We start from the raw sequence: 72,089 nt of genomic DNA, 5'->3' as shown, positions 1-72,089 counted from the left end.
TGTGAGAAAGAGAGAATGTGTGTATATCTGTGTGTGTCTGTGTCTGTGTGTATATATACATGTATGTGCCTATCTCTCTCTTTCTCTCTCTCTCTCTCTTTCTCTCTCTCTCTCTCTCTCTCTCTCTCTCTCTCTCTCTCTCTCTCTCTTTCTCTCTCTCTCTCTGTGTGTGTGTGTGTGTGTGTGTATGTGTGTGTGAGAAAGAGACAGACAGACACACACACAGAAGACAGACAGGCAAAGATAGGAGGGAGAGAATAGAAGTATGAGGGAATACATTAGCAGTTTAAAGGTGAGAACCACATTGAACATAGAATATAAAGTAAAAGCCACATTCAAGTCTTTGGTGGTGTGATACTTTGACCATATGGAACTTATGCTCCTTTCTCTACATGTCCCAAATGCCCATATGTCCACAGCACACCTCTCCCAGGGGACCTTCTACCTCCTCCAACGCTTCCACCTGAAGACCTTTCTTTGTTCTTAGGCACTTTCTGTGAAGCAGCTGGCCCTTAGTCAAGACTCTTTGTACACTTGAAAACACTCGAATGACCATTCTGCCCACTTCTCCCTGAATCATTGATTTCTGGGCCTTGGCTGATGGAGTGGCTACTAGAGAGAAAGAAGCCAAGTTGAAATCACCCCTCTGCTCTTTCCCATTCTGGTGAATTTGAGCAAATGGCTTCATGCTGTGTCATAATCATTGCACCATGGGGAGTCATGGGGAGGACTGTGAGTTAATGCAGGAGGGACATGCAGAATAGTGGTTTGCCCACACTATTCATCAGAAATCCTACTTTACCCCGTTGATGTTGCTGTTACCACTCCTACAATTGCTTATCAAGCATGATGTATTCAAAATAAACTTAAAATATAGTAAGCTACTAGAGGAGCAAGCGCTGGTGGGGAGAGAAAAAGGGAATTGTAGATAGAAAAAGATGTGTAGGGGACTTGAGGATTCTTCCATGTTTCATTAACTAAGTCGAGACTTTTGTTTTCAAGTCTGGTGCCTGGTTCTGGCTAGAATTTTTTCTTTGGATAGATGGATCCAAGGTGACCTCTCACTGCTCACACAACCTCTCTGTCACCAAGCCACTTTTATTAAGCTTCTTACATGACCATGGAGCAAACTAAGTGTCTTCCAGAAGAACTTCCCAAGACAGAGTTTTCTCAGCACTCTCCCTGGGACAGCACTTTCCAAGAAGTTTTGGGAAAGTCTATAGTAATGAAAGCACACAGCCCAGCCTCTGCCCACCAGGGCCAAAGGCGCTAATGCTTTCTGGAAATGACATGTATTTCCATAGCCACTCAGGATACAGCCCTCCCAGGCTCACTGTTCACAAGAAGCTTAATGACATATGGTCATCGATTGTGACAGTAATGGCTGCAGACAGCAAGAACTGAAGACTAAAGAATGACCCTTTATCACAGACCTGAAGTTGATCATTGAGTACCTTCGAGACTTCAGCTTCACAAGCAAGATGTCAAGACTGTAGCTTTGCTGTCCTCTAGGGTGGCTTCAGTGGAGTGTGGCCATGACAGGTGGCTGAGTTAGGTCATCTTGAATGAGTCAGATGTCCCTTAGAGCCCCTTACATCAAAGGGTCCTTGCCTTAGCACAGTGGCTCTCAACCTGTGAGTTGTGACAACTGGGCAAATTTCCAATGGTCTTAGAAACTGAGACACCACTCAATGGTAAAATTATGCTTATGAAGTAGCAACTAAAGTATATTTATGGTTGAGGGTTCCTAAGATCACCAGAAATATGTGTTTCCTGATGGTTGTGACCCACAGGTTGAAAGCTACTACCTTAGCACAATGAATATGTCCTTCATTTTTGAAGTTCTGTGCTTGGCCTACCAGATTAAAGCTCTACAAAGATTCTACTTACTTAGTAAGCTGCTTAATTGCTTTAGCTAGAACTTCGAATACTATATTGAATAGATAAGGGGAGAGTGGGCATCCTTGTCTTGTCTCTGATGTTAGTGGGATTGCTTCAAGTGTCTTTCCATTTAGTTTGATATTGGCTGTTGGTTTGCTGTTTAAATTCATGCTTTTTCAAACAAATAGACCAAAAAAAAATTCTACAGCATTAATATAGACATCGTGAGGCAATGCCCCTAGAGCTACATTATCAGTTTCTGCTCAGTGTTAAAGCAGGACTGTCGCCTGAATGTCCCCAATGCTCACCTTAGAAACTCCATGTCATGGGTGCTCTGATCAATCAATTAATCAATCAACAAATCAATTAATGTTGTCATAATAAATAATGAACAAGAATGGGCACCCTCTCTCCAAGTCATCCCTTCTGCCATGTTATGATTCTGAAAGAAAGTCCTCATGGGATGCGATCATTTATTCCTGAACTTCAAAGTCTTGAGGACCATGAATCAAAGAAACTCCTGTTGTTTTAAAATCACGCAGTGCATGCTACTCTATGACAGCAACAGCAGAAAACTGACTAACACAGAAGATGGTGAGATAGTTCAGTTCTAACAGATGTTTCAATATTAGTATCTTGGTGCCTGCCAATTGATTGAATTTTTAAGGCATAACCTAAATAGATATTTAGAAAACCCTTTGATCGCTGTCAGAAAATACATTGATAAGTGTGAACTGACCACTGTTCATGAATAAAATTGGAATATAAGGGTGCTTTTCCACAGTGATGAATAGCATGTAGTTTAAGCCAAAACTGAAGATTAAATTTTTGGGAGTTTTAGACACAAGAATAAAAAGGTTTTGTTGTAAGAAATCCAGAATTAAATAAATCTGATAGGTTAGTACTATGACAATTATTTAAAATTTTAGGTAGTTTTGGACAATTAAAAGGCAAAAATCAGTTACATGCATAGAAGAAAAGATAAAGAGAAAAGAATCAACTAAAAATTTAAAATTTTAAAAATTCAATGAAGGAATTACATACAAAGTAAATAAATGAAATTGAATGTTGTTTATATATGGGTAATGTACTACTTTAAAAAGTATGATTTAGGAAAGTATGTGCATGTATACATAGAGGGGCATAGTAATAGTAGTCTTGGGTACACAATTTAAAGAAAAATTGTAGCATGAATAAAACAAGGCAAATGGGGACCCGAGGAGATGACTCAGCGGATAAAGGTGACTGTCACCAGGGTTTGAGAACCTGAATTTGATCCCAGGAACTCCTGTGGTAGAACTGACTTCTGAGGAAATCGTCCTCTGATCTCCACTTGCATGCTGTGTGCATAAGAGTGTTCACACACTTATATCCGTGCGTGCATGCGCGGGACACACACACACACAAACACAAACACACACTTTTTTGAAAGACAATGGACATCAGATTAGAATGGGTGAGATGATACAAACTGATATACTGCCTCTGTGTGCCTGAAGCAGTTGTCTCAGGAGCAGGGAGGATGAGGGGACCAACTAGCTTCCCCCATCAGTGGGGCTGGGTCACTCAAGATTCCAGGAAATACTTAGTGTGCTTGAATGTCTGGTGTCTGCACTCCCTCTCCAGGGCCTTGGTGATGTTCGGTTTCTGTGCCAATCCTTTTCCCAAGTATCTTCCCAAATTATTCCACACCAGCTTGCTGCTTTACCGAGCCCCTACCTGCATGCGTTAGAATGGCGCGACTCCCGCCCCACACATTGTCCCCACTCTGGTTAGTTTCTCCAGCCTCACCCTGGATGCCTTAGAATGGTTGCGCAGCTCCCGCCCCACACATTTTCTCTCCTTGTCTTATCAGCTTGGAGCACACCACCAGTTACCAAGCACTGGCTATCCTCCCCCTCCTGTGGCTGCACTCTTCCAGGAGTGAATGTTTGCACTTCATCTTATTCGGGAAAGCAAGAAAGCTCCCATTAATTGAAAGTGTAGTGAACCACCCACAGGGAAGTCGTATTTGTGCGATCGTAATGTCCGGATCACTAATTTTCCTTTCCCCAACTTTTTAGACCTTGCATTATTACTTTTATTTATGAAAATGCATACAGATTTTAAAAGAACTGTATTCTCATGCTGAGCTACTTCATTTTCCTAATTGTTTGGTAGATATAAAAAAATATATAATTATGGGAACGAACGGGCTCATTATTATTCCGATTGACAACACAAACAATTTCCCAATCCATTTTCATTTCCCCGCTCGCTTTGGCTTCACTGAGTGAAATCAAGTTGGGTGTTCTTAACTCGTTTGATCTTACCTGTTAATCACCTGCTCTTTTCTTTCCAACTAGATGAGGCAAACATTTCAAATCCCCAGTCAAATACTCCCAGCTATTCTCGCACTGAGTAAGATTAATTGCATTTAGTATAAACACTCTCACATGTATTATCCTTTATTTCAAACGGAATTGATCCCTAATTACATTAAGGCTTATGAATTTTCTATTTTGGTCTTATCACAATGTCTGGTCTATTTGATTTAAGAAGTTGACATGCATGCTTGGGCCATTTTAAATAAAAGGTTTAAAATACTTATATTTTCTGGATGGGAGAGTTGTTTAAGAGGATGGTTAAGAGTAGTTTCTCCTCATACAGAGGACCCAGGTTTGGTTCTTGTCACCCACGTGGCAGCTAAAAGACAGCTTTCTCTCTCTCTCTCTCTCTCTCTCTCTCTCTCTCTCTCTCCCTCCATCCATCCAGAGGCTCTGATGCCATCTCTGACCTCTGTGAACACCAAGCATGCCGTGGTGCACATACTCACGTGCAGGAAAATGCCCACACACACAAAAAAAGTAAAATTAAATACTGTGTTCTTTAGGCTTTTATTCCAAGAAGCTTCTTCGGTGAACTGGATCAGACAGGATGGGGGAGGTGGTGGCTGGAGACTCTTGGAAGAGAAGTGCCTCACTCAGTCGGTGTGGGGGAAGGGTTTGCAACTGTGGGGCGCAACTGTGAGACTTCTTGCATGGCTGTGACTTTAGCACCCTACTCTCCAACATGGGCTAGTCCCATGAAAGAGATATGGGGGAGTAGGTCCCAGTCACCTTTGTTGTGCAGCATATGCTAAGACATTCCCCCAAAGGGAAAATATTATTTACAGTGTGCTTCCCAAGAAATACCTGGAGAGCCAGATAGGCTTTCATTAGAAATCTGCTGATTATAGAATTCGAATAAATACGCCTGTGATAACTTCTTGATTTTCTTGATGGGTCTAGAGCATATTTGTGCGACAGTTCAGGACAGTACAGTTTAACAACACGTACCCAGTGGGGCCGCAGCACTTCTGGAGTTAGGTAATCCCTCAGCCTTCTCAAAGGAGCTCTGTCACCTTTCAGAAGCACCAACTGTTCCCACTCAAGCAAAAATGAAACTGGCAGCCTCCTGCCTGCTTTTTGCATAGCTCCGGTCACAGAAAACCCCTGAAGCAATCATTTCCTTGACAACTGTTCATCTATTCTATTCAGTGACCTGGAAAAGCTCTATCTGGGCCACTTGGTGACATCCCCACTCCTCTCTCTGTTCTCTTGGATCCTATAATGCCATGATGAAACTATCTGGTAAGACAGACTTGCCCAAAGATGCTTGTTGGCAACATTACCAACGGCAAAGTGATCATGCATTTATACCAAAGCAACAGCAAACACCCAAGATAGAAAGGTCACTTAATGCATTACGGTGTTCTGCATAAATGGACTGCTCCTTTAAAAACAGAAATCCACTACTAAATTCTATGTCCAGACCATTCATCTTGGGTCTACCTGTCCTAGGTTTCGTGGAAGAAGATGACACAGGTAAAGGAAACCCCCAGAGCCAAGGGAGGTTTATGGCTGAAGCCTCATCTATGGAGAACCCACTCTACTCAGGTGTGTTAGCCAGTTTACTCTTATTATAATCAAACATCTCAGACTATCTCATAAAGACAAAGGATTCTTTTGGCTGATCATATGACCCCAATACTCTGGGCCTCTGGAAGCCAAGCATACTGGTACAAACATGTGTTAGACTCTACTGCTCATCATGAGCCAGAAGGAAAGCAGACATCCTGGGGTACCGGGTGGCACACTTTAAACAACCTAAAGACGTCCAGGTAGGCCTCCAAGTCCTGAAAGTTCACACAGCTTCCAGAAAGTGCCACTTAGGGGACCAAACATTCAACACATAGATCTTTGGGGGGAACCAACTTATGTGTAAACCTTTGCAGAAGTGGAATCTGTAATGGAGACTCCTACTCTGCTGATTCCAATCTGTTCTCTCACATTCACATTGAGCTTACGGTTACTGTGATTGTCAACTCAGCATCATCTAGACTCCTCTGGGATATAGGTCTCTGGGGTTGCCTGTGAGGGGTTATCTCCGTAACCTTAACTGATCTGAGAAGACCCATCTTGACTATGGGCAGGCTGTTTCCAAGGTACAGGATGCTAGACTGTATAAAATGGAGGCAATGAGGCATGCATTAGGGAGCATTCACCTCCCTGTTTCTTGACTGTAGCTGTGATTCCAGTCTCCAGAAGCCCCTGCTGCCTTGAATTCCTAGGTATGGTTGACTGAACTCAAGAACTATGAGCCACAATGAATCCTTTCTCTTTTTTCAATGTATGTATTTATTTTTAATTAATTAATTTAATTTTTTACACGCCATATTTTATTCCTGCTCCCATCCACCTTCCAACTGTTCCACATCCCATACCTCCTCCCCACCCCCCTGTCTCCATGTGGATGTCCCTACACCCCCCTCTCCGCCTGACCTCTAAACTCCCTGGGACCTCCAGTCTCCTGAGGGTTTGGTGCATCATCTCTGAAAGAACACAGACCCGGAAGTCCTCTACTGTATGTGTGTTGGGAGCCTCATATCAGCTGGTGTTTGCTACCTGGTTGGTGGTCCAGTGTTGGAGAGATCTCCGGGGTCCAGATTAATGCTGGTCCTCCTACAGGGTTACCCTTCTCCTCAGCTTCTTTCAGCCTTTCCTGTTATTGAATTAGGGAAACCTTTCTCTTTTATGTTGCTCTTGTTAGAATAGTTTATCATAGCAACAGGGGAAAACAAAACAAAACACTGTGACAGCAACTCAGATAAGACTAAATGTCCTAGCTTCCTTCTAACTTTATGTAGACTTGCATCTGTAGTCCAGTGATACAAGACTCTTCTGTCTCTAAAGGACAGACAGAAGTATTTCACATTACGTTTTTCTTTCCACGTTGGCTACAGAGTAGACAGAAACAGAAGCAGTGTCATAGACTGTAAGCTAGATGCCATACTGTGAAGCTAGATACCATGCTGTGATCTAGACACCATGCTGTAAAGAGAGCAGAAATATCAAGCTAAGGACCTTGCTACCCAACATTACCAAGGTATATCTGCCTTGGTTGTATTCATACTGCCATGGAAGGCACAGTCTTCTGTGTTTACACTGTCATGGAAGGCATAGTCTTCCCTAGTTGGAGCCACTGGTATTTCCCCTTTGTTATTTGTTAGATTTGATACTATTGTTAAAACAAATCAAAGACTGAGACTCCAAAGATTGGATGTCTTAGTCTGTTTCCTGCTGTTATAATGAGTATCACAAACAATAAACAGGTTTAAGTCTAGAATATTGGCTCTCAATTTCACATGTCCTACAGACAATATATTCTTACTATAGTGAACTACTTACAGTAGAATACTACTTATAATAGTGTACTACTTATAGTAGTAGTGTACTACTTATGGTAGTGACTACTTATGATAATAGTGAACTACTTACAAAATTGCACCACTTACAATAGTTCATTACTTACAATAGTGAGCTACTAAAAATAGTAAACTACCTACAATAGTGCACTACCTATCATAGTGAACTATCTACAATAGTGAACTACCTACAATAGTAAACTCCTTACATTAGTCCAATGTGAAAAATATTGTACCACTTACAATAGTGAACTAACATTCAACTTGGTAGTTTTTTTCTACAATCAGATCAGAAAACATAATCAGTGATTAGGGAATTCTAAAGAACAGTTACAATAGGAAACAAGAGCTATTTTAATCTGTTTTTATGTTGATAGTGATTTTCTTAATTATCTTTAGAAAGATAATTAGTTTAGGGATTGAGTCTTGCATGGGGGCTCCAGTGTGTCTCCAGAACTTTGCTCTGAAAATCCCAAGGGGTATTTTTATGACCCATGTGAAGATCAAATGAAGACTTTGGTATCCAAAGGAAAATGTTAATGAGAAAATTAATTAGAGAAAAATTCCATGTTCCTGTTAGAATTGAGTCAATATGCTCACCTTTGTTAATATTAAAACCCCAAGATATTATCTAGAAATGGCTTCCTTATCATAAGACTGGAGTAAGCCTTGACATCGTATCTTTAAAAGTGTGTGCTGTGGTTTTAGTTTTTCTCTGTGTAAAGAATTCCATTGTTTTGTTGTTTTTGTTTTTGTTTTGATTAAAAAGAACTTTCTACTCTAGTTCCATGGTTATATAGGTGACGTGTGTGATCATTTTTTGGTTTCAAATAGTTTTATTGGTCTCTGATTAAAGTCCCTTTCTTCTAATCCATAAGCTTTTAGAAACTAGAAAAAGCTTTAATTTTTATATTCTATTTGTGTGTGTGATGTATATGCTTGTTACTATGTGTTTGTGTGTGTGTGTGTGTGTGTGTGTGTGTGTGTGTGTACATGTGTGTTGCAAATGTCAGAGGTTGATGTAATTTGCCTTTCTTTGATTACTCTACACATTAGGTTTTGGTTTTGTTTGGTTTTGTGTTTTGTTTTGTTCTGTTGTTTTGTGTTTTTTTGTGTTTTGTTTTGTTTTTGACAGGTTCTGTCATTGAACCTCAACCTCATCAGCTTACTCAGACTGTCTGGACAGTAAGGTCCAGAGATATCGGTTACCGCTTTCTTTGTGGGCTCTGGGGACTCAAACTTAGGCTCTGAAGCTGATATAGCAGGCACTTTACCCTCTCCAGGCCTAGAACCAACTTTACACTGTCTCACCAAAATGTAGTAATGTTAGATACACATGTGTAATTTTTGCCTTATATATTATAAAAATATGAATAAAAATGTAAAATGTCTTATTTTAACTTTAAATTACAAAAACATAGAAAACATAAATTACTGAAATTAAAAAACCAAAAACATTAGAGGGCTTCATGCCCAGCATGTATGGGGCCTTAAGTTTCATTATCAGTAGAACAACACACACATACACATACACACACAAACTCATACACTATTGAAGTGTGATTATACACTCCAGGTAACACTTTTCAGAGAGTCTAGGATTGGATAAAAGCCTCCATGAATGGTCAAAAATCAGCAAACTTCAAGAAACAGTATTGAGAATTTAAAATTTAATTTCTTGTATAGTCAAGACGTTTACAAGAAATACAGGAGCTATGAGAGAGCATCTGATAGGCAGAAGGCAAGGGAATCTACCATGTTAGATCTGGATCAACTGAGGTGACACAGAAATAAACGAAAGACACATCTCTACAGAAGCAAACTGTCCTTTAACCAGAGCAGTGAAGGGCAGCTAAGAGGCCCTCCATCCAGCTGCCTTAGTTCTGAGTCCTTAAAAATGCCCAGAGTGGCAAGAAGTCAAGTTGGATGCCTTTGGGGACATAGACCTCTCCAATTGCTTCCAAGATGGCAAAAGAGGCAACATAGAAAGGGGTCACAGCTAGATGCCTCAGAGGCTGGTTGATCTAGGAGCCATGATAAAACTTAGCAGATGTGAGAGGTCCAGAATGTAAGTCAGCCATATAATGACAAAAATACATCCTTGGAGTGTGTCATACAAGTGAGGTTACATCTGTGATACACAGCAACTGAGACTCTTCATGCTATTGCAATTTTTACTAAGCATACAGTTAAGTTGGAGCAATTTTTGCTCCTATTAGAAGAAGAAAACCATCTAAAGAACCCTCCAGGCTTTGCTGTGACCAATGATTTTTGTCACTGCTATCAAACACAAGACATGTGGCCTTGGTTTGGTAGAAAATCTTCGAACAGTGTTTTTATGGGCCAGCATAGATTCAGAATTGGCCATTAGATCTCCCCTCTTAAGTTTAAAGATACAAAGTTAATAAGGAAAAAAAAATAACATCGTGATTAACCTAAGTTTGTTTGTTTAATGGAGCATAAGGTAACTGTAAGAGGAGACGGTAACTGTGTAATGAGCTGTTTTCTATAGCAGATTCCAGGGTAAGGAAAGAGCACCCAGTAGCTTCCTAAGAGGAGTCTGTTAAAGTCAGCATCTGGCAGTTTAAAAGAGAAACAGAATCCTGGCAGCTTCCTATAGCCAGGGCGTGTGAATGCTGAAAGACACAGGACATCTGTGAGAAGTGTTCCACAGTGAGTGAAGGCAGCTTTCAGACTTACCCTCATCTTTTAAGAAGATGGCCTATTTTTCTCAGGTGTGAAAACATATATTAACATTATAGTGCTGAGATAAGCCGTGGTCTAATTCTACATCCAGGTAATGTACACACACACACACACACACACACACACACACACGCACACATCACTAGTGAGAAGTAGATTTTTAAATAACATTTTATATAGTTAAGTATAACATCTAAGAACTGTAGTTCCCTGAACATTTTAAGAAACACACTGATCATTTTAATGTTGGCATATTTCCTGGCTCGTGTTAAAGACTATGTAGGTACTCAAAAGGAATTTCTGTTTTATAGAATTAAGGCCAATTGTGGACTGAGTTCTTGGGACTCATAATTCTTGGGGCTTGTGAGGCATCTCGAGCTCCTGGAGCCTTTTTTTTACTAGTTGTTCATCTATGGATAGGTCAAAGTCCTTGCCTGGCCTGAGTGTGGCTTTCCCTGATCCTCTATATATAGACTGGATGCTAGTTAGAATTCATCAGGTGGAGCCTCCATGGCCTTCTTGAAGAAGTGACTTCCAACAGTTACAGGGCATTTCTAGAGATGGTCCACAGTCTCTTGGATGGTAAAGGGGGTATTTTCACTTTTAGTTAAACATTTTAGTGAAAAATATATGTTCAGTCCCTCTGACCATATAAGAATAATCTCTAGGTACAGTTATTAAATGCATAGATGGGCTGTTACACCCATACAGTACTTTTTAACAACAGTGTATAACCAATATTTCATATTTCAAAAGGTCAAAAACCAAAATTTTAAATGGATAATTAGGCATTGTCTTAGTCAGGGTTTACATTCCTATACAAACAACGTGACCAAGAAGCAAGTTGTGGAGGAAAGGGTTTATTCATCTTACATTTCCTCATTGCTGTTCATCAGCAAAGGAAGTCAGGACTGGAACTCAAGCAGGTCAGGAAGCAGGAGCTAATGCAGAGGCCATAGAGGGATGTTCTTTACTGGCTTGCTTCCCCTGGCTTGCTCAGCCCCCTCTCTTATAGAACCAAGACTACCAGCCTAGTGATGTCACCGCCCACAATGGATCCTCCCATCCTTAATCACTAATTGAGAAAATGCCTTGTGGCTGGATCTCATGGAGGCATTTCCTCACCTGAAGCTCCTTTCTCTGTGATAACTCCAGCTTGTGTCAAGTTGACACACAAAACCAGCCAGTACAGACATATTTCATCCAGTTCTTATAACTGTTAATCTTTGACCATAGAAACTATAATACCATATACATCATCTCTAAATCTCACTCTTGTGTATCTTAAATAATTTAGAACTTTATAACTTGTATATCTCAGGAGCCATCATAGTGCAAGCTCGTGACTAGCAGATGATCTTCCTGAGATGGTCTGCCTCAGATTAAAATAATCCACAATAGATTTGCTCCTATAGGCAAGTCTCAAGAGAAAAATCATTTTAGGAAAAATTCCTGCTATTAATATGCTTTTCCTGTTGTTGTTATTAGTAAACATATATGACAATCACTAGGTATTAGCCCACCCTTTTGAGCAGTTCTACAAACATGTACTATCTTATAGTCATGCTATATAGACAAATGACCTCTCAGTTCTTTATGATGGATGATCCAATAAAAATTCCAAAAATTATATCAGTATTTATTAAGCTCTTTTATAGTGGGTCTGCTATTAGGTCTTTTTCTGATAGTCAAAACTGCAATGAGAACTCTGCCAGTCTCTCGGGCATCACTAGTTAATTGCTGTTAGATAGTAACCAGATTTTCAACTACTCAGAGCACATTCCTAGAGGTTATAAAACCATTAACCAAAGGTCATAAAAAGGGAACTAACATTTATTTTAGGTGCTTGGACAGAAGATAAACTATTGACCAGGTTTACCTATGCAAAACTTCACTAATTACATGGTTTTTTAACTCTTGATGAACCTGTGGAGCTGTGACAGGTGGTGAATGTTTAGCCAGATAATCACTCCTAATGAATATACATGTAAACAATCTCTGCTGTAAACTTCTATTTCAATTTATGATTTGAATTTATGTGCGAACTTGTGATGAACTTTTTGCTATGTGATCATGTATTCTGAAAGATGTATAAGTGCTAAAGACAAAAAAAAAAAAAAAACAGACAGAACTGAGCTGAGGAGAGCTTTTTAGAACAGAACTGAGGATAAATTTATAGTCCGGACACAAGAGAACTTTTTAGTCAGAACTGAACTCAAGAAGAGCTTATAAGTAAACGCATAGCATTGGGAGAAAAGGCATTGAGAGTAAGAGCATTGTTGTGACTTCAGAGCAGGAGGAGAGAGCAAGATTGGAAGGGGAATAATACAGAGTGGAATAACTTAGAAACTATAGGTAACATAAAAAAAAACTAAGAGAGCAATGTGCAGAATGCAGAGGGAAAGAGGAAAAAAAGAAGCTGCAGAGAGCAGAGGGAGCAGACAGGCTTCTCCTTACCACGGGACAGAATAGGTCTTTTCTTAATTACAGGCAGGCTTAGTCTTATTAAAGGAACAAAGCTGTCTTCTTACAAACTTGGGCTTAATTCATTTAGCATTAAAAGGGTAGATACTTTTTCTTTCTCAATGCAATAAAGGTTGGAGCTGATTTTTCATCCAGAATGAGTGCATTCTTTCTACACTGGTGCTTGGTCTTTTGCTCCATATACATATATATGTGTGGATGTGTATATGTAAGTATGAATGTGTGTGGGTACGTATTTAATTGTGAGAATGCATGCAAGCTAGGCCCTACTGGTTTGAATGGAAATGTATACATTTGCATACATGAATCTGTATATGAATGTATGTGAATTTATGCATATTTGCTTATGTAAAACTTTTTCCTTCTGCAAGTGTTATTCTCTTCTCCTGGTTCAATAGAAGTTTATTGCTCCAAACTTCCCCCTAGCCTGACAAGCAAGAGGAATCTGGACAAAAGGGAAAAGGCTCTAGCAATTAATCCTTTACTTAATCACCTACTGTTTTAGGACAGAGGAACACAGAAAGCAGGTCAGCTACAGTAGCAAAGTAACTGATACTTAGATAAGTAAACATTTTATTATTATACAGTCACCGAAAATATCTTGTAAGACAAAATTTTACCCTCCACTGATGCTCTTCCTCCTCCACTGCCTCCAGGAGAACTGACAAGAAAGAAGACTACACTGGGCATATAAGCTTTTTAGCTTTCTTTTCCAACCTGGAAACATCCACCCATCTTAATTTGGAACAGCAGTGCTATGCTTACATAATCAGGTGATGCTGGCGGGAATGAATAAGTGCTCTGAAGAACACTTATGCACCCTCTTTGGCTACAAGACCATTGAAAGAATAGACCCCAAGTAATGAGAATTTCCCCAGCAATATCCTTTTGTGAAATGAAATGGCTGGATGCTTTAGGGTATACAGAGAAAGAACTTGTCTCCTGAAGAAAGATTTACAACTTGTTACCTGACTTTGCAAGAGATATGGAGCTGAAACAAAAGTGTGTGTGTGTGTGTGTGTGTGTGTGTTGGGGGGTACCTTATAGCCCTGCTTAGTTGTACAAATCTCTTGGTTCCTCTTTAAACCCTGCTTTCAAGTCAGAACTATCCAAGGTAAACTTCTTGGAATTAAGTAATCTCTATTCCACTTTCCAAGTTGGCCACATTTAATAAAACACTCCCTCTCATCCCTGCCTCACGATTTCACAGTTAATTTGACTCCTTTAATTGACTCAATAATGGCAGGTGCTGAACCTGGCTAGTTGGGACACAGGTTATGAACCCTAAGTCTGGTGACACTTCTACTTTCAGTACATTTCAGAGTGTTTGCTCTTATATTTATTTATTTATTTATTTTTATTATTTATTTATTTGTTTGTTTGTTTGTTCTGGTTTTTCGAGACAGGGTTTCTCTGTGTAGTCCTGGATGTCCTGGAACTCACTCTGTATACCAGGCTGGCCTCAAACTCAGAAATCTGCCTGCCTCTGCCTCCCAAGTGCTGGGATTAAAGGCATGCACTACCACTACCATCTTAGATTAACTCATCAATTCCCTGACCCACAAGGCTCTCATTTTGGCTATGCTCTGTAACCTATTGATGAAGAGAAATCTTGGTAAGAAGTTGCCTTCTCACTTATTAGACCCTTTTTTCTCCCTGTTCTACACCACCAACTTCCTTGGGGGTAAATTATCCTCCTTAGCAACAAAATAAAACAGAATTTGTCCTATCTGAAAATCAAATCCACTGGCATTCACTGAAAACCAAAATCCCATGTCACTGAACCCCCTGCATAGTGAGCGAGCAGTACAGCTTGCTCTACAGGACTTATTACCTAATACTCTCCCCTCTGATGACATACTCCTGTGAGAATCTTATTCACTCCCATAGTCAGTGACTTCTGTGAGTACAAGATATCTTCCTGATATCTGAAATGTAAGTTTGGCCTTTCAGACTTCTCATATCCTGCAAGGAACTCCTGTTCCCTCACTAGACCTCCAGGACTAGCCTCATCTCTAAAGAGCAGCTCACCTCTCTAAGTCATGAAGAAGAATTATCTCCTGTTTAGGTTTGGTCTTTTGGTATGTATTATAATGCTAAATAAATACTGGCTTCCAAGGCCTGGTTGCCCCCCTCCCCTGCCCCTGGGGGAGGATAGAATCCCAGGTACAATGTGACCTTGCTTCTTAATTTAAAACTATTTGTTTAATAAAGATCTGATATCCAATAGCTGGAGGGAAGAGACATAGGCAGGGTTTGGGGTTCTAGGACTTGGTGGAGGAGGAGAAGCACAAGGAGGGGAGAAGAAAGTGGAGGGAGGAGGAAGCTGCCATGGGGAAGTGAATCATGAAAACATGGCCACAAGGGCTGGCCAATTGGAGTTAAGAGCTTCCCAGAGGGAAAATGGCAAGTTATAAAATGTGGTTACTGATGGTGAAATAGATTCTAATAGCCTAAAGGGTAGATATCTGTCCAGCTCTAGTACTGGTTAAGGCTTACTATAAAAATAAAAGTTGAGTGTAGAAACTGAATGATGAAAGGCAGGGTAGAAACCCATAATTGAGATTAAATATTTTCTACAACAATGTCTAGCTCCATTTGTCAGGAATTCCACACTACAATCCGAAAGATGTCCTCAGGATCCCAACAACATCTTGCTCAAAAGCACGTGCACATCCATGCATGTGTGTGTGTGTGTGTGTGTGTGTGTGTGTGTGTGTGTGTGTGAGAGAGAGAGAGGGGGGGGGTCTCATGGAAGCCAAGGTTGCCCTTGAACTCAAATCCTCCTGCTTCGGTCTCCTGGGTGCTAGGAGTTGTGCACACAGGGCTGTGCCTAAATATCCCCTAGTAAATCTTAAATAGTTTACCTTCTTGGTCTCTTCTCAGAAGAGCAGCTAAAGTGACATTTTAAAAATGTATTTTATTGTAGTAAGAATGCTTGCTGTGACATTTGCCTTTTAAGAATGCTTAAAGTGTGTAGGAGAGAATTAATCATTATAGAGACATCACTGTACAACAAACTTCTGTTTATAAGGGTGTGGGGAATTGTTGGTAGGAACATAAAATGATGCCATTGCTTCAGACACCTGGGCTAACCAGTGAGTTTAAGTCTCATCTTATATACACAGGAAGACCTTATCTCAGAATAATAACCACAGCAAAACTAAAACCATGACTCCTAAAAAACATTAAAAATGTGTTTACTATGTAGAATAGAAATGCAACGGAAATGCAGATATTTATCCAAAAGAACTGAGGTGAATGCCTCTAAGATTTAACAGTATTCTAATACACACTGCTCCCCTACTTAGAGTGCCAAGATGGGGAAGCAGCGTGGATTACAGATAGAGAAAGAAATATGATATCTGTGCATGTATTTGTATATCTACACATGAAATATTAATCTCTTAAAGGAATTCCTGTGATATGTGATAATAGCCTTCCTTATGACATTATGTTAAATGGTGTCTTAGGGTTCAATTGCTGTGAAGAGACACCATGACCACAGCAATTCTTATAAAAGAAAACATTTTATTCCAGCTGGCTTACAGTTTCAGAGGTTTAGACCATTATTAGACTCATGGCAGCTTCAAGACAGACATGGTGCTGGAGAAGGAGCTAGGAGTTCTACATCTTGATCTGCAAGAAGCAGTGGGGGACTGTCTTCCACAGTGAGCATAGCTTGAGCATATACATGAAATCTCAAAGCCCTCCTCCACAGTGATATGCTCCCTCCAACAAATCCACGCTTACTCCAACAAGGCCACACTTCCTAACAGTGCGACTCCCTATGGACCAATCTTTCACACGTATGAACCTACAGGAGGCATATCTACTACAAATGGCATGAGCAAGTCAGAAAGATAAACAGCCTAAGATTCCATTTAGATATCTGAAATAGTCACTTAGTAGCAATAGTGCTTAGTCTTAGGGGATACATCAGTATCTGCCTTCCTTGTCAAAGCTCAGAGACCTTTGCAGAAGATAAAAAGTATGTAAGCAGCAGAGGACAGGGAGGAGTGCTGTGGAGTGCTCGCTGTCTTCTGGACACAGCTGTTGCACAGACACTCACAACAACGTAGGCTGCGTGCGGAACACCTGGAGATGATGGAGCCAGGTATCAATCCCAGCATGAGTGGAGGAGGGGACACGGAATCAGACCAGCACTGGGGATCTATGGGCAGCTGCTGGCTGCTGGAGGGGATTCATTTTCCTGTGGGGATGGCGGAGAGCGGTTACTAGTGCACTGCTCATGCTCCAGAGAGTAAAAGGCAGAACTAACTGAATCGGTAAGTTTTAAATGAGTAAATAAATAAACAACATGCTGTGGGGGAGGGAGGTGTGTGTGGGCTGCTCCCAGGGAAAAAGGGAAGGGTGGGGGCTATGGTCAAGATACATCCTATAAACATATTTCTAAAAAGTCAAAGAAAAACATAAAAAGACTACGGAGAAACGGAAGCGAAGCCAGAGAATGAAGTAGCTGCTGATGGACTGAGAATGGTGGTTATGGCTGGTAAAGTAGCAATAAAGGCCAGTCAAGAAAATTTCCTTCTGGCCTGGTGGAGCTGTAACAGACCAGCGGGGCAAGCCAACCTCCTCACCAGGGGACCATCCCATGGGAGCGTATTAACCAGATAGGTGGATTCAATTTCATTTGAATGAGAAACTGAGCTTTTTATGCCCAAAGTCACCCCTCCCCCTGCTCAGCCCCTGTGGACAACTTCCCTCCTCCACTTCCTTTTTCTGCCCCTTTCACATGCTGGCCAGAACCTTAAAACACTTTTTTTTTCTGACACTTTGGGCTTTCATACTCTTTTCATAAAGACCCCATCCCCGCTGCCTACTGCCAGGTGGTGGGCATCTTTCTAAGCTCAAAAGTAAGCAACATGGCTTCTTCCATCCTCCTCCTCCTGGCAGCTGCTGAGATTCAGTTTACTTGTCCTGTAGGGATTCCTTTTTAAGTTCAAAAGAAATTATCCTAATCTTCTCTTTAAGTCAATTCTTGAGCTCTTTTGTTAATAAGACTAAGAAGCCCAAGAAGAGACCCTGTTTTCTCTATGTGTCCCCCATGTTGAAGAGTAGCTGGGAGCAGCAGCTCTTCAGAGGGACAGACTGACACTTTAGAAATGTGTCAGTTCCCACCGCTTGCAGAATAATAGCCTATGAATGACTACGGAGTCTTGCCCTATCTGGACTCTCTCTGAATTTGCAGCCCCCCTTTATCACCTTAGAGCCCATGCCTTAGAGCCCATGCCCCAACACAAAGCAAGGATGTGGTCACCGACCAGAAGGAGCCTAAAACTCAGCACAGCATTTCTTCAAAGGGACAACATTCCCAGCACCAATGGCATCCTGCTGCACACCACTAGATAAATCAGGCTTCGTGCTTGTTTGGTGGTTGCTATCAAACACGGCCATTCGAACACTCCAAATGATGATGCAGTGTGCGGGACCCTCCCTACCCTCAGCTTGGGCTTCCCTGGAAGACCCTTCCTCCTCTAGCTGTTGGAACTGAGGTAACTTAAAGAACAGAATCCTTCAGCTCATCTGCCTTCTCCAGCCCTCTCCTCTGTACGCCCTGTTCATCTCTCCTTTCTGCTGTGTGTGCTCACCTCCACCCCCCACCACCTCCCAGGGGTTGTCCTGGCCTTCTAAAATCCCACTCTCGTGGGTCAGCGAATTCTTCCACCCACTCCAAATCTTCCTTCTACCACTTTTCCTTAATTGAAACTCCTCTGACCTCTGCAGAGAGCAAACCACTTCAGCTGTTCTCAAGCACAGGCTACTGTTTGTATCTCAAGGTCCATTTATCAAAGTTGGTAGGCAGAAGAACCTCTTCTCCTCCCAGGTCATTTGTTGACCATGACCATGATCTCTATCCTTCCCCATCGCAGGTTCATAAAATTTACCTTTAAATAGAAAAGGCATACAAGTATTTAGCCTAAAACTCAAAATCAAATTTGTGTCTGGAAATATCCAGCCAGTGTGTGTGTGTGTGTGTGTGTGTGTGTGTGTGTGTGTATGTGCCCTGCATAGGTATCTGTTCATATATTTATACATGTAAATGGACTCCTAGCAGCATCTTATATGACCACGCACACATACATATGCCTACAAAATTAGAAAAAAAAAAAAAAAGAAAGCATATAGGTTTGTTCACATGTATGTTTGTTATTATAAAATAATATACTGTTTACATTTCTTTATAAAAGCTTCTGATAGAATTATACATATAGCAAAGTTCACAAAACAGACTGATAAGTTATTACAGAACTAATATATAACTCACTTCAGGCTTAGCGTATCCAGCGGGCTCAATAAAGACCTGACTGGATGAATGCGTTGAACTTGTTCTACACCTTCCTGCGTGTTTCATTATTCAGTTTGAAATCTATGGGTTCACTACCATGTGCTGAGCTTCGACCACATTTGTGAAATCCTGGGTTCCTTTGCTGTCTGATGAGGATACCTCCACATGTCCCTCCCCAGTCTGTCAAGCGTCATTAGGAGACCGTAGCTTGCTCACTGTAACATGGCCTTGCTGGTTTGGGACTATACTGCACTCATGAATGTCAATCAGCACAGTTCTGACCCTCCTCTCTCCTTGTCATTCTGCCTGCAGGGCAGCCCGGTGGGGAGCTGGTGCAGCCTCTTTTCGAGACAGGGTTTCTCTGTGTAGCCCTGGCTGTCCTGGAACTCACTTTGTAGACCAGCCTGGCCTCAATCTCAGAAATCCACCTGCCTCTGCCTCCTGAGTGCTTGGATTAAAGGCATGCGCCACCATGCCCGGCTGGTGCAGCCTCTTTAAGCAGAGCTGGTCATTCTAAGGGGTGGGGTATCATTGGGACCCTCCTGTAGAATACTGCCCACTGGAGGTCTTCTGGCTTTAAGCACTATGAGCCTTTTTCATACCACTTCCCTGGGCCCTTAGGTTTCTTCTTCTACCTCCTGACAGAACATCAAAGTCATTTCCACTGCTGATAAACGATTGATGGTCTTCACGGTCTCCGAGCTTCCAAGAGGATACCTGGAGGCTAGCTTGTTCACGATTAGGGTTGACAGATTTAGTAAATAAAATTATATGACCCAACTGATACCACTCCTAGGTATATAACTGTATGGCTCTGGATCCTATCACAGAGATACTAGTAGTACATCATGCATATTGCTGCATTATTCACAGTAGCAAGAAAAATGGGGCAGTCTCAATATTTATCAACAGAATAATACATAATGAAAATGTAGAGCTTATACACAGTAGAATTTTGTTCAGCTGTTAAACAAAAATGAAATTAACAAGAAAATGAGTGAATTTGGAAAGACTTATGTTAACCAGGGTGACTCAGAAAGATTACTATTGCACATTCTCTCTCATAGGTGGTTTCTGGTCTTTAATGTCCATATATGTGTATATAGGGTGATTAGTGCAAACATAGGCCAGGAAATTAGAAAGACCATAGGGAGAAGGGAAGTGGTGTTGAGGGTATAGAAGATGGCAAGAGAACCCTTTGACACGACGTGGAAAAGAGGTCATTTCAGGTTAAAAGGGCACAGGAAAGGGCTGGGGCAGGAGGACAAGCTTTTGGAGAATCAAGAAAACTAGATTTAATAAACACACACACACTTAATATCTCTCTCTCTCTCTCTCTCTCTCTCTCTCACACACACACACACACACACACACACACACACACACCATCCAGCTAAACTTGAGTTCCAGGTGAACAACTACTCTTAGCTTAATTACGCTGCAAATAAGACACAGTGTTATTCTATCTCTCAGCTTTCCATGGAGTCCTCGACAGAATATTAAATTCTCTAACCCTGAAAGCATTTCCCACTCACTTCATTCTTATTTATTCATCTTATATTCTTTTCTTGGTATCAAATAATCTCAAAATACCCCACTGGGGATCTCCCATCTCATGCTTGAGCTTGCTAGTAATGACTGTAGCTCCTTTCCCATGTATCTCTTGCTTCCAATACGAGCTCCAGACAAAATTCCAGGCAAACTATGCTGGGATTTAAGCCTTGTTATTGGCTTGGAAGATTGGGAAGGTGACAGTGGCTTCTACTGTTCTACAGAGAAACTAATGTGGCACCATTGAACATGAGGGAACCCATATAGTCGTACAGGACGTGGGAATACTCTGGGGGTTCTATGACACCACATGTGTTCACTGAGCCAGCACCCTTTAGAATGTGCATTTTGTGCCCAATCTCATATTTGGATGCCAAGCTGTCTCAACCAGGGTGCTGACTCGTGGGAGGCTGCCAAGTGTAAAAACAAAACAAAACACCTCTCCGAAAGGGGGCTCATTGTATTTCTTGATTGCCAGCATGCCATAGTGGTCTACCACTAATGATTTGAAAGTACCAGGGTGGTGCCATTAAAAGTGAAACTGAAGAGATACTGTGATGAAACCACAGTATATTCTTGGACCAGGGAGTGGCACCATTTCGAGGTGTAACCTAGATTAAGTAGGTGTGTCACTGTGGGTGTGGGCTTAAGATACTCACCCTAGTTGCCTGGAAGTCAGTCTTCCACTAGCAGCCGTTGGATGAAGATGTAGAACTCTCAGCTCTGCCTGCACCATGCCTGCCTGGATACTGCCATGCTCCCACCTTGATAATGGACTTGAACCTCTGAACCTGTAAGTCAGCCCCAATTAAATGTTGTTTTTTATAAGACTTGCCTTGGTCATGGTGTCTGTTCACAGCAGTAAAACCCTAACTAAGACAGATACTAATGATTATTTAGCTCTTATGAGCCAGGAAGAAGTGTGCTCAGAACACTACCTTTAACTGGGCATGTGAATGTCTTGGGGTGCTTGACTCTTAAACATCAGGCCCATATCTGTAGCACAGTTGTGTCCACTAATCTGTTGCAGGAGAAAATGGCTCTTTGGAAAACTACAAAGAGAACTTCTGCCCCCCCCCCCCCCACTGCCCCATCCCTCTCTCGATAATGGGGCTCATCCTCTCATGATCATTGCACAGGACAACAAAACCGCTTAGCAGATACCAGCAAACTCTGCCACCTTTATCATCGGTGTTCCCTTATGCATTTTAAAGGCACAAATAATTTTACCTGCCAAGGTGGTCACCTTCTCTGCCATTTCCCAGGTATTATCAGTAAAACAGTTAGCAACAGTTTTGCTCATTGGCTCTTTTGGTCTTGAACTGAGTCTGGAGCACAAAGAGGCTGTGGGTGGAGAAGGCAGAAGGCCAGAGGCCATACTTTAGGGAGCAAGCATGTTCTCTTAAAGAATAGAAGGAGGAAGGGCTAAGATGCTGGCACAAAACAAAGAGGCAAAGGAGAGGCTGGAGAATGAAAGACCAGAGAAGCCAAGCGCATCACACTGAAATCATTATTCCAGATTATTTCATGTCCTAGAGAACATGAAACAGAGGGCACAATGGCCAATATCCAATTTAGCATGTTTAGCTAATACTAAAAACAGAGCCTTTTTTTTAAAATGGAAAATTTTGCAGATAAGCCAGGCTGTGACACGTCCCATAAAAGGAAGGGCTAGCATGATTCCAAAACTGAGACAAAAGGGCCAGTAATTATAGAAAAGCCAAATAGTCCTGCAGGCAAATAGAAAGCCTATGAAACTCACAATGAGGGACCTGGAGCACAGCCATCTGTGGTGCCTCATTCCTGAAGTATGGGTGGCTTTAGAACAGCTTGTCCTCAGCCACCAACCTTGATTTCCACCCCACCCCCACCCCGGACCTCTAAAATGACAGGTCTCTGTGATAGCTACCCTTGAAATGTTGGCTATTCTCCACGACTGTTTTTATGTTTTGCATCTTGGTTTCTTTTCTTTAAAATTGAGACCCTGGACCGAGAGATGAGTCATTCAGGCCCTGTGCATAGTTGAGCATCCAAGTCTGGATCTTAGTGTCTGTGTGAAAATGCAGGAGGGAGGGCTCAAACCTATAACCCCAGCACTGGAAAAGCAGGACCACGGAGACCCCAGGAACTTACTGGTCAGCCAGCCAAGCCAATCTGTGACCTCTGTGGACAGGGAGAGATACTTTCTCAAATAATAATAATAATGTCGGATACTACACATATGCATACACTACACACACATATGCATACACACACACACAATTTTTAAATTGGGGCTTTTATGCTGCATTAAGGTTATCCAGCTGACATACTCATTGTTCTTGAACTGTCTTGACCATTGGCATTCTTCACTTTAAAGACACCCAAGTTAGGGTTTCAGATGTAGCTCAATGATAAAGTATTTGCCAGCAGACAGGCTGTCCCGGGCTTGATTCCCAGCATGACAATGTTAATGAATTAGTTAAAAAATTATTTAGGCAAATGTGTAGAGAAATTCAAAAGCTGCTAAAGAAATATGTTCCACGACTATGGGGTCAACATGAGTATAAATGAATCAGACAGAAGAGTCTCCATCTCCAGTTGGCTTCCCTATCCACCCAGAGGGCTCAGAAAGTGAGAACTCGGAAGAGGCCAATCTAAGATGTTGTGTTTGTGGCTTGGGATTTTATTATTTTGTCCTTTGTGTTTCCCTGGCTTTCATGTGTTACTTCCCGTCTTGCAATTTGTGCGGGTGTTTGCCTTCTTTATGAAGATTTTTCTTTCTGTCTTTCTAATAGCCCTCTTTCCACTTTTTATTTATTTTTAAAATTCTACCATAATTCTTTGCTTTTTTTTCCTTTTCCTTGAATCTTCTTTTATGGCATTATTGGTGTCTTTTGTGCCATGAATTGGTTTAAAGTTTATCCCTTCCTGTGATTTCATTGGGTGCTGTAGCTGGTTTCCTTATGGCCTTTCTGAGGGGTACAAGGGATTGAGCCTTTAACTGAGGGCTACTTACTATTTAAGAGTCCCAAAGTGTTGCTTGTGCCCTGGACTACCTGCTGCCTGACCTTAACAGCCTTAGGGGGTTGGAGGTGAGGTGGTGCAGAGTCAATGACAGAGACTCCTAAAGCAGGTGAGAAACACCAAAGCAAGCTCATCTGAGCACTGTTGTAAACTCCTTTAATACCCTCTACCCATGCCCCATTGGTCCCAAGAAAGCATCTCATTTAAACAGCAGTTCCCAATTGGCTGGCATTGTCTGTCAGGCAGTCCTCAATTAGGACCTCCTGTAGGAGATGCCTCTGTGGCTGCACAGCCCCCAATGTTTACATAGAGGTGGCCCTGCCCTTCCTGCTACACCAAATAAAACCTGAAGATATATCCATCTCCACAGATGTACAAATCACAAGATTGAAACACGAGGACATAAAAAGCAAAGCAAAATGGTTCTTCCAACAGATCATTAACTCCTCAGTAACAAAAACCAAAGTTATGGAAAATGGCTAGAATGCTAGGTGAAGAACTCAAATTTTTACTTGTAAAATTATCAGTAGTGACATTCCTCTCCCTGGGCCGCAGTTCAGCCTGCCTCCTGGGAAGCCTGCTGCCATCCAGGACAAACACGTGACATACCCAGACTCTGATCCTCGCCTGCTGGGGACCCAGCAAGCCCATCAGCCATACGGTCTGTACCACCCTCTCTGTGCTCTGTCTTCTGGTCCACACTCTACGTACAATCCTCAATCTGCACTCCACTCCCAGGCTATAGCTCAGCCTGCCTCCCTGGAGGCCTGCTGCCACCCAAGACAACCAGAGCCTGTTTCCTTTAGGGATTATCAGTTCTACATGCTGTCCCAGAAGCCTGCTACCACCAGGGACAAACAGGCCAACAAACACCACAGACAACCAGATGGCTAATGGCTAATGGCTAGTGTAAAAACAGAATCAACAAAATCCAGGGCAATATGGCACCATCAGAACCCAGCTCTCCTACTACAGGAAGCCCTGGATATCTCAACATACCCAAAGAACAAGATGATGACCTTAAATTTCATCTTATAAAGATGATAAAGACTGTCAAAGAGGAAATAAGTAAATATCTCAAAGAAATACAGAAAATACAATCCATCAGCTAGAGGCCTCTAAAAAGGAAATGAATATATAGAATTATAAGAAAATACAATCAAACAGTTGAAGGAAAAGATTAAAACTGTTCAAGACCTGACAGTGGAAATAGAAACAATAAACAAAATAAACAGAGACAACTCTAGTGATGGAAAACCTAGGAAAGAGAACAGGAACTACAGATGCAAGTATCACCAACAGGAAGAAGGGAAAGGAAAATGGAAAAGGAACAGGAAAAGGAAAAGGGAAAAGAGAAAGAAAGTGTAAAGGAAAGGAAAAAAAGGAAAAGGAAAAGGGAAAGAAAAGGAAAGGAAAAAAAAAGGAAAAAAAAAAAGAAAGGAAAGATACCTTGGAACAAAGTTAACTAACCAGGTGGCGAATGTTAAAGTAATGAAGAAAGGAATTAAAGAAAATGAAAACCTCCCATGTTCTGGGATAGGCAGAACCAATATTGTGAAAATGGTTGTATAAACTACAGTAGCCTGCAGACATTGGAAGTTTGCAAGCATATTGCATTACATGAGACAATATTAGCTGACTTTAGGAAGGAAGTTCTGACATTTGCCACAACATGAATGAGCCTGAAAGACATTGTGCTGAGTCAGTAAGCCAGACGAAAAAGAAAATTAGTGTGTAACTCACTTATAGACGGAGAGTTTATTTACTAGATGCAAAGGTGAAAGAGAAAGAAGAGATGGGAGATGCAGAGCAAAGCAGCAGGTGCACTATTCTAGTTATTAATATTGCAGGGATGAAACTTCATGACCAAAGCAACTTGGGGAGGCAAGGGTTAATTTCCCTCCCAGGTCCATTTCACAGTTCTTCATCAAAAGCAGTGAGGGCAGGAACTCAAGCAGGGCAGGAACCTGGAGGCAGGAGCTGATGCAGAGGCCATGGAGGGATGCTGCTTACTGGCTTGCTCCTCAAGGCTTGCTCAGCCTGCTTTCTTATAGAACCCAGGACCACCTCTCAGGGATAGCACCACCCACAATAGGCGGAGCCCTCCCCCATCAATCACTGATTAAGAAAATGTCTTATAGGCTTGCATACAGCAAGATCTTGGGGGTGGGGGGCATTTTTTTAAAATAGAAGTTTCCTTTCAGATGACTTTAGCCTGTGCTGAATTGGCATAAAACTACCCAGCACACTCATTCAATCTAGGATCCAATGTGCAACCTGAGTACACAATGTATTAAGTACAAAATACTTCTGTAAAGTAGTTACTAGCTGCTCTTGTCATAGCCAAGTAGCTGTGCGAGTATTGATATATTAATTTGCTTCACTGCATGAATCAATGTCTTGTCTTTCTGGATCTCATAATATGTTGTAAATCTCCAATATGCGCAGTGAGATGCATCTTAAAATAATTGTGGGAGGCCAGTAAGATGGCTTAGCAGGCAAAAGTGCTTGCAGCCAAGCCTACTGGCCCACATGGTGGAAGGAGAGAACTGACTCCTGAAAGGCATCCTCTGACTTATAGATATGTGTGTACACACACACACACACATTCACACACACACACACATACACACACACATACACACACACACACATACACACACATACACATACACAGACACACATGCACACACACATACACACACACACATACACACATACACACACACATACACACACACACATACACACATACACACACACACATACACACATACACACACACATACACACACATACACACACACACACATACACACACATACACACACATACACACACACATACACACACACATACACACACATACACACACACACACACATACACACAAAGAGAGTGGAGGGCACAGAGATACACACACATGCACAGCGAGGCATACACAGAGACAGACAAACACAAATAAATAAAACTACACAGCCTTTCTTAATAATAGCAAATGAAAAAGATGAACATTAAACTTTGGAAAACAACTAAATGAAGAGTAAATTGTGGTGTAAATTGTAGCATCCTTATACTTAACACTAACCAGAAGAAACAAAAAAGGAAGAAGAACCTCACAGACACGGAAGTTGTTTATCAAGAGCCTCACAACACCGTGACAGCTTCAGACCAGGAACTGGTCATCGGACCCATGGCTTACAGGGCAGGGACCTGGTCAGTGTCAGTTCCTATTGCTTCCGTGTCACAGGCCCGTTACTCTGCATAGAGCGCATAGAGCAGAGCGATGGTGATTGTGGGTATGGCTCCGTGTAACTGTGAGTAAGGGGGAAATGGCTCTTCGAGACAGACGTGAACAAGAGCAAGACAGTATAAAGAAGGGCCCACATACAACAGTGACTGTGACAAAACACAAGCCATTGGGAACAAGAAACAAACCCAGGAAGGCATCTGGTACTGCTCACTGCTACAGTAGAGAGCACTGTCCACCATGGCATGCCTACCCAGAATCAAGCATGCAGTATGTATGCCAAAATTTAAGCTCCCTGGCAACCATCAGCCAAAAAGAATGGCTTAGGATATGATGTTCCTGACAGGAAAAGCATGCCCCTCCAAAATGGCTACCATCTTATTGTATGCCCATTGATGCTGGGAAATGGGGGCGGAAGGGTATTGTCTGCCATGCATTTCCCTGTTCCATGTAAATGCTGATGCAAAGAAACTTTTCTTTTGTGGGTAGGAGTTCTGGGCATCAAAACCTAGGCCTTGTGCACGTTAAACAAGCACCTTGCCTAGAAACCGCCACACCCCATAAGATCTCTTTTTAATTAAGTATGCTTATTGTGGGATGTTTTATCTTTGTACTCAGAATAAAAAAAATTCTCATTTATTTTGTCAAATTGCTTTGATGTTACAAAACAAAGGCAAACTTCTAAAGATACTTCACAAACAGATAGATAGATAGATAGATAGATAGATAGATAGATAGATAGATAGATAGATAGAGCACTTCCTGGAATCTGTAACCAGATAGGCAGAGTGACAAGCTAAACTTTGGGAAGCCTAGGTTCAAGTGCCAAAGGCTGCTACCACCTTGGCTTTGGGCAGGAGGCCGCCTCATCCTGTGTGCCTTGGCTTGGCCATCTGGAAGTCACTCATCCACACAGAGCTTGTCCCAAGTGTCAGACCTGGTGACAAGCACAGGGACATGTTTAGGACGGGGCCTCTGGATTCATGAGTTACCTAAGACCTGGAACTGTCTTAAACGTCGGAGATGAATAAAAATCACTAAGAAGTGAGTTCAAGTTAGATTACCTGGAAATTTTATGTATAAAGTTGCCAATTCTCCCAGTGACTCACCCTTACCATAGGAGCAGAGCTTCCTCCGAAGAGGCCAAGGTCCTCTGGGCTTCATCCCTGACACTGCCCTCTGGCTCCCAGGAAGAATGGACCATGGCTACATGTTGCAGGATGTCCATCCAGTCCAACCCTGATGCGTAGTCTTTGGGGGGGGGGATACTAATAGGAGATGGGGGCAGAAGTCTTCCTCCAGGTTTAGAGAACTGAAAGGATTAATCACCACTACCTAGCACACAGCTGCCCTAGCTTGTCAAACCCTTATAACACTGCCTTGGGTATTACTTGAAAGGAGGTACACCCCACCCATTTTATAGTCATTTGTTGTGTGAGGACATCCAGGATTGGATGAGAAGTAAACACTAGATCCCATGTGGTCCCCAGTGTCTATAACTCCGCAGGCACCCAATCCTATTTGCCAGGAGAGTGAAAGACCATAGGACCAGGCCTGCCCTTGCCCATTTTCTGTTTCTTAAGATAGTTTATTAGTTCTGTTTCAGATTGTGTGTTAGCTTAGTGATTTCCTCCCTGGATTGTATCTGTTTTTGCTTTGAAGGGAAAAATGATATATTTGTTCTGGTTTAAAAGACATAAACCAAATATTGTATTCGGCTGGCTGGGTTCCTGCAAAATCGTGTCCTGACACAAAGGCTTGTGTCAGAGTCCTTTGCTATGGGAGGGGGGGGGGATAGAAGGATACGAGGGGTTGTAGAGCAGAAACACAACACAGGAGAAGAGGGAGGGCTGATAAAAGCAGGTGCTGTCCAGTCTGTGAGTGATAGGTGCAGCCTGGGTATTCCAAAAAGCAGGGACCATAATTCTCAGCAGTGTCTTGACCAAAGATCAGGAGGCTGCCTCCACATGTCCTCCTTGTACTGTTCAGGGGAAATACAGAATGGGCTTCTGCCAGCAGTCCACGTGGGGGCCTCCAGAGAGGGAGGAAGAGGCTACATAGGCGTGCAGTGGTGTGCACAGCTCACCTTTGAGAGGCAGCTGGGGGCCTCTAACAGGGGGCCTTTAGAGGGTCATGTTGTGATAGGCAAGGTGTGCATTCATATGGCATGTTCCTGTTTGGTGTATTTACTCAGGATATCACATTTGCACATGGCATCAGTGGATCCTATCTGCTTCTTAAGTTCTTACTACATTATTGATCAACTGCTGGGTGGGGTGGGGGTGGGGGACATTATAGAAGCTCTCTTGAATCCAAGAATGATGAGGGTGGACGCGGCTTTCAACTTGGGAAGGTTATCCTGCTTTAGCTTGCTGTGATCAGTGCCCTGCTGGAGCATGACTTCAGCAATTTTGTTATAATTAATAATTCACTCAGAATCTATGCCTGAAGTAATGCTGGGTATGAATGGGTCCCCTAAAAAACAGAATTATCACTTGCCCAATTATGTCTAACTAGGAAGCTAACATGTGTAATAAGGATGCAATAAACACTTTACCACACAGGGGGATTAGCTGAATAATTAAAAGATCTTTCCACTTAGCATGAATAATTAAGAAATCTAAAGGAAATACAGGCTGAATTTTCAACAAAACTTTCAGAGGCCAAAACCAACTGTGCATTAAAAGCTGTATTCGATGCATCAGGTTGTGGGATAGTCAGTACCTAACGGACCTTTCTTTTGGATCTTGTTATAACAAGTTTTGCCCCCCAAAGAATAAACAATATATAGATTTTTTTTTTCAACATTGTCAGGAAAGGTGCCCTCTTACTGTTTGTTTCTTGTCCAAGTTGACAACGGGTGTGATCCAAAAGCCAATCAGTGGCGTTGTTTTCAGAGTGGTGTTTGGCAGGGAAGGAGACTTGTAGTCCTTAGCTTAGTTTCAGAGATTATCATACTGGTTTCAAATGCAAATAGGGCATTTTATGTGCAAAATACACGGGCACCCATTTATAATGAACATCTTTCCTTGTGCAAATTCATTTCCATGGCTTTTCATCGCAAATTTGTCCCTACAAGGGGACTTGGCGGCTCTGCAACTGCAGCTCTAACCTTCTGAACTCGCCCGGATTTTCACTCAGGGGAGCCCCGCCCCCTCTCTGAAAGCCGCCTATCAGAACTTCTGCTGCCGTCAACAAGTTTCCTGTGGACTGAATTATGAGGAGTGACTGGGCTGCAGCTCAAATGAAAACCAAGGTTTCTCCCCTGATCACCTGTCAGGGTAATTAAAATCGTTCCTTGAAAAGAAGTGTTAACATTTCCTGCCCACGTGACTGGCCATAGCTCAAAACCAGTGTGTTAGATTTGATGTGGATATTTATGGCCGCATTCCCTGGGGAAAATTGCAGTCACCTCTGTCACAGAGGAAAGAAATGTTGTTCTAAAGCAGAGGAGCTTAGCCCAGGAGTTGAGCAGAGCAGGAGGGTACAGAAAGTGAGATTTCAAAAGATGAGGTTGCAGACAGTAAGGTTCAACTCCACTCCCTCACTCTGTGTGTGTGTGTGTGTGTGTGTGTGTGTATGTGTGTGTGTGTGTTTGGATATTTTCTTTATTTACATTTCAAATGTCTTCCCCTTCCTTCGGAAACCCCCTATCCCATTCCCCCTCTCCTACCCATATTCATAGTAGCCATATTTATAATAGCCAGAAGCTGGAAAAAACCCAGATGTCCCTCAACAGAGGAATGGATACAGAAGTTATGGTATATTACACAATGGACTACTACTCAGCTATTAAAAATGATGACTTCATGAAATTCGCAGGCAAATGGATGGAACTTGAGAATATCATCCTGAGTGAGGTGACTCCGTCACAAAGGAACAAACACGGTATGTACTCACTGATAAGTGGATATCATCCCAAAAATTCAGAATACCCAAGAGTCAATTCAAAGACCATATGAAGCCTAAGAAGAAGGAAGACACTCCCACACTCTTTACCCTACCTCTCCACCCCGCCCCCTACCCCTTCCAGAGCATGACAGCAATTCCAGCTGTAGACTCTTGCAAGGCTCCATGGCAGGTGTTTGCCTTTTCTACCATCCTTCCTGGTCACATTTATTGATCAGCTACACGGTACCTGGCAGAGCTACCAGATGGGCATCTGGGCAGAATGATAAGCATCGAAGTCACAGCCCATCCTTCCAATACCCTGCCCTCTGTCTTCATCTTCCTTGCTCTCCATTCCTGGCAGCTAGAGCTGCCTGGTATACCAGGCACTTAACTTGTACATTATTATATCTTCTTGACTTATTGATCTCTTCCGTTCGCTCAAGAGAAGTTTCGCTGTTTTCTTCAGCTCTAGGCACATGGTAGCATCTATAACTATTGCCTGAATAAGTAACCACTCAGATGGGTAAATATTCCAGTGAGGACAAATAAACAAACAAAGCTTCACGTCCAACAAATGAATTGATAAACCAAATAATTGCAGGTTGTAACAAGTGGCAGTGAAGAGAGACTAGGTAATTAGGGAGAGAGAAATCTCCCAGGGTGGGGATGGAAGTGGGGAGAGTGGGGCCCTGCAAGATGAGCCTGAAAACCCCGGAGGCTGGAAGGGAGGGGAGGTGGTGAGCAGGAGACTGACACTGACTGATGACTGGCAGTCATTCCTTTTGAGAAGAACGGAGAGAAAAGAGGAAGTGAGAAAGATTAGAAGGGACTCCTGGATGTGTAAAACAACAGAAATGTCTTTGAAGCTCTGATTTATAAGTGCCCTGAAAACCCGCAGTCTCCGGCAGAGACTTTCCCACCACCCATCCAGGGAACTGTGGCCACCTGAGACACCCTGGTCTAAGGCAGAATCTGGTACCCATCTCACTAATCCTCAAGTGTTAAGATTCCCCCTTTCCTCCTTCTTGGCTTCAAAGAGAGAAAGCCTTAGCAACACATCCCAGGCCTTAGCAACAGCCCCAGGGCTCTTGTATGGCTCTAGGCTCTGTGGTTTCATATTGAATCTAAGTCCTGGGAGCCTCCCTTATCTTGGACTTGGTGGGAGCAGGGGGAATGTTCCATTATTAAGATCTCAATCTCTCTCTGCCTTCCTCCCTCCCTCCCTTTCCCTCCCTCCCTCTCCCTCCCTCCCTCCCTCCTTCCCTCCCTCCCTCTCTCTTTTCCTCCCTCCCTCCCTCCCTCTTCCCTCCCTCCCTCCCTCCCTTCCCCCTTCTTCACTCTCTCCCTCCCTCTCTCCCTCTCTACCCCTGATCTCCTTCTTTTGAATGACTAGTTCCTAGCTAGTCTAAAAATCAACACTACTTGCTTCATTTTCTGCACTTTCTAGACGTTCACTGTCCCAGAGGTAGCAGGTCACCATTGCAAAGACAGTCTGGACGCCACACCCCATCTTGTCTCTCTGTAAAGTTCTGCCTTGCCCTTACCCTTTGGGACAGACAAGCCACTAGCTGCCATTACAGAGACCTCCCACCACCATCACTACACACACACTGGACATAATATATGGGCAACTACTCTTTATACTGCCCTGGCCCAGAGCTCTCCAGACAGACTTATGCAAGGCTTTGGCTTCATCCCACGGATGCAAGCATGCATTCTTCTTAGCAAGGATTTGCTGCTGCGAAAGATTCACCCTCACTTTACCCTCACTTTGGCACTGCAGTCAAACCCGGCCAGTCACCCACAAGAGTCTATCCTTGTGACACAAACTCAGAGATGTGAACAAAACCTAAAAAGAAGCTGTCTGGCTAGGATAGAAGAAAGAAGCTTTTAAAAGGATGCTGTGTCTGCAGAGACTCATTGACGGACTCAAATCTGGACCAGGACAGAGGCTGGTTACAATGTTGCAGGTCCAGAGGCTAAGTACCTTATCTTGAGCTGAGTTCTGTTCCTCCAAGACCAATATTCCTTGCCCACCTCTGTGTCAGAACTTACATCTTTCAACAATAGGTTAAAAAACAAACAAATAAACAAAAACAAAAACATGTTTAGAATCTTTTAACTTAGCAAGCAACTAGCTTCTATAAACCTGAAAGCTAAGAACGGCAGTGACACTTCATCTTGCTGTACTGTCTCTCTGATGGACCCACCAATGTATTTTAAACTTACCTTGGTTTATAACTGTTTAAAATATTTCATTTATTTATTAATTTCTGTGTGTGAGGGCTTGTGCATGTGGAAAGCTGGCTGGGACCATTGGATTCCCTGGAGCTACTGTGAGGATGCTGGAAATTGAACATTATATCAGCCGGTGCTCTTAACTGCTGAGCCATCTCTCCAGCCCGTTAGGACTTAGTTCTGTAAAACTATAAAAACCTTCGTGGAACTCATTCCATGTTGGAACATGGAGTTTTGTGTATCTTAAGTCTATCCCAGGCTATTGTCAGGCAAAATGGTTCCAGAGTAAACTGACTCTTGTTGCCCTTAAAATGAGAGCTGTGGTTCTTCCGTTGACAAAGAGCCAGCCAAGAAAAGATGGCAAAGTTGTCTTGCCTTCTGAAAGCTTTTTTTTTTTTTGTCCAGTGTCCTGAAGATATATGAAGAGTTCCTTTCCCTCCCCAGTGAGGAAAACAAATGTCAGGGGTTTTATGTTGTTGTTGTTTGTTGTTTGTTGGTGTAAATAGAGGGAAAATGAATTGACCTGCATATAAACTTTATGGCCATTTATATTATACCGAGACTTGAAAGATTTGGAGACCAATGAAATCTTACAAGTTAGACACCTAGAATAAGTCACGCTTTGGCGAGATGCGCAGACACACCCTCATTTGTGCTTCATTCATAATTACTTTGCTTTTGAGACAGAATATCATCTATCCTAGAATCTTGAACTCCTGACCCTTGTGCCTAAATATTGGAATGATAGGACTATGCCACCATACCCAGCTTCCATTGCCTTTTAAAAAATAAATTGTGTGTATATGCGTGTGGGGGAGAGTGGCATAGGTCTGTGTACCTGTGGGTGCAGGTGCTTGTGGGATCCAGAAAAGGAATCTGATCCCTAGGAGCTGGAGTTACAGGTGACCATGAAGCGTCCAATGTGGGTCCTAGAAAGCAAATTAGGTCTTCTGCAAGAGCAGTATGCTCTCTTAGCTTCTGAGTCTCTCTACCCTCAACCCCACCCCCACCCTCACCGCCATTCCACCCAGTTTGGCTTTTACAGAGAACAAGGTCCATCTTCCACCACAAGAAGCCTCGGCAGCTGGAGCAGTGGGGCCTGATCCCTGAGGGTCTTGTTGACTAACTTGATTCACCTGCTCCCGTCCGGAAATCAGCTCTGTTTAGGTCTAGGGGAATCACACATCCAGAAAGGATGACTGACATTCAGAGGACAAGAAGCTGTTGTTACCAAAGGAGAAGTGATGGCTCGGAGACACAACATCAGTCAAGCAGATGGTACTACAACCGCAAGGTCCAGAGAGCAAATTCAGGAATTGCTAGCATTTTTTAATGAGTACCCACCATGTGCCAGGCATAGTGGGTACAGAATAGAAACATCTTCCCAATCTTTAAATATTAAGGTCACTGCCTACTTGACCTAAAAGTTTACTTAATTCAAAAGAAGATAAGGAGGCAAAGTCGGAACTTTTAGAGCCGCGAATTCCTTCCTGTATCAAGCAACCAAATGGCTGTCCCTGCTGCTGAAAGGGTTACATGAAACACTCCAAGATGAACGTCCACATTCTGGAACTATGAGGTCATATGTGCTTATTCTTTGGGTAGGAGAAATTCTGAGGTGGAATAACCACGAGGCGTTGCCTTCCGTCTCCTCTGAGGACTCAGAATGCCCTCACAGACTAAAGCCAACTTGCTCAAATCCAGACAGCCTTGTTACTACCAAGTCCCTTAGGCTAGTTTCCCTCCGATATCAGAGTGTTCATCTTTAAAATGGGGGATGGAGGGGATCACTTCTACTCTCTATAGAAATTAAGTCTTAATTGAATCAAATGAAAAAAAATATGCAGTTTACCCTGCACTTAGTAAGCACTCAATACGAACTCAATGAATGTAACTTGTGTTGTGGAGAATCTGGGAAGCTGATTTCTGAACACCAGGGATAATTAAAGTGATTGAGGGACAGCCAGAGCCAGAAGCTAGACATTCTAGACTCCTTGTCTTTTATTTGTTCTTGCCATTGTTTATTCCTAAGATTGTAATTTAATTACATTTCCCTGTAGGAGGAATGAGTCAGCACACCCTGACCAGGAAGCGCACAGTGGCCCACGCATGCGCAACAGTAGCTTCCAAGCCTGCTAACCTCTAAAGCCTGATTGACACCTGGAGACAATGACGACAGAATGCATGACAGAATGACAGATGGTGCCAAGTATATAGAGTGAGCAGTCATTGGCCAATGGTGCCCTGGTGGAAGTTATAAAGGCTTACCTAGTTTCTGCTTTTTGCCACTTGCCTGACACCTGGAGTCTATGTCATTGACTCTGAGCCTTTCCCTAGTCCCCAAGGATCTTGGTCGGGGTCTCAAGCAACATTTGCCCTTCCCTTTCCACCCTCCAAACCATCCCTCTCCACTTTCCTTCAAATTCATGGCCTCTTGTTTCAATAATTATTATTTCATGTACATGTGTATTTGCATATGTATATATATTCCTAATATAATCTGTTGGGTCTATATGAAGCTACATGTATGTATGTTTTCTGTTCTTTATTTTTATTTTTTTATTTATTTTTTTTATTTTTATTTTTCCGAGACAGGGTTTCTCTGTATAGTCCTGGCTGTCCTGGAACTCATTTTGTAGACCAGGCTGGCCTCGAACTCAGAAATCTGCCTGCCTCTGCCTCCCAAGTGCTGGGATTAAAGGCGTGCGCCACCACACCCGGCACAGGTTTACTCTTAATCGACTAAGAAACACAAAATGAGAAAACAACAGACTGCTAAGCAACTGTTATTCATTAGGATTTGATTTTTAAAAAAAGAAAAAAGAAAAAAAAAAGGATGCCTGCCCTATAGCCATTTAAATATAAGGAAATTATCTTTCCTATGGGGCGGGGGAACCCTCCACATGAGCAGCTCAAAGGTATTTGGAAGGTAGGCATCTGGTCATGGCAGCCCCCGAGGCCTGGTGTTGTGTCCAGGGCCCTTATCTTTATTTGTGGGAAATATCCCAACACTCTGGTACCTGCATCCTGTTCAACAATGCAGGACTGGACAATATTCCTCTGGCTGGATGGCAACATGCCAAGCTAGAAATGGAAGCTCACTAATGATGGGGGCATGGGGAGTGTGGTGAGAAGCTGGCAACCTTGGCCACAGCAGCCCCTGCTCCCAGCATCCTTTCACCTATCCCGCTACAGGCTTGCACAGAGGGAAGTTTTCCTTCAGTGCTTAGCCATCACTGTGATGTCCGTGCTCCCGCTCCTGTTCCACCTCTTTCAAAAGAAAAACCTGATTACGTTACAGATGTAAGTTAGTTGGTTAATGGTAGGCTGATAACCGAAGCTTCAATCTGAGTTTCAGAATCATTTCTTGGCGGGAACACAATGATTCTTTTCAGGATTGGTATAATATTTTTGTTTCAGGACATTAAAAAAAAAAAAAAAAAAAAAAGTACGTCCCTGAACTAGTGCCGCAACTCTCTGCCCCGGGTGGCCTCTGGCTGGCCATGCACTGGTGGACAATGGCAGACCTGTTTTTATCTCGTGGAGACTCTCTGGCCCGGAGCTCTTGAACCGTCTCCACCCAGCTCGCTAAGTTCTCACTGGCGGGTTGCTACCACACCAGCCCCATGCTTCAAATCCTCCACAGCTCTGCTGCGTACCTTTCTCTCTTGAACCCACACAAGCCTCTGAGAGAAGGAAAACTTAGTTCAGAAACAAAGGTAACTCAATTGCTGAGCACAACAACTAAAATCCTAACTTGTAAGCCTTATTAAATCTAAGTCCTCTGGTGGCAGATCCTGACGCCATTCAAACAGGGAAACACTCTTAGCTACTTCTTGTCCTTACACTATCCCTGTCCAAAAAGACATTCTCTCTCTCTCTCTCTCTCTCTCTCTCTCTCTCTCTCTCTCTCTCTCTCTCTCTCTCTCTCTCTCTTTCTCCTCCTCTCTTCCCCTCTCCAATCTGAAAGTCCCTCCCACTCACCCAGTGATTGACTCCTTTATTCGTTAGGGGATTGGTTCACAAAATGTCACCTGGGTATGTCAATCACTCCTTGTCTGCAACAACCACCCCCCCCCCAAAAGCAGAATTAGCATCAAAACACAAAAAGCACCAGGCCCATCCACAACATATATTGTTTAACTTGACTCTAGATATACCTTTAAAACATTTTCTAGATTATATTTTATTATTTTCTTTAAAAGGCATTTTCCTGTGAGCTTGTCTAGCACCAAATGCGTGCAACGCTCTCAGAAGGCCAGAAGAGGATGTCAAATCCTCTAGGACTAGACTTAAAGATGGTTAACCTAGCCCTGATGTGGGTCCTGGGGATTCAAACTGGATCCTCTGGAAGAGCAGCCAGTGCTCTCAACTACTAAACCATTGCTCAAGCGCACAAAATAAACAATTTTAATTTAAGTAGAATTATCTATAAAGAAAATATCAAGCATTATGGTAGCAGCTTAGAGACCTCAATTTCAAATAATTCTCTAAACAACTACCACCACCACCACAACAACAACAAAATAACAAAACTCAATAACTCATTTTCTTCATCATACCTGGGCCTAGAGGCCCTCACTATTATGAATTTAAGTTATATACCACTGCCCCACCCCTACACACAGGCTCATGCTTTTAACTCTAGTTCCTCGATTATAGATGGAAGTAGGTCCCTGGGGGTGGTCCTTTGAGTGACAGAGCCTGGCCTTCAGTTCTGATGATTTCTGTGTTTCCTGAGGCAGAGCCACATGGACAACTCCTACACATGTTCCTATACCACACTGCCCCTGCCATGACAGACTGAAATCCTCTGAGACTCTGACCTGAAATAAACCTTGGACCCCTTAGCTTGTTTCTGCTGGGCACTTTGGATGCAATGATGTACAAGTTGCAAATCTACCCCTGACAAAGCAATGCATTGCTTTAACAATGGCCTGGCTACCTTGTTCTACCAATGGTCCAGCTGCCTGTTCTACCAATGGCTCAGCACCGTTTCATTCTATGAATCAGAGTGCTTGGTACCATCGCTTTGCAGTGTCCAGTTTAGTTTAGTTTAGTTTAGTTTAGTTTTGTTTGAAAATACTGTAATTTGGTATATTTCTTTTAAAAGACCAGGGTCTTTAAATTTTTGAAAATAAAGATGGCCTCTGTGATCTAATAATGGCAAAACGAAATTCTTCTATCAAAATTTACAAATCATCATTGAAAGAACATTCTTTTGGTCACCTCTCATCAGGCCTTCCTCCCTTCTGGTTTCAGAGGCCTGTATATCGGGTAACTATTTTAAATGTGGGTATATATTTTATACTCTGGTGTAGTCCATATGTAGTCCATCAAATTGTCTAAGAAACAGCCCAAATTATGCCACACATAAGTGATGATCATGGAAAGACAAGTCACTGGGATGGCTCCAGAAAACTTCATATCTCAGCTTCAATTGGCTTGTCCATAAGATTGGCATCGAAGCTGAGATATCAGTTGCTAGTGTTCACCTCCTCCCAAAGGGAATTGGCAAGATTGGTACTCACCAGTTCTTCTAAAGCAATGGCTCTCAACCTCTGCTCTAAACTCTAATACAGTTCCTCATGTTGTGGTGACCTCCAATCGTAAAATTATTTTCATTCCACTTCGTAACTATAGTTTTTCTACTGTTAAGAGTCATAATTGAGGGCTGTAGAGATGGCTCAGCGGTTAAGAGTACCAACTGCTATTGGATAGGTCCTGAGTTCAATTCCTAGCAACCATATGGTGGCTCACAACCATCTATAATGAGATCTGATGCCCTCTTCTGGTGTATATGAAGAGAGCAATGGTGAGCTCATTTACATGAAATAAATAAATCTTAAAAAGAAAAAAGAATCATAATCGAAACATCTGTGTTTTTTGATGGTCTGAGGAAACCCCTGCGAAAGTGTCATTTGATCCCAAATAGGATGTGAGCCATGGGGTGCAATCCACAGGTTGAGAACCATTGTTCCATAGCCTCTAGTTTTTATTCAGATACCAATGGCCTAGGGAGATGTACCCCTGGAGATGTTGGCATTTGGGGTTTGTATTGGCTAGTTTTGTGTCAACTTGACACAGCTGGAGTTATCACAGAGAAAGGAGCTTCAGTTGAGGAAATGCCTCCATGAGATCCAACTGTAAGGCATTTTCTCAATTAGTGATCAAGGGGGCAAGGCCCCTTGTGGGTGGGACCATCTCTGGGCTGGTTGTCTTGGGTTCTATAAGAAAGCAGGCTAAGCAAGCCAGTAAAGAACATCCCTCCATGGCCTCTGCATCAGCTCCTGCTTTCTGACCTGCTTGAGTTCCAGTCCTGCATCCTTTGGTGATCAACAGCAGTATGGAAATGTAAGCCGAATAAACCCTTTCCTCCCCAACTTGCTTCTTGGTCATGATGTTTGTGCAGGAATAGAAACCCTGACTAAGACAAATTGGTACCAGCAGAGTGGGGTATTCCTGTGACAACCTGACCATGTTTTGGGGAGGACTGTGGAAGGACTTTGGAACTTTGGGCTTGAAGATCCATCCGTTGTTAAGAGCTCTGTCGGATGTTGTGTAGGAGCTTGGAAGACAACGTTGAGAACACTGCAGAAGATGGAGGTCTGGTTTGTGAAATTTCAGAGGGAAAATTAAAGACTCTTTTCAGGGCCATTGCTGTTTTGATTGTGAAGATTCTGTAGTTCTGGTTAGCTGGGGCTGAAGAATCAGCTGTGATTAACAAGATACCAGAACTACTAAAGCAAAAACTTTGCATTACTGGGACTATTGATGCTGGTTAGCTGGAGCTAAGAAATTAGCGGTGATTAAGAAGAGACCAGCATCATTGAGGTGACATCTTCTGGGAAGTGTTTTCTGAGAGCACAGTTGCTGCGTTCCAGATATAGCCAAAGTTGTACCTTGTGCTCTGGCTGGACTTGGTAACGTGTAAGGGTCACCCAGGTGGTACTGGTTTTGAAGGCATGAAGGAATTGAGCAGAGCAGCTGAGGCTTGGCACTGTGAGAGGCCATGGAAGGCCATTGGTGAAAGTGCAGCCTCAGTTGCAATTGATGGCCCAGGACTGAAGGGGTCATGCAGTGTTTTGGAGATGCCAGTACCATGAGATGACCACCAAGAGCAGCAGCAGCAGTGGAGTAGAGGCATCTGGAGCCTAGAGGATGACGCGTGTGCTACAAAGGGCATGGCTGGAGAAGTGACCCAAGCCCTTGGAGGAGCCCAGAAGATCGTGAGTTGGATCCCAGACATTGGACGGTTGGAGATTGATTTTTGCTTTTGATTGTGACTGTGCCCTGATATTTTCCCTCTTGAAGGAAGAAACTGTTTTAGTGATGCCCACAGTTAAGAGACTTTTAATTTAAAAAGACTTTGGATTTTTAAAAGAGATATTTTAAAGAGATTGAAATTTTAAGAATATGTAAAGACTGTGGGACATTTAAAGTTATTTAGACCTTGGGGATGAATAAGAATGTAAGGGTTGAGGCTTACTAGTGATGTGTTTGTGTGTCAAGTTGACAAGGGGTCAGTTGTATTGGCTAGTTTTGTGTCAACTTGACACAGCTGGAGTTATCACAGAGAAAGGAGCTTCAGTTGAGGAAATGCCTCCATGAGATCCAACTGTAAGGCATTTTCTCAATTAGTGATCAAGGGGGCAAGGCCCCTTGTGGGTGGGACCATCTCTGGGCTGGTTGTCTTGGGTTCTATAAGAAAGCAGGCTAAGCAAGCCAGTAAAGAACATCCCTCCATGGCCTCTGCATCAGCTCCTGCTTTCTGACCTGCTTGAGTTCCAGTCCTGCATCCTTTGGTGATCAACAGCAGTATGGAAATGTAAGCCGAATAAACCCTTTCCTCCCCAACTTGCTTCTTGGTCATGATGTTTGTGCAGGAATAGAAACCCTGACTAAGACAGGGTTTAATGATATCTTAGCTTTGTCCCCATGAGTAAAGTCACATGGTTGCACCTATCTTCCCTGCCAAATACCACAGATGAATTCTTTTTCTTCATAAAAATATAGTGATGCCCATAGAACACAGCTTCTCTTCCGTAGAGACCTGTGCCCCAAAGTGAGAAAGCCACAATCCGAGGCAAAGTTCTAACAACCTCATCCTTGCCCTGGGGGGACTTGAGATCAAGTTTGCTTATGAAGAAATCTATTTCTGGATTCAAAAAAAAAAAAAACATGTAAAAATCCCAGTTGGACTCAAAATGCTAAAAGAAATAGTTGCTTAAAAGGTGTGTGTTTGGAATGGAGTTCCATAGAGGGCAGCCCTGACAGGAAGCAGGGACCCAAGGCAGTGGAACCAACTCCTTACTCTAAACATTTTAGAGAATTCTCAAGGACATATTTATTGGAGGGTTTTTTTGTGTGGTGTTTAAGCTAATTTTTAATGAAGGACAATCTAGTGACCTTAATATAATGAAATACAACTATTTATAATGAGCTTTCTATCAAAATTTAATTGGACAGTCTAAGGGATGGGGACAGTTTCAAGCTGGATCATGCTCTTTGCCAGGTGCACAAATGAATGAATATTCAGGTTATTTCCAAAACAGTTCTGCAAAAGCTCTTTAATGTTGATGCCTGTGACAGGCCGTGGTATCCCAGGTAAGATATTTTCATCTTATTACCTCAAGGCCTGCATGACTGTTCCGATTGGACCAAGCAACTTAAGAGAGGACAGAAGGGTTTGAGGTAACAATTTGAGATAAAATGGTCAATGAAGCCCAGGATGGCATGGCCACAGGAGTTTGAAACCGGAGGTCATATGGTCCCTCTCCTCCCCTTGCCAGGAAGCAAAGAGAGTGCATGAATCTCTTGAATCTCCACAGCTCACTTTCTTTTTGATATGGTCTTCAGCCCCAGCTGTGGCATGTACCACTCACATTTATGATGAGTCCTCCCCCCTCAAGCAACCTGATCTAGGATATCCCCCCTGACACACCCAGACACGTGTCTTCACAGTGAGTCTAACTCCAGTCAAGTCGACAGTAAAAACTAGTGATCAAATTCATCTGCATCTTCCCTTTCTAAGGGCTCTTGTCTGTTAGGCTAATATGCAACAAAAGATCACGGGGACGGTGCTCGGCAGAATTTAGCTGTCTGAAACAGCTCTCTCAGTGAAGACGTGCTCAGTGTAGAAGATTATACTGACCAGAGAAAGCTCCCAACATCCCTGTTTAATAATGTTATCCAGCCTTTTGTTACTATGACCGACTGAGAATTCTTAGATAGGTATATTTGTTAATTTGTTTGCAAGGTATGGAAACAATCATTTCTGTCTTGGGAGGTCAGTATGACGATCATTTGGTTTGGTTGGTGTTGAATAGGACAGCAATATTCTTGCCAGAACTAACTCTATATGACATTCAGCATCCCTAAGGCGTGTGATATGGCTTGATAATTGAGGAGGTTATATACACGCACTTGTGTGTTTGTGTGTGGTGTGTGTGTGTGTGTGTGTGTGTGTGTGTGTGTGTTTGTGTAGATGTGACTTTAGGTACAGAAGGAGAAGTCTAGGATTTATCCTATGATATAAATAGGCAGAGATGAGGACAATTGTCCTACCTGACACCTTGAAATGCTAAGTAGAAAAATCTGAAATAAACCTGTCCCTGGCCCAAGAAATTTTATCTAACTCTAGTCTTGATGCATTCCCATGTTTTACAACTATAAACAATATCCTGTGGATTTCACCCTGAATTCATAGCACTGAGTATGTTCAATAAGCCTGAAATCAGGAGCTTAAGTGCCAGTGGCCCAAATTTAAGTGTCCCATGATTGAGAAGGAAGCCAACCAACCAGCAGATAGAAATATAAACCCCTAGAGGTAGGCAATTCTATCTGCTCTTCAAAAGACTTCAGAGACCAAGTCCTGAAAAACTGACATCCATTTTAAAGTAATCCCCATGTGCATACAGTTGTGCACACATATGGATTCACAAACCAATGACACCCAAGGTCACAAGTCATCGATGCAATCAAAGCCATAGAGATGTCCAAGAAAACTAACAGACTTAGAAAACAAAGTATCTTTACATGTGACACTAGAATGAAAATAATTTTAAAATGTAGAAGATCCATTAATATTTATAAGACTGTGTGTATTGGAAATACAGAGTTCAAACTCAAACTTTACTCCCAATCCAGCATCTCTACACTCACTCCGGCACCTTTTCCACTTCTCTCACTAGGAACTGCATTCATCGATAGTGAGAAACTTGACTCTCGTAATAATTCATATTCTATTGAATTGTATTTCCAACCCTGCTATATATGTAAAATGGTTTCAGAATCTCTAAACAACACCTGTGTGGAAAAAAAATATTGTCTATAATGTAAGATTTTAGTAGTTAAAAAAAAACTATAGTCTCATAGAATATAGTCAAATGACTATTGTCTGGTCTAGGAGAAAATTCTGTTTTTATTTGCCTCGTTCAGTATGATCATGTTATCCATTTGTGTCATTGTTAGGATCCATTTTCTGTCGTCTTCTATTTTAGCCTCTCTGTGAGATGGTTGGTCTTCATTTTTCATTTCTGAGATATGGGTGGCATTACTGTAGCTGTCCTTCCTTTAAAATAACTCTGTGAGGGGAATGGGAGGGTTGGGAAGCATAATCAGAATACACTGTATGAAAAGTATCTATTTTCGATACAAATAATAATAAAATCAAATAGAACTGAGATGAAGTCTGTAATCATATTTTTAACATCGTATCTCAAGATACTAGCTGATACAGTAAAGCTATAAACTTTTCATACACTGTAATGGAGAAATTATCCTATTGTTTAAGAACAATAATATTGTCAACCTAGAGAACATAAGAGTATATATAGGTATGTTTCTAGAGGCTGTAAGAGACTTACTGGTCAAAATCAATATAAATAATACAAACGCACACACACATACATATTTCAGTGTCAGATATAAAACAACATTTGAAACCATTAAACTATCAGTGATATAGAAGAATATCTTAGAAGAACATGAAAGAACTCTATAAGAATAGTGTAAAATTCAAGAGGTGACAGTAAACAGGACAGTTTAAGCTCTGACTTTGATATCTTTGACAACCTACGCAGGTCTCCTCAGACTGATTTAGACATCTGATGTATTCCAGCCAAAGTCACAACAGATTTGTTTTGCCTTTTGGTAATTTTTTAATGATTCTAAAACAGACGACAGACAACATACTCCGAAGAGGAGGAAAAAATAAGACATGGGATTTTGACCCCTAGGAATTCAGACTTAAATCTAAAAATCTTAAAACAGGAGTGTTCAGTAGACACCACTGAATGGAATAAAACACAGGCAGAACCCTTGAGTGCATGAGTTATGACAGGGCTAGCTTTGCAAGCCACTGTAAAAATAATGGCTTCCACCACGCATGGAGCAGTGTCAAGTGACTACCCATATGGAAACAATGCAAATTGAATCTTATTTCCATCAGACAGAAAAGAAAGACCCTAAGTAAATTAAATCTTAAATGTGAAAGGAAAAACCATAAACTCATTGGAGGCAAAAGAACAGTCCTTTATGACCCCTAGAGAGGAAGAGTGCTTAAAACAAAAGTGTATCAAAACAAATCTATCAAAAACAAGAAACAGAGACTGGTACAATACATTAACATTAAAAACCATTTTCATAAGACATCAAAAGAAAGCAATTTGTAAAACTGAAGTAGTAAATATACCTGTTACCTGTGTAGTCAACAAAGGGCAGTGTGGTGGTTACATAAAGGATCTACAATTACAGGCATGTGCCACCATACCAAGCACAAACAGGCATAAAAAACTTGAAATCTGCTACCACTCAAGCCTTGGTCAGGATATAATGGAACTGAACCCTCATATCCTGCTAACAGAGGAGAATCTGTATCATCTCCCTGGGAAACAACCTGACATCTCCTACATTGAGCCCCTGCATGCCCTTTGGCCAGTCCAACTCTAGTTCCAAGAACAACGTTCATGCCTTTGTAAAGAGATGTATACAAGAGGAGAAATAGCAAAATGTCTTAGTCTTTCATTGCTGTAAACAGATACCATGACCAAGACAACTCTTATAAAGCACAACATTATTTGGGTCTAGCTTCCAAGTTCAGATTCAGTCCATTATCACCATAGCAGGAAGCATGGCAGTATCTAGACAGGCATGGTGCTGGAGGGGCTAAGCATTCTATATCTTCATCCAAATGAAACCAGGAGCAGACTGTCCTCAGTCAGCTAGGAGGAGGGTTTCAAAGCCCACCCCCACAGTGACACACTTCCTCCAACAAGGCCACACCTTCTAGTAGTACCACTCACTGGGCCAAGCATGTTCAAACCACCAGACAGAATTAGAAGTGATCAAACAAAAACAGTGATGGAATATATACGTTGGTAGTGGTTGCCTCACACAATGGGTCATCCCTGAACAGTGGAAATGAAGAGCTACAGCTACACAAACAGAATTCATATTAACCCAGACTTGATTTTCTTCAAAAGCTCTGCAGCATCCTTCTGGGATGTAACATACATGGAGTACCTTTAAAGAATGGCAATGGCATCTAGTGAGATGAGCTTGTGGGGTTTTTTTCTTTCAGTTCGTTTATATGGTGGATTATGTTTATGGATATTCATATATTGAACCAGCCCTGCATCTCTAGGATAAAGAATGATTGATCATAGTGGATGATGTCTTTGATGTATTCTTGGATTCAGTTTGTTAGTATTTTATGGAATATTTTTGCATCAATGTTCATAAGGGAAATAGGTTTGAAATTCTCTTTCTTTGTTGAGTCTTTGTGCAGTTTAGGTACCAGGGTGACTGTGGCCACATAGAATGAGTTTGGCAGTATTCTTTCTGTTTCTGTTTTGTGGAATAGTTTGAGAAGTGTTGGCATTAGCTCTTTTTTTTAAGATCTGGTAGAATTCTGCACTAAAACCATCTGGCCCAAAAAAAGCATTTTGACAATATCGAACACCCCTTCATGTTAAAAGCCTTGGAGAGGGCAGGGATACAAGGGGCATAACTAAACACAATAAAGGCAATATACACCAAGCCAATAGCCAAAGTTCACTAGAATCAATACAACAAGGCTTTCCACTCTCCTCATATCTGTTCAATGTAGTACATGAAGTTCTAGATAGAGCAATAAGAGAACTAAAGGAGATCAATGGGATACAAGTTGGAAAGGGAGAAGTCAAAGTATCACTATAGATAATATGATAGTATATGTAAGTGACCCCAAAAATTCTACCAGAGAATTCCTATAGCTGATAAACACCTTCACAAAAGTGATTGGATACAAAATTGACTCAAAGAAATCAGTAACTTTCCTTTATAAAAGTAATAAACAGGCTGAGAAAAAAAATGAGGGAAAAAACACCTTTCACAATAGCCACAAATAACATGAAATTCCTTGATGTAACTCTAACCAAGCAAGTCAAAGATCTGTATGGCAAGAACTTCAACTCTCCGAAGAAAGAAACTGAGGAAGACATCAGAAGGTGGAAAGATCTTCCTTGCTCATGGATCAGAAGGATTAACATAGTGAAAATGGTCATCTTACCAAAAGCAATCTACAGATTCTATGGAATTCCCACAAAAATTCCAACACAATCCTTCAAAGATCTTGAAAGAACAATTCTCAACTTCATATGGAAACAGAAAATACCCCAGGGTAGCTAGAATGACCCTGAACAATAAAAAAAAAAAAAAAAAAAAAACTTCTAGAGGTAGCACTACCCCTGATTTCAAGCTGTATTATAGAGCAATAGTAATAAGAACTGCATGGTATTGGTATAAAAACAGACAGGTGGATGAGTGGAATTGAATCAAGACCCAGAAATAAACTCATACACCTTCAGACACTTGATTTTTGACAAAAGAAACCAAAACCATACAATGGAAAGAGAGAGCATCTCCAACAAATTGTGCTGGTCTAACTGGATGTCTGCATGTAGAAGAATGCAAATAGATCCATATTTATCACCCTGCTCAAAACTGAAGTCCAAGTGGATCAAAGACCTCAACATAAAATCAGATACACTAAATCTAATAGAAGAGAAAGTGGGGAATAGCTTGAACTCATTGGTACAGGAGACAGTGTCCTGAACAGAACACCAATGGCTCAGGCACTAAAGTCAAGAATCAATAAATGAAAACTCATCAGATCATTATGACCATATAGATCAACCATCATCAGGACAAAATGACAGCCTACTGAGCAGGAAAATATCTTCGCTAATCCTACATTTGACAGAGGACTAATATGCAAGAAGCTAGACAGCAACAAACCGAATAACCCAGTTGAAAAATGGGATACCGAGCTAAACAAAATTCTCAATAGAGGAAATTTGAATGGCTGAGAAGCACCTAAAGAAATGTTCAGTGTCCTTAGTCATCAGGGAAATGCAAATCAAAACAACTCTGAGATTCCATCTTATAGCGATCAGAATCGCTAAGACCAAAAACTCAAAACATTGCACTGCTGGTGGGAGTGAAGACTTGTACAACCACTCTGGAGATCAATTTGGCAGTTTCTCAGAAGATTGGGAATAGTTCTATCTCAAGTTTTAGCTATACCACTCCTGGACATATGTCAAAACGATGCTCTAACATCCCACAAGGATATTTGCTGAACTACATTAATAGAAGCTTTATTGGTAATAACCAGAAACAAGAAACAACCTAAATGTCTCTCACCTAAGAATGGATACAAAAATGTGATATATCTATATACTGGAATACTTTTCAGCCGTTAAAAACAATGACATCATGGATTTCGCTGACAAATGGATGGAACTTGAAAATATCCTGAGTGAGGTGAGCCAGACCCAAAAGGACATGAATGGTATTACTAACTTATAAGTGAATATTAGCCATAAAGTACAGGGTAGCCATGCTATAATCAACAGACCCAAGGAAGCCAAACAAGAAGGAGGGCACAAGGGAGGGTGTTTGAATCTTTCTAAGAAGAGGAAACAAAATAGAGATCAGAGAGCAGTAGAAGGAGGAAGCTGGGTAGAAGAGGGGATAGGGAGGGGAACAGGGTGGGTGAGGGAGATCAGATGTAGGAAGAGCAGGGGAGAGAGATGGGAGAGACAACTTCTAGGAGTTGCTGGAGATCTGGGATAGGAGGAGGCCCCAGATGTTCTAAGGGGAAGCTCTAACTGAGATTCCTAACATTAGGTGATATAGATCTGAAGTGGCTACTTCCTGTAGCCAGGCAGGACTCCCAGTGGAAGGATAAGGGCAGAAACCCACCTACAAAACCTCTGACCCAAAATGTGTCCTGCCTACAAGATGTGCAGGGATAGAGATAGAGCATAGTCTGAGGGAATGGCCAACCAATGACTGTCCCAAATTGAAACCCTTCCCATGGACAAGAACTAGACCCTGGCACCATTAATGATACTCTGTTATGCTTGCAGACAGAAACCTGAGAGGCTCTACCCAGTAGCCAATGGGAAGAGATGCAGAGACACACACACCCAAACATTAGCTACAGCTCAGGGAGTTTTATGAAAAGAGTTGGGAGAAACATTGAGGGACTCAAAGAGGACAGGAACTCTATAGAAGGACCAACATACTCTACTAAACTGGACCCTTGGGGGCTCCCAGTGACTGAATAAACCACCAATCAAAGAGCAAGAACTGTATGGACCTAGACCTCCTACACATGTGTAGCAGATGAGCAGCTTGGTCTTCACATGAGTTTCCCAACAACTGGAGCAGAGGCTGTTCCTCTGCCTGCCTGCCTGCCTGCCTGCCTGCCTGCCTGCCTGCCTGCCTGCCTGCCTGTGGATCCCATTTTCCTAAATGGACTGCCTTGTCTAGTCTCAGTGGAAGAAGGGAAGGGGAGAGTGAGGAAGGAATTGAGGAGGAGGGCACTGGAAGGAGACAATGGGCTGATACTGGGTTGCAAAGGCAATAAACTAATAATAAAAAATGGATCAAGGAGGGAGAGGAATGGGAGGGTGGGCAAAGGAACTATTTGGCTTTCATGTCATAGTTTTTAAACTGGGTATTGGGTGTATAGCTCCTTGTTGTCCCACAGCACTTTATGAATGAAATACACTAGAGCAATTTGTTTCTACTTGCTATTTCAGTAAAATGTAAAGACATTTTAAAAGCCAGTTTGAGAGGAACACTCAGAGCTTAAGAGCACCCCTTCAGTTTACACCAGCACACACGGGTATCAGCAGACATCCGTGAGGATGAAGTATGCCAGATGAAAGTTTGAGAGGTTGCTCAGTCACTGAGGATGTTTGAAGGGGAAGAGAGAGGGCACAATGACAGGTGTCCTTGCACAGTATGGCTGTAGCAAACTGTAACACACACTGGGTGGATTATAGAGAAGTCATTGCTCATCGTTCTGGCTTCTGCAAGATGAGTACCAGGGCACAGCATCTGTTGAGGGCCTTCAGTTTCCATCGTCCCACAGAAGAAGAGAGCGAGCATGGGAGAGAGTGAGCCTGAACTAGAAATAACAGGCTGCTTTAGAATTGGTGTTAATCCAACCATTTCTTAGTGGTCCCGTTGTTGAAGGCTATTGAACTGGGGATTCTGTTGGTGTTTTTTTGGTCATTTGCTTATTTTTTCTTTTTTGTTTTTGTTTTTAAACATATTTGGGGACAGCACATTTAGCAAAGGGAGTCAAAAAAAAGTTAGATATGGTTGTATTTCTGATTTTCTACAATGAGAATCTATTTGCATATGGGTTGTATAGTTTTGAAAGATCCTGAGAGAGAGTGAAAAATTATTTAAGCCCCTAGACCTGTGTCCAAAATAGACCTCACTAATAGCAGGGAGTAGAACTTGCCCCATTGTTCCAGGAAATGTTTGTACAGAATACTCTAACAGTTCCTTAAACCCGTTATGCAAACTTACTAGCTTGCCAAATGCTATAGCACAATGCCAGGTGTTTGCGGTTTTTGCCAGGTGTTTGAGGTTTTTGCCTTTATAAGCCCCTTACCCCTTGAGCTCATGGTCGACTCCTCTACCCCTGCGAGGGTCGTCTCCAGTGCACTGGTCTTTCTCGAATAAACCTCTTGCAGTTTGCATCAAGACCATTTCTCGTGAGTGATTTGGGGTGTCGCCTCTCCTGAGTCAGAACGTGGGGGAGTCCTCACGTTGTGGATCTTTCAATTTGAGTCTTATAAACTCGAAAAGAGATCAGGAGATCAATTGTTGCTTTCAGGACAGAGTCTCACTATGCAACCAACTGGCATGGAACCTTCTGTGTAGATCAGGGATTGGATTGACCCTCAAGTCACAGAGATGTGCCAGCCTCTGCTTCCTGAGTACTGATTAAAGTGGGGCACCACTGTGCCTGTCCCAACCTGTAGAGAAATTGAACTAAGGAGGAAGGGGAGAAGAGGGAGTAGGGATATGGGAGGGAGGGAGGGGCAGAGAATAAAAGAAAGACAGAGGGAGAGGGGAAGAAGGGAGGGGAAGGGAGGAGTCAGGGTAGGGAGGGGGAAGAAAGGGAGCTAGGAAGGGGAGATGGAGAGAAGGGAAGAAAAATGGGAGAGCAGATAATAAAGGAAAGAGGCGGGAAATGGGAGGGAGGGGAAAAACCAAGTATTTAGTGTCTGTAGGATGGGTTAGGGTGTAGCGAGGCTGGGTAGGTGCCCCTGCTCCCCTGCCCTCACAGGTCAATACTTGTGAAATGCAGTCCTGTCTCCTGCAAGCTCCCTCAAGCTTGCTTACCTACAGGGAGGAAGCTTCAGTCTGCTCTCTGCAGGGCTGACCTTCTCTGCTTCGAGGGGGTGTAGGATTGAGTGACTCACAGCTCTCTGCATCCTGGAAAGGAGAGAACCTGCCTGTGGGTTCTCAGAGGAGGCTCCTAAGTTTTGTTTCCAGGGAGTTTCTTCAGAAAGTATGCTAATCAGATGCCCTGGTTAGCAGGGACTTGGCTGCTTCACCTCCTTATCAATTATTCATAGCATAATTTTTTTTTCTGAACACTGCGTCCTTAAACGTGGATTCTGTTTTTTTCTAAAACAGGTTTAAAATTCTAATATTTTCCTATGACAAGATTCCTAGCTGAAGATTAGGCTCTCTATTTTCTGATTCCTGCCCACGGATAAATGCCCCCTCCACCAAGGATAATAATCAAATTCGCAAATAAAACCATTTAAATGTTCTGCATTTAAGTATATAATACAATAAGTCAATGTCTCATCACCATCCTCTAAGCAATACTTAGGTTCCAAGGCAGGTTGAGCATTAATATCGGAGGGATGCTAATGTGATAAACAGAGAGAACTGCTTTTTTTTTTTTTTTTTTTGGTTTTTCGAGACAGGGTTTCTCTGTATAGCCCTAGCTGTCCTGCAACTCACTTTGTAGACCAGGCTGGCCTCGAACTCAGAAATCCGCCTGCCTCTGCCTCCCAAATGCTGGGATTAAAGGTGTGCACCACCACACCCGGCTGAGAGAACTGCTTTAAAAGTGTGGGGAATCACTGGCCTTTTCCAAGGTGGACTGTAAATTCAGTATTATTTATGGCATGCAGATTTGGATCTGTGAGAGTTTCTAACCTTGAAGACTATATATCCTGGAGCTGTGTTCCATTTGGGTGACTTTAAGACACTCGGCTGAAGGGCGGGAGACAGTCCCCTTTAACTCACTGTTCGGGGTAGTCCATCACATCTGTTAGGGTATTGTGGCCATTAGTGCATTACTGTGTAGCGTCTGTTTGTAATTTTAATAAATCATACATCTAAAGGCTTTTATAATCAAAGTGATGTGTGGTAGGCATTTTCCAGATTGGAATGCAAAGGGAGAGGAAGAGAGACCAGACAGAGATGCGCTGTAAAGGACAAATACTTAAAAGGGCCCATCCTGGTTAATTTAGATTCAGTCTACATGTGTGAAATTGGGCTTTTTGGTTTGGTTTTTTTCTTCTTCTTCTTCTTTTCTTTTATTTGTTTATTTTATTTTATTTTATTTTATTTTATTTTATTGCAAATTTATTACTGCAAAGTGTCACAAACAGACATTCCAGCATTTGCTCCCCAGCTTGGCATCCTCTTGAGAGCAAAACTAAACATGTATTGCTGGGGAATTCTGTGTCCTCCATCCTTTATCAGCTCTGCTGCTTCTTTTCCTTGACATATTTGTTCATTAGTTCATTTGTTCACTAAATGTTTAAGTGCACACTTCTGATGTGCCCCCGGTACAGGGCCCCAGGCATGTAGCTGAGGGTCAGGCTGTTCCCAGGGAGATACTGCTGTGAAAAATGTTCTCCTTCTCCTGTGTCTCTTCTCCATGTGAAGAGTTTGCACTCGGTACCTCATTACCTAAGCTTATCTCTGTCCAGATCTCTACTCCTGTTCACACATAACCCACCCCTGGTCTCTTTACCTCAGAAACCCTATAACCAGCTCCATATTATAGCCCATATGACACCAAGTCCCAATGTGACTTACATGTCTAAGTCATTGCTGTTTGGATATTATTTTAAGGCCATAAATACAGACATGAATGGTAATGCACAAATAAAGGATTTATGACCAACGCTAACCCTGGGTTTGAAGAAGGCCTCCCTATAGGACTGAAAGCTTCCAAGGGCACGGAAGGCAGTGAGAAGAGCCAACTGCTCCTCCACAGATGAAGCAGAGGATCATCAGTGGAGGAACCCGTGTGGTCAGGACCGGCAAAGCCAGGAGGTAAGAAACACAGTTATGACTCCGTTAAAAGTAACCTGCGTTAAGGGACAGACTGAGAACCAAGACAAATAGGGAATCCAAGGCAACTGTCAGGACTCTAAGGTTTTATATTATTTTTCAGTAGCTGTGAAAGTAATTCCTTGAGAATGACTTACAGGAGGGTTAGTTTAAGCTCACAGCTTCAGAGTTTTGATTCATAGTCCTTGGCTCTGATGAATCTGGGTCCCTTTGAGGCAGAGCATCATGGTACAGGAAGCTTATGCTAGGGTGAGGCAGAGCATCATGGTACAGGAAGCTTGTGTCTGTGTGAAGCAGAGCATCATGGTATAGGAAGCTTGTGTCTGTGTGAAGCAGAGCATCATGGTACAGGAAGCTTGTGTCTGTGTGAAGCAGAGCATCATGGTACAGGAAGCTTGTGTCTGTGTGAAGCAGAGCATCATGGTACAGGAAGCTTGTGTCTGTGTGAAGCAGAGCATCATGGTACAGGAAGCTTGTGTCTGTGTGAAGCAGAGCATCATAGTACAGGAAGCTTGTGTCTGTGTGAAGCAGAGCATCATGGTACAGGAAGCTGTGGCAGAGTGATTATCCCCATGAGCTGGATGCATGAAGGCTCTTCAAAGGCACGCCTGAATGAGAGCTTCCTCCAGCTAGGCTCCTCCCAAAGTTTCCCCCATCTTCTAAAATAGTGCCACCAGTTGGTGACTTGAGCCAGTGAGGACATTTCACATTTTAGTTCTAATAGCTTCTACCACATTTAGTCACCTGGTCAAAGGGGGGCACCCACATAGCCTTTATTATTCATTGTGCCTAAGGGCATGGGTTCTCATTAGAGAGCCTAGATTTATTCATTCCAAGCAATTTCCTTTTCCATTCTCATAAAGTCCCAAACCAAAAGGACTTTTCTGGCTATAACACACCAGAACTTGGTCGCACTTTTTACCTACTGGGGTCAGAGTTCTGATGCTGAGACTAAGTAATGCCAGACAGCAACCTCCCTCATGTGCTTCTGAGTGTGCTGTCGCTGTCACCCACAGAAGCCTCCACTAGGGACCTTGGGTTCTAGTTATCTGCCACCCCTCTGGTGGGCATCATGGTGCTGATGTTGACTTTCCTGTTTGGTACATTGATATGACAGGAAAGATGCCCAGTACTGTTTGCCTAGTGTTGTTTGAGTGATTAACCACATTCACCCATTTTATAAGCTGGATGACAATCTTATATGCTGGGAGCTATGATTATCCCCATTTTTCAAATAAGGAAACTGAGGCATGAAGAGATTATCTAGAAGATCTATTTAGATAGTTACTACACTGAATTGTGTTTTGGTTATTCATAAGAGGCTCTGTGACATGACTGTAATCTTATCCTGACATACCTGATAAATGTTGCTTTTGCTTTGTGTTTGATGTATTTGAGACTTACGGTGTTCTCTGAAGTGTTTATCTAATGGTGGCCCTGTCATGGTTTCAAAACAATATGAAACATTCTTCTGAGGCTATTTGTTGACTGGTTCTGTTGTGTTAGTGATTTTAGCTCATTATAATTAGTAACAAAATCTGCTTTTGCTTTCACACACTCCAGGTACATCTATCCTGTGTTAGGTGGTAACAAAGAAACACTGGAGCCTTGTCTCTGGGATCATTTTCTCTCCTCCTCTGGGACTGAGGCTGCAGAGTCACTGCTGTTAAAATGGTCTCTCTCCTTCCTGGCTAGGCAGGAGGAGCAGGCTCTCATCAGGAGCCGTCTCAGGATGGCTGCAGTTCACAGTAACCTGCTCCATATTTGATGAAGAGCTGGAGGAGAGGAACTCAAAGTCTCCAAACACAAAGAAATGCTAATTAGCCTGGTTTGATTGGCACACGTTGATGTCACACGCCCCTTAAATAGGAACAATTATTAATTGTTAATGAAAAAGAAGGGGCAGGAAAGTCAAAGGAAAATTGTCCCCTGAATGTCATCCTGAGGGGGACTCTTGGGATCACTGTGAAGATGGCAGTCAGTTCAGGCACCTCAGGAATTTAAGGAGGTCACAGAATTGGTTATCACAAAATAATTGGTGTGTGTGTGTGTGTGTGTGTGTGTGTGTGTACATGTGTACTTGTGTACATGTATGTTTGTATGCATATGTGCTTGTGCATGTGTGTATATGTGTGTGTGAGCTCATCTCTGCCATTGTGACTTCTCTGTTTAATGTAATTTTTAAAGGATAAGACATTTAGTCAGGTATACTTAGCCTACTATTCCAAAAGTTTAGGTATTTCTTGGTGTTACAGCTACCTAAAGCTATTTTTTTTAATGTTTTCCTCTGTACCTAGGATAAAATGCGGAAACCTCACATCAGCAGTCTCTTTATGCGGCTGGGTTATGATTCTACAGCTCAAAATGTCCTTATTTCAAACTGGCCTGAGGGAAGTCTGGCTAAAATCAAGACTTTGGGGAGACATGTAACTTGACACTAAACAAATTCTGAGGCTCTCTGTTTATCTTTCTTTCCATGTTGGATCCCAGATGTGTACTTTTTTCTGGGCTGTCTGGAACCAAGCTGATGATTTTTTTTTCTTTCCTTCCAGGATCCTCTGTGAGGACAGCGGTTGGTGACAAGAGCCATCAGAGCAAGGGGCAGGCTGACAGGAGTGAGGGCACAGTGGAGTCAGCCCAATGGGGCTCATTAGCTCAGCGTTCTTCATCATGGCTGGAGGCCTTGATCTTTACTAGAAAATTCCACACAGTCTCAAGTGCTGAGCAAAATCAACCAGATTCTATTGCTAGGAAGTAAGTTATGAAGAAAATGTCTTAATAAAAAGATAGGCTTTAACTAGTCACCTTGATCATTTTTTTTTCAGGCATCCACAGATGGAGTGGTCAAGAGAGGTAAGTTTACAATGGTTTCAAGCAAAGATCATTTTTTACAGAGATGCCACTTATGACATACATACATACCAGAAAGATTTCCTAGACCAAAAAGTACAACATGTGAAGGCAGGATAGACATTTTAAACCTGACAGTAGATATGAAAACATTGGTTGCCCTCAGAAGTGGAGACTGAGACAAGGATTTGAGTGCAAAATCCCTTTTATTTACATAGGGCGTAGCCCTAGGGAAGTCAGTTAGGGAAGAGAGCTCTGAAGCTCTAAGCCACTAGGAGGAGTATAGAACAGACCTCAACGCTACCAGCTACCCTTTTAGTTTTGGTTCCAGGATTTTCTCTTCCGGGTATTTCCTGACTGCTTTGTGACAGGTCTGAGAGCCAAGCGTGTCCTTGACTTGTATTACTATATACAAAAAGGAAGCTGTTGACCAGATGGCTTCCCTGGGTTCCTTCTCTCATGGATTCCCCATAGATGTCACGTGTACCACATAGCCACACACACCCCTTCCACCATGCCTGGTGCTCTTGAGTCTAAACCAAGTTACTGGGTGAATGAAAACATGTACTGAGATGTGTCCATGAGCTAACAAAGCTCACCTCTGTCTCTGTGATTGTTTTCCCTACTTCATTTCATGTACAACTCAGTGAAACCTCTTTGACTCATTTCAGCTCCTAGCACGATGAGCATTTCAAAGCTCTCCATCCCTTTACCCTGTAATGATGGCAGACATCACACTTACAGAATCTTCCTGTCTTTGATCACGTCACATTAGCAGTGCACAGTAATGTTCAGGAAATGTCAGCCGTCTGGGGGAGTAGGCATGCCCTTTCATGTCAAATTCAGACTTCCTGTGGACCTCTACCAACAGCATACTTGATGCAAAGCATGTTCCCTGCACTTTGTACGAACAGAGAGGGAGCTGTTCTCAAGGCCATGCTCCCTGCTATCTATGAGGAGTTCTAAGGATAGGCAATGCTCAGTTTGTCCTTCACAAGATTTTTTTTTTAATTGAGTGTCATTAGGCAGGGCTTGTTGACTTGGGTTGACCAGTTGTCTATTTCCCAAAGTAGGCCAAGAATCTGGGGCTTTATTGCTGGAGGCATCCTGTCTGGCCTTCTTCACACAGCTGCATCTATCCTCTGCAGCCTCCAGCTGTCTGTATTCCCAGAAACTTAAAGATGAGTAGATGGTGTTTAGATGAACCCCCTTCCCTTAAGTCTCTTTCTGTGCTGGAAATGAACCCCAGGAAAACCAGTAGAGGAGTAGTGAGGGCCAGGTAGAGAGAGAGCTCCTCACCCTAGTTTGTAGAACTGCCTACATACACCATGATCCCCTCTATCTTACAACCACCTCAGCCTCCTCCCAACAGACCTAATTCAGTTGTCTCCCAGCCCCTTGTTACTGAAACTCTCCCTTTTCCTTATGCTAAAGTTTAAAACTCAGTGGTCTTTGTTTCACTATTGTTGGGAAACAGACCTCATTCCCGTCTTGTTCTCTATCTGCTGAACAGGTGGCTTTCACCTGAAAGCCTTTATTTCAGGATTTTAATATCTGTTAGTTTAACAGGTTATGAAGCTAGAAATATAGGCAGCAGATGGGAAGTGGTAGTAACTCCAGGCCAAGCTTGTTTCACTTCAGTCTGGTTTTAGCACTGGGGGTGTAAAGAGACATAATTGATAATAGATATACAGGCTAAAGGATACAAGATATGTTATGAGCCTTACCTAAAAGTAGCACATTGCCAGGCACAGCAATGACGGATTCAGGGCAGAGAGCACGGCACTTGCTTTTGCAATAAGGAAGAGTTTGTTCCACTATGGAAACTTTCCATCCAGGAAGAGTTCATGCCAAAATTTGCCTAAGCATTCTTTTCTTCCAAAGGGCAGAGTCCTGAGGATGGCCCCTTTGGGCGGCAAGACCCCGTGAATGTCATGCACAACTTGGAGAAAGTAACCCAAGTGGCACACACTGGAGCCTAAGCAAATTGCCCAGAAATCAACTGGCTGCAGCACAAACTAATTGAATCTCCACAGAAAGTACCCTTCCTGGCCACACCGTCCCTCCACAACGAAGAAATAAGTAAATTAAACTGAGTGTATACAAGGTACTCAAACCCCTCCACTCCTCTCAACAATGATAGGAAAAAGTCTCCCCACTAGTCAGAAGAAATGGAGGTAGCAATTTCATATATTGGATGAAGGCAGTATCTGCATTGGCCTCTTATGGTGGTTTAAGTGAGAATGGCACCTATAGGTTCATAGATTTGGTCATGGGGGTTGGGGTGACACTGTTTACAAGGATTAGGAAGTGTGGCCTTATAGGAGAAGTATGTCCCTGGGAGATGGGCTTTGAGGTTTCAAAAGCCAATTCTAAGCCTGGAGTCTCTCTCTACTTGTCTCCTGCAGATCTGGATGTAGAACTCTCAGCTCCTTCTCCGGCAACATGTCTAGCCGCATGCTGCTATGCCCCCGCCCTGATGGCAATGGACTAAACCTCAGAAACTGTAAGTCAGCCTCAGTTGAATGCTTTCCTTTATAAGAGTTGCTGTGGTCATGGTGTCCCTTTGCAACAGCAGAATGCTGACGCAGACACTTCTTGATCCTAGCTGTTAGCAGCAGCCTAATTTACAGAGATAGTTACTGTGGGCGAAAATGTCAACCCCTGTAGGCATCTTCCACCCACAGTTAAGAAGCTGGGGGTGGGGTTGGGTTTGTTCTGGAGACATTCATTATATTTCTGCAGATGTCTGGCATTTCCCTGAGACTCTATATCACTTATACAGTCACCAGAAGTAAGGGTGTTGAAACCACTCGCCGGTCCCTCCCAAGTAGCGTCTCATCTGCTTTTGTTTTGTTTATGCACACAAAACATCCAGAATTCACATGATGCATTATCTAAGTTCCCTAGAAGTTGATAAAAGCATAAAGAGACTAAAAACCATGATCTGACTGGAAAGCTGGTAACAGTGATTTCCCCCCAGAATGTAGAAACTGAAAAGACCATGGAAAGTCAACCAGGGCAGTTGAAAATGAGTTAAACATGGAGGTCCCTCTGTAAACATCTGTTCTTCACTATCAACTTTCAAATGAGAAACTACAAACCACAACTGATTCATTTGAGAGCATCCAATTGCTTTGGGTTATTACCCTGATAAAATATTTATTGTGTTGAATTTACCACCTTGACTCTTGGAGGAGATTAAAGTGTGCTACTGTAGAGAAATGTCTTCTGAACTCGTTCCACATCCAGAATGTAATCTCTGCTTCTTCTAGATAAAAAAACTCACCATTTCCCCCTCCATTCTGCACCAAACCCCAGCATCATACTCTCTGTCCCTAGGAATCTGGCCACTCTAGGTTTCACTCTAAGGGTGAAACCATCCATGCTGTTCTCTTTGGGTATGACTTGGTTCTGTTTTAGCAGAGTGTCCTGAAGGGTCACTCATGCTGTGCCAAAAGACCAATGAGGAGCCATTAAATCCAGGTACAATCCATCAATGAACTGAGAAAGCCGGCACTTCTTGAATATACTTCAGACTCTCAATATAGATTCAGAAAGGAGGTCTCGAATTGTGTGACATCTCTGTCTTTAGTTTGGTGGAAACTGTCATACTGAATTCCATGACAGTTACAATAACACCACAGAACATGGTGAATCCCATTTCTCCACATCACTGACACATTTGAAAGACTGTTTTCATTTTTTATAATATGTACATGGAGTTGGTCCCAACATCTGAATGCAGGTGCCTACAAAGACCAGAGGAATCAGCTATCTCTGAAGTTTGAGTAACAGGTGATTGTGGGGCATCTGAATTCAGGTGCTAGGAACCGAACTCGAGTCCTCTACAAGGGCAGTGCATGCTTCCTAACTGCCAAAGCTCACCAACACATTTTCTTTTCAAAATGATAGCCATTCTAATGAAAGGGAAATGGCTTCTCATTTTGGTTTTGAATCCGGGAAGGCCATTATTCGGTCACAGTCTTATAGTGTATAATCCTGGTCAATACTTTTGTATCAATATCCATCCAGGATATTGACCCACCATTTTCCTTGCTTTGGTGATGTTATCGGCTTTGCTGCTAGAGTTGCTAGGGGAGGGCTGGTCTCAGAGTGAGTTTAAAAGCACCCTTCCTGTTCAGTGTTTTAAAGACACTTTTGGAACCAGCATTAATTCTTTAATGTTTAGTGGAATTCTCAAGTGAAGCCATCTGGTCCTGGGCTTTGCTTTGCTGGGGAGTTTTTCCTTCTCTGCTGCTTATTAGCCTATTCAGCTTCTGTATTTGTGCTCCATCCTAGGCAGGTGTTACATTTCTAGGAACGCATTCATGTCTCTGAATTCTCTGATGTGACAGTGCATAGTCTTCTCCCTCATCCCTTTTCCTGTGGAGCAGTGATGCTGCTTTCTAGTTCATCCACTCTGTGCACTTACCCCACCTAACCACTTGCCCATTGTATTGATCCAGGAAAACAGATCTCATTTCCTCATGGTTTTTGTTTTCCTATTGTTTTCTCATTCATTATTTCTATGAGCTCTGCTGTAATTTTTTTTCTTTTGTTAGAGTTTGAATGGTCTTGATCTCTGTTCCTTGTTGTGTAGTTGGCTTGTCATTGTGGGAATCTTAAAAAGAATAACGTTGATGCTTGTTTGTGCCATGTCTTTGCTTTCATTTGTCTTAAGGCATTTCCCAAATTCCCCTTATGATTTTTCTCTGATGCATCCAAGTTGACACCCATATATTTGGGGATTCCTTCACTATTGATCTATAATCTCATCCCATTATGACCAGGAAAGATACTTTGCATGACACAGCATCTGTGGACTTGTAAAGACTTGTCTTGAGGTCTGCTTATGTGGCTGTGCTAAGAACACTTCCTGTACCTGTCTGGTTCTTCTGGCATGGGTTCCTCTTTGTCCGGTAAATCCAGTTATCCAGTGGTGTTGTTCAAGCCTTCACATCTTTAGTGACTTCTAGTCTGGTTGCTCTATTTATTGTTAAAACAGGGTATGGACATCTCTTGCTATTACTGTTACTTTCTACTTTTTTTCTCTCTGACCCTGCCAAAAATTCTTCCACATATGTAGGCACTTTGAAGTTAGGTATATGGTTCCTGCACCTTCTCATGAGCTGACCTTTTTATGATTACATGGATCCTTCTTTGCATCTTAAAACATTCTACTCATGCTCTGGTTGGGTGTGTATTCTTAGCATAGGCATTTTGCTCTTCTGTCCGATATGAGCATAGAGTGTTACTTTCCATTTCTCTACTCCCCTGTGTACCTGTAGTTCTAAAACAACTCTCTGGGACGTGTTTTATTTTTAACATGTTTTAGTTTTATTATCAAATTGACACAACCTAGAGTTACCTAGGACAGGGCGATCCTCAACTGAAGAAGTCCCTCAATCAAATTGCTCTATGGTTGGGTCTGTGAGGAACCGTGTTGATTGATGTAAGTGAGCCAGTCCACTGTGGGTGGCACAATCCCTAGGCGGGTGGCCCTCCACTGTATAAGAAAGCTGGCAAAGAGCAAGTTGGAGAGTGAGCAATAAGGAGCATTGCTTTGGTTTCTGCTCTCCTTTCCCTTGGCACTGGACCATAACCCAGAAGTATAGGCAGACATAGACCGTTGACTCCCATAAACTCATTTTGGTCCATGTTCTATTAACAGCAATGGAAACCAAACTCGACAAGGGTAAATAGTTGTAGCCTATGTTTTTATTCATTCAATGGCACTGCACCTTCTGATTGGGAAATAAATCCACTTATATGAAACAGTTATCAGTGAGGCTAGACAGACAGTTCTGTAGTTAAGTTGCCTTTTCAGAGGGCCCAGCATCTATTCCCAGCACCTACATGCTCACAACAATCATTAACTCCCGTTCTAGGTGAGCTGCCCTCTTCAGGCCTCTGAGGGTACCAGATACCCCCTTGGTTCAAGCTAAATACTCATACCTATAAAATAAATAAGTCTTCAAAAATCAAAAATAGAATCATAGACGGGGAAGGAGTATTCTACTCATTTCAGGGATTTTGTTTTTGTTTTTGTTTTTGTTTTTTTTAATGTGTCACACTTTTTGCCTCTCTTCCTCCTCCCAGGATTTTGTTTGTAGTTCATTATTTTCCAGTTTGGGGATTTTGATTGACAGGGCATGATCAGTATTTCATTTCGCTTTGTGTGCACGTGTAAATAGTTTCTTTTGTGTGACACTCCAATCACATGAAACAAAGTTGTAGCATTCTACTAAGTAACAATACAGTTACACATAGAACTTAAAAATGACAATCACCTAATTTCAACCAAATACAAACTCTCTGCTCTGTTTGTATCTCATGTTTTTAATGTTTATAAGTATTTTGTACCCATTACGAGATTTGTAGGGTTATTTTTTCACACTTATATTCTATAGACTCAAGTTAAAATACAGGTTGCCATATTTGCTCATATAAGTATTTTTGTATAAGACTTTGTGCTTCTTTCTGCACCCTCCTGTTCCAACCTGAAGGACTCCTTTTCTTTTTTAATGGAGCCAGGGTTTTTCATATTGACTCAAACATCCCACCACCATAAGCGTTCACTCCCGACAGCTATCTCAGTTAGGGTTTCTATCACTGTAGTCAAATACCATGATTGAAAGCAACTCAGTGAGCTTCACTCCTTTATCCACTTCCATATCACGGCCCGTTATAGAAGGAAGTCCAGGGCGGGACCTAAAGCAGAGGCCATGGGGCAGTACTGCTTACTGGCTTGTTCTTCATAGTTTGCTCAGCCTGCTTTCTTATACAACTTTGGGTTTGCCAAAGGCCAACCTTGTGGAGGCATCTCCTCAGAGAAGACTCTCTTCTCAGCTATGTCTAGGTTTATGTCAAATTGACCAAGACCAATGAGGAAAACACTTCTCCCTCTCTCTGTCTCTCTCCTTCCCTCTCTCTGTCTCTCTCTTTTCTCTCTCTCTCCCTCCCTCCCTCCCTCTCCCTCTCTCTCTGTCTCTCTCCTTCTTCCCTCTCTCTCTCCTTTACTCTCTCTCTGTCTCTCTTTCTCTCTCCCTCTCCCCCCTCTCTCTCCCTTTCCCTTTCCCTCTCCTCCTTTCCCTCCCCCTTCCCCTCTCTCTTTTTCTCCCCTCTTCCCCCCCAACCCCCATTTAACATTTTGTATAGAAGTTTCCTGTTAATGAACTCCAGCAGCTTCTCATCTGGGCAAGCCTCCATCTCCTCTTTGTTGCAGAAGGACAATTCTGACAACTACAATATTGTTTGACCTTTTTCTTTTAGCAGTTTGAATTCATCACTCCGCCCCCTGCTGGCCTACAAGGTTTCCACAGGGGACTCTGATAGGAAATTTCCTCCAGTGTGCTGGTAGCTAATCTTTGGCTGCTCCTTACTGGTTTCAGACGGCTACCTGAACTTGCACAGGACTGTTCTTTGGCTTCACCATAGCTGGAGTTCTTCTTGTGTCTAAAATGTGAATATTTTATTACCTGCTTCCTTCTCTCTGTCTCTCTGCCTGCCCCCCACCCCCAAGGGGGTGCTAATCCTACAACTGAGTTTACTTACCTCCAATCCTGCATGTTCATTTCTTCCTTCAAATATGAGAAGTTGGCTGCCATCATATTCTCAAGTAAGTTCCCTCCTTCCCCCTTTCTCCTTACACTTTCATAACACGTGCACTAGCCCAGTTATTTGTGATATAAAGCCTAAAATTTAAAAAGCCTTTGATGCATGGAGGAGCGCAGCCTGCAGATGCCTGCCCTTCTTCATTCCTGTTCTCTTTCTGCACCCCAAAACTTGATGGTCTCAAACAAAATGTTCAAATTTACCGACCCATTATTATTATTATTATTATTATTATTATTATTACTATTTTATCTAATCAAGTCTTCTTTATCTTCGCTGTACATTCAGTGTCCCTATGATAGAGCCTTTTGCCAAATTACTCTAGTGAATTTTTCAGGTCAATTATTTTATCTTTCAGTTCTAGAATTTGATTCATATCTGTAATTTTGCTGCCATTTGTATTCTCATTTTTATCTGTGACTTGCTTTGTGTTCAGTTGTCTGTGTTCTCTTTCTAAAGCACATCGACCGTCTTTATGACTGAGTTTAAACTGTCAAGAGCTCACAGGTCCCCATTTTACGGTCAACTTCTGAGCCTTTGTTGTGCTTCATTAGGCCGTGCTCCCTTGTCCTGTCCTTTGCTGGCCTTGCAGTCATTTACTGCGATCTTGGCATTCGGGATTTTTTTTTTTTTTTTTTTTTTTTTTTTTTTTTTTTTTTAAGACCTACAAAACCAAAATGAGAACAGGGCTGCAATCAATTGGGGTTGCCTACCAAACTGCTTCTGAGATCTTGCTCCCCCTTGTGCCCACCTGGGAAATTACATCCTTAAAGTGCTGTTCCCCTTGGTTTTCAGGGGTCCTTGAAATCACCCCAATGGATTAGTGTTCCCGGGTAAGGAGAGCCAGACCATCTAGTGGGTATCCTGCCCTGGTGTTTCGACAGTGGAAAGGGAACTACACAGAGGTGGCATACATTGAATGTCCCCTCACCTTGGCAAGCACAGTTCACCATGACTTAATATATGAAAAGTCATTAAGTCCTATTTATTGCCTTGCAAGAATCATGGAGCAATAGATACACTATAGTTTTGTTTTGTTTCGATTCAAAATGGACCTATAAATTGTCTTTTCGGTTGATGCTCTACTAGAACTATCGCCCCGTGAAAATTAAATAGTCTTCTGTAACACAATTTTCTTGGTGTGTATCTTGTTTTATTGATGACTGAGTTTTGAAGGAAGAAGATGATTACGTCATTGAAGAAGTGGCACAGAAGACTAGAGTGAAGGATCGGTGGCTAAGGACTTGCTGCTCAGCCGTGAGGTCCAGGGTTTAGATCCCAGCATGCAGTCAGATAGTTTCACTGTAAAGGACTGTCCAACTCCCATCTCTGAGGAATTTGCCACTCTCTTTTGGCCTCCATGGAGGCACAGACATTCACACTAGTGCACATATATCCAATACACATGTGCAGGCATAGTGCACATGCGTGTATACACTCAGACACATGAATAAATACATATTTTTTTGCATAAAGAAGTAGAATGAGAAAAAGATGAGGAGGAGGAGGATGAAGAGAAGCAGGGTAGAGAAGTGACCTCTCTATCCAAAGGAATCTGCATGGACAGGAACATATGGAATATATTGAAAAGGTGGTACATGGTGACATATTTGAGCCCAAGTTTGTCAGGACCCACAGTTCAAACTGTCTTTCATACACAAGTCACAATTCATACTTCAGGTCAACTTTCAGATATGATTAGTGTCATCACTCACCCACTAGTGGATTCAAATTCAGAAATATTTGCTAAGGTTTACAATGTGCTAAACTCCATCTTAGCTACAAAAAAAAGAAAAAGAAAAAATATTCCTGTCATCATAGGATTTATTGTCTTATGAGCCAAGACCTATAGAGGCACAAAATACAAGTAAAACCCATAGAAAACCCAAACTTAAATGTACAAGATGAGTCTACAAAGAGTTTAGGAAATGAAAAGCATTAGTGCAGTACTAGAGGGACGGCTCACAGGTTAAAATCACCGCCACTCTTGCAGAGCACCTGGATACTTTCCCAGCACCCACATTTTTGCTTATAACTATATGTAACCCCAGTTCCAGGGATCAGATGCCCTCTTCTGACTTCCATGGGTTCCCGTACTACACATATGTAGTATACATGCACACACTCAGGCAGACACAATAAATAAATAAATAAATAAATAAATAAATATTTAAAGTACTATTAAGCAGCGTTTTTGGAAGGTCACAGCTGTAGACTACAGTCATGCTCTGGTTCCCAGTAGAACAAACCAGGACATAGTAGACTCCCTGGTGCTGAGTGACATATGGAACCAAACTTTGAAACAGACCCGTTGTCCAAATATGGGAGAGTCAGAAGAGTGGATCAGAAGGAGTGCAGTTCACCTGGCCAGCATGCCACTGAACAAAGACTTCTCCGTTTCTTTTACATAGAAAGTAACTTTGAAGCCATTTTTTTTTTTAAGATTTACTTATTTAATGTATGTGAGTATACTGTAGCCGTCTTCAGACACACCAGAAGAGGGAATTTGGATCCCATTACAGATGTAGTGGTGGTGCATGCCTTTAATCCCAGCACTTGGGAGGCAGAGGCAGGAGGATTTCTGAGTTCGAGGCCAGCTTGGTCTACAGAGTGAGTTCCAGGACAGCCAGAGCTATACAGAGAAACCCTGTCTCTAAAAAACAAACAAACAAAAAACCAAACAAAAACAAAAACAAAAAACAAAAACACCAAGCAATTGATGTAATTTCTTATCCCCATCCCTGCCTTCTTCAACATCTTTCAGTCTAGGCAGTCAGCGACCCTTACTCAGCTCAGCAGACTACACTGTATTGCGTAGAAGGAGCTAGTCTCCATCTCTACAGCAGCAAAATTTCCATACATAATGGAAAATTTCCCATCATCATCATAATGATGAGAAGGTTCAGTAGGTAAAACCTGATGCTACCAGAAGTCATGTGACAGGGACAAGCCATGTGATGCATGCTGCTGCGTTCTCTCTATTTCAGATCCACTCTGTCTATCCCATTCTGTGTTGGTCGTGCTGTTGAATTGAGCTCACAATCTAAGGTTTGGAGCAAGTGCCAGAATCCACCTTGCTGGCTGATTTAAGCTCCTTCCAACTTAAACTTCCTTCTGTGCAGCACTCTCTATGGGGTTCAGAGCAGAGCAGTTTCCAGACATTGGGAGAATGGACTCAGGAATATTTTGTTTTACACACTGATTGTTCTCAGAAGTCTCAGGGCCAAGCAGACAGCACTTGTCAGTGAATGGCAGTGCTACTACCATCTCTGTTATTTCCATGAGTTCAAAGCCAGCCAAGGGACCATCTAAAGGGGCCGTGAAACAGATTGACGTCGATGAGCTACTCAGTCTCTTGATGATACTGTTTGCTCCATGGGCTACATCCACGCTTGCCTTCACCCTCCTAATGTGAGTCTTTGGCATTTTAGCATACTAAATTGACATTTCAAACTGAGTGGGTGGTTGATATTGTCTTGATTTCCTGTGTGCAGAATATTAATTGCCTCGTGGTAAAACAGTAAAAAAAAATTACATACATATAAGAAGGTGAAATGGGAGATATGTTAATTATTAATATTAACGTAGTAATATTGAAATGTGATCTAATCATTTGCATACAAAGCCCCCAACTAACATGCTCCCTAATTAAAACTTCATGCATTTATGGAGGAAAATTATTTAACTGAGAGAGTGAAGAACTGAGGACAGGAAAAAATGAGAGCAGCCTACACACCTTACTACATAGATTAAGGTTTGAAGAAATGCACTCAGCTTGGGGCTTTCTTCCTTCTCCCTCCCCCACCTTGGAATCGATTTAAAGGCAAGGCTATTTACCCAGCTGAAGTGTGCTGTGGTGTGAATGTGTAATCACAATTACCGTGAACTTTACAGAAGAAGAAAAAGAAGGTGTCTTTAGAATGATAATGTCACTCGGCTATCTTGGTGCTTGGCTCTGAATCATCTAATAAGGTTGGCTGGTGATAACAGCAGTGCCTATGAATTCTTATCTTAGAGAGAAGGCCAAACCTTCTCATTTAAATAGAGTTTAATTTGGAAATGCAATGATGTTAAACCTGAATTAGCAGCACTATTCTGATCTGTAATACTGTCATCTTAGGTCTGTTGCTCTGAGTGACAGGCATGAAGATTTGCTTGCTCCACAACGGAAAAGGAGACCCATGAGTGAGTACTCTAAACTTCTACTTCCCGTAGGGATGCAAAGATGCTGATGGCCCATGGCCTGTGAAAGATAGGTCTTCATCCACATAGGCTGATGCCAGTGGACCACCAGAAGCTAAAGCTAAAGTCCGTCTTCCCGGGAATGATGTATCAGTCTCTCCTAAACCAGAGCTGGTGTGTTTATCCCATGACTGGAGAAGGGACTCTGTCCTTTGAAAATGGGTGGTGAAACAGAGGTGCCACACAAGTATCCCACATGGGAATGGAGCGCGTTTGGAGCCATGTAGTAGTGTGGTTTCGTGAGACTCTTCCAGTGAATCCCAAGTGTGGAATTCTCAAACACCACAGATCCAGACGCTGGCCATCCAACATCAGGGTGTCAGTGTGGTTCGTGCTCTCTCTGAGGTACCCTGGAGAACACTCTCTGCCTGTCCAGCTCAGGTTGGGTTCCCTGTGGCTTGGGTCTTTGTGGCTGCTTCTCTGCTTTACCATCATTCGCAATCCATCGTCAGGGTACCCACTTCCCTTTTGTCTCTAAATAAGGAAACCGAAACTTGGGCCTTGGCTGGATGCTCCAAAAAGACCTCATGGTCAGATTCTTAACTTATGTAAATAAGAACCTCATCTCCAAAGAGTGTCACAATCACCGGTGACAGGGGTCAGAACATGCACAAAACTCTTGGGTCCATCCTTCTACTCACAATGGGTAAAGGGCTCAGCTAAGAAGTGAGCAGGGAGGCCTCTTTTCTTTTCTTCCTACTGGGAAATAAAGGTGTTTTTTGCTGCAGAGTTCTTGGTTCCCTGGTGCTTTCTGAACCTTGAGCACCACCTCTATGTACACAAAAGAAAGAACAAAAAGCCCAATCAGGGCAAACAGACCCCATTCATTTCATAAATGCTCTCTAGGGGTCCTTTGCCAGTGATCCCAACATAGAACCTAGCCATATGGTCCACACTTGTGACTGGGGGGGGGGGGGGCTAGATACCAAGCATTCTGTCTTTCCAACTCTGTGATAGAGGAAAACAAGGAACAAAGCAGCCTGAGTGACTTCCTGAGGCCAGTCCTTAGTATTCATAGGAACTGATCACCAGGAAACATGACAGTGGCTTCAGAAGACCCTGTAAGGTCAGCTTGAATGGTACACCACCTTGATGCTCCATTTCCTGCCAATGGTACTTGGTTTGGCTTATGTTACATAGCTACATAACCCTTTATGAATATTGATGGCATGTGGCTTACATATGTAAATTAAAGGAGATCCTATAAGACTGCCAGATTAGCAAGCAAAACATGATACTCAGTTAGATTTTAATTCTAGATGCATAATAAATAAATTTACAGAATAAGGATGTCCCAAATTTCCCGGGACTGGACCACCAACTAAAGAGTACACATGGAAAGACCCCATATGGCTCCTACTGCATATGTGACAGAGGATGATGGCCTTGTTGGACATCAGTGGGAGGAGGGGGCCTTGGGCCTGGGGGTGTTTGATGCTCCAGTGTAGGGGAATGCCAGGGCAGGAAGACTGGAGTAGGTAGGTAGGTGGAGGAATCAAACTCATAGAGACGGGGGAGAAGGGATGGGATAGGGGGTTTCTGAAGGGGAGACCTGGAAAGGGGAAAACATTTTAAATGTAAATAAAGAAAATATTCAATTAAAAAGAAAAAGAAGGGGAAAAAATGTCCCAAAGGGCTGGGCAAATGGCTCGGTGCTTAAAGCACAGGCAAGAACCTGGGGTTCAGAACCCCTGAATACATGTAAGTGTTACCTTGGCAAAACATGGAGACAGGGGATACCTAGAGCAACCCAGCTAGAGACCAGCTGTATGAATGAGCTCTGTGTTCAACTGAGAGATCCGGCAACAAAGAATATGTTGAAAGAGATATCAAGGAAGAATACCAACATTGTTCATGGTCATTCACATGTTTGTACATATGTACATATTATACATACATGTGAATATAATGCACATACATACCATACACACACACACACAAATGGAAGAAAAGAGGCTGTCCTAAGTGTCCCATGGCAGTAAACAATTGTTCATTATTTTCCTAAAGTGAAGATGTAGTTTGTAATCAACACTAAACAGCAGTGTGCCCTGTGCCAGAGTGCTCAGCCAATGAGCTAAGTTCTCTCGGCATCAGGAATATTGAGTATCCCTTTCATTATCAAATGCAGCTTTTATAGTTGTTCGTGTTGACCATGATAAACACAGAATCGTGTTTGGTAAGGAAGGGATAACAACCCTTCAAACACAGAAATCTTCCGAGTTAGGAGATATTCCTTTTAAGCATTTGTCTTGTCTTTTGACAAGTGATTTTGATGAAAAAAAAAAAAAACCCTCATTCTCTGATGAGCAATGTGTTTACCTGTGACTATTCAAATGCCCTTTGTTTGTGTGCTTCTGGACTGATTGCCTAGTGTCTGGGTGCTAAGGACTCTGAGAATAGACCATTGTAGTTACTGTGTTCTAATTCTGCAGGGGCTCTAGAAAGCTTCTCCTGGGCATGAGGGCCCAGCCCTCAGGATTAAAAGGCACATAGAACAGTAAGCAGGAACTGACACCCTCGGTCTTGACTTCTCTAAAACACGTTCTTCTAATTTGTGACACTTTCCTACTAAGGTAGGACTTGAACTCTGGCAGGGAATTCTCCTGATTAAGTATTCACTAAACCCAACTCACATTGATGGCTGTGAGGTTCAGTTAGCAAATGAGCTGTTGCCCTCTCCCTTCCCGAGGGACGTGGCACAGCAAGTCAGGGAAAAAAAAATGGGGCAATCAATATCACCGGCAGAGTAAAGAACATACACAAACTCAAACAAGACTACTGTCTCAGTTATTTGTGGGAGACTCTGGAAGAGGATAGTGATAATTGCTCCTTGGTCTTCGAAAGCAGCCACAGTTAATTTTCAAGTTGGCTAGACTCCAGAGGAAGAGTCACTTGCCTGAAAGTTGAACTTAAGGCTAGCAAGCAGTCACCGTGTGCCCATAGGCTAGCAAGCACGCATCCTATTATGTCAAGAAGACAGAGACCTAGTGTGCACATGTGAAGGCCAAGGGAAAGTATAACCTGTAGGACTAGAGGGATGGCTCAGCAGATGAGAGTTCACACTGCTCTCACAGAGCTGCTGAGTTCAATTCCTAGCACCTACATAGGGTGGCTCACAACCACCTATAATAACTCCAGTTCCAGGAAACCTGACACGCTGGACAAACTTCCTCAGGTTCTGGCACACACCCCTGGCCTATACCCTCCCCCACACACCACTTATACCTAAGGTAAAACTAAAATAAACCTTAAAGCAAGTACTGGTTGCTCAGAACTAACAGTGGCTAGAAGAGACCCTTTATTCTTTGCTTTTGTGGTTGTCCCGGGAAACAACCGAGGCTGTCATGACTGCTAAGCAAGCTCTCTACACCAAGCTATATCCCTAGTCTAGGATAGGTGTAGTGGTTTGAATGAAAATAGCACGCATAGACTCACAAAGAGTGGCAGTGTTAGGAGGTGTGGCCTTGTGGGAGGGAGTGTGACACGAAGGGTGGGCGTTGAGATTTCAGATGATCAAGTCACACCCACTGCCACTCTCTCTTCCTGCTGCCTGCTGATCCACATGCAGAACTCTTGGCTGTTTCTCCAGCACTCTGTCTGCCATGATGATCATAGACTAGACCTCTGAGCTGTAAGCCAGCCCCAGTGAAATGTTTTCCTTTATCAGAGTTGCTGTGGTCATGCTGTCTCTTCACAGCAATGGAAGTACTAAGACAACAGTCAACTCTCTGCTTCAGAGTCCATATACAGTGAGGGCATGGTTTTACATTGCTGTTTTCCAAACACGTTTATTCATATTAAATCTTATTTTAACCAAGATAAAGCTCTCCAAATCTCATTCCCAGTTTATGTATGTCTTCCTAATAAAAATGTGCACATAGGCATCTGTGTGCCTATAGCACAAAGCCATAAGCAGTCATGAGCCACTTAAAAATAGATAGGCTCTGAAAAATGCATCATTAGGTGACCTTCATACGAACATCGTACTATATTAACCCACACTGTGATAGGCTAAATGAGGAAGACAGCCAGGCTACATGGTGTAGACAACTCTTCTAGGCTGCAGACCTGTCTGATTGTTACTGCACTGAATTGTGTAGGCAACTATAACATGGCATATTTGTGTATCTGATGTATTTTAACACAGAAAACATGTGGTAAAAATATGATGCAAAGCACACCTGTGTCCAGCACTTATTGTGAATGAGTGACAGAGCTGCAAGCTGCCCTGAGGAGTCAAGGAGAAAGATGAACGAGTGTGGACACACAGCAGACTTTCGATGCTTAGTGTATGCTAAGTTCACAAAGTTTTCTTCCCATTAATAACATTAAATTATTGGAACTTTTTGTGTTAGGAGTGGTGGGGAGTAAGACAAGGTCTTGCTATATAGCCCAGGCTGGTCACACTTATACCTCCTTAGCTCTGGAAATATCCTATGATGAAGAAAAGCAGTGGACTGGCAAGAGAGCTCAGTGGGTAAAGCCACTTGCCACATAAGCTTAGTAACTTCAACGTTAAAGGTTGAAGGAGAGAACTGTCTGCATGAGGTTGTCCCCCAACTTCCACAGGTCCACTGTGGCACGCACGTGTGCTGGTGCACACAACACACATCATGCCTGTGCAAGCAGGATTTTTAAAAATAAAGAGTAGGCAATAGGTA

The 72,089-nt window shown here is 42.4% G+C and overlaps 2 long non-coding RNA genes across 4 annotated transcripts; one reads left to right on the top strand and one right to left on the bottom strand.

Annotated features, from left to right (window-relative positions):
* Positions 1–43,477: 43,477 nt before the first annotated feature.
* On the bottom strand, positions 43,478–53,213 carry Gm36312. 3 transcript variants are annotated; one of them, XR_385722.3, is made up of 4 exons: positions 52,857–53,213; positions 50,740–50,832; positions 50,003–50,385; positions 43,478–43,628 (listed from the first exon to the last, which is right to left on the bottom strand). It is a non-coding gene; the product is annotated as a predicted gene, 36312 (long non-coding RNA). The 3 variants fall into 3 exon arrangements; XR_876916.2 differs by having other exon boundaries at positions 50,003–50,369; XR_385721.3 differs by lacking the exons at positions 43,478–43,628; positions 50,003–50,385 and adding an exon at positions 50,494–50,519.
* Gm36252 lies at positions 53,036–58,084 on the top strand. The gene is made up of 4 exons (XR_876917.2): positions 53,036–53,412; positions 55,272–55,473; positions 57,454–57,676; positions 57,978–58,084. It is a non-coding gene; the product is annotated as a predicted gene, 36252 (long non-coding RNA).
* Positions 58,085–72,089: the final 14,005 nt, after the last annotated feature.

Source organism: Mus musculus, chromosome 17 (genome assembly GCF_000001635.26).
Source record: "Mus musculus strain C57BL/6J chromosome 17, GRCm38.p6 C57BL/6J".
Taxonomy (NCBI): domain Eukaryota; kingdom Metazoa; phylum Chordata; class Mammalia; order Rodentia; family Muridae; genus Mus; species Mus musculus.
This window is presented reverse-complemented; position numbering and strand designations above follow the sequence as displayed.